Source organism: Hyperoodon ampullatus, assembly GCF_949752795.1.
Source record: "Hyperoodon ampullatus genome assembly, chromosome: 11".
Taxonomy (NCBI): Eukaryota; Metazoa; Chordata; class Mammalia; order Artiodactyla; family Ziphiidae; genus Hyperoodon; species Hyperoodon ampullatus.
Window position 1 is genome coordinate 64,864,694 of NC_136924.1, and position 72,089 is coordinate 64,936,782.

Below are 72,089 nucleotides of genomic sequence, written 5' to 3' on the forward strand. Positions count from 1 at the left end.
TCAGAATACTTAAGCCCTCTAATGACAAAAAGCTTAGCTACTTACTGTTTTTTCTTTCACTAGAATTCAGTAATTTGAACTTTGCTGATTACAACAATACTTTCACTACTTTTATTGATTTACATTAAAACCCACCAAATGCTACATTCATTCATTGGTTACTGTTAAAGATCATGTGTTTTACATTTAATATAGAACTTCCAGTAATTCCTGCTTAGCTTCATATTTTAACCCAAACTCCTGAAAAGTAATTTAAGTATCTGATTCACAGCTTAATTCAAAACATAACTCAAGTAGAGTAAGTTATCTCCCTGAAATAGTTCTTATTTTATACATATAAGGTTGATCTGGTTATCTTTTCTTTAAACAGTGTTCTATTTAGTCACTGAGGAGCTGAAAAGTAGATAATTAAATGCTTGTAATTCTGAAAAATGCAGTCATGAGTGGATGGAGACCTGAGTCTTAAGATTTTTCTTCTAGCTTATTTGGTTTTTAAATTTTTTTTAATCATTATATGTAGTCTATATTCAGATTTCTTTTCTTCAGATAACATCCTCATAAAAATTCTTCATTAGAAAATCTTATCATTCATTCCTTACTATATATTCCCAATACCATAATTTAGACTGTCATTTTAACCTAAATTTTTATAAAACTCCCCCTCACTGTCTTTTTTCTCCCTTCCATGAGCTGCTCAGTTATGCTAAAGCTGAGCTCTCAGAATGCTTTAACCTCTCAGAGATGCCCTGACACCTCAAATTTACCACATGCTAAATAACCCTCTTCCTCTACCATCCCCCTCCCCCCAATCTGCCACTTCTCCACTGAGTCTTAGCATTACCAAGTTAGCAACAATGAGTCATCTCTAATTACTCCCCCTTCCTCATCCCACACTCTTCTTCATTCACTCATACATACACTAAACAAATATTTGACTCCCTAATTATGTATCAGAACAACGCTAAGTACTACTCATTTTATTCTTTTTGCCAGCTTTTTCTTTCTCTACTCACTTCTCTTCTCCTAATGTCAAAATTCTATTCATCCTTCAGGACCCAAATGACATTTGCACTTTATATATGAAACCTTCTCTAATTTCTCCCCATCCTCCCCCATAAGAACGGTTTTCTTATGTGCCCAAAGAATTATTAATTTACACTACTCTCACAACACTCAGTGCAGTTTGATTTGAATTAGAAAGTTATCTGTACCCTCTCCGCTAGATTATAGTACCTCTAGAACAATGAAATGCTTTATATATATTTAGGTTCCCATCAAGAAGTTAGTACAGAGGTTCAAAGGTTAATTAACAATGTTAGCAGAGCACAGTAACAGAATATTTGAAGAAAAGTCATACTTAAGAATCCATACAAGCAAGTAATCACTCGGGAGAGGGTAACTGGCAAGAATGGTCCCTCTCCTAGGAGAAAAGTGATGTCCTAGGCTGGTAACCAGGCAAGGACTCAGTCAGGGAGCAAGGCAAAAGTTGATTTTAAACACTAGAGTCCAAGCAAGACTATATCAAACTAAAACTCTTCTGCGCAGCAAAGGAAACCATCAACAAAGTAAAAAGGCAATGTACAGAATAGGAGAAAATATTTGCAAACTGCATATCCAATAAGGGGTTAATATCCAAAATAAAGAAGAAATTCACACAACTCAATAGTAAAAAAATCAAATAATCTAACTTGAAAATGGACAAAGGACTTGAATAAACATTTTTCCAAAGACAACATGCAAATGGTCAACAGGTACATGAAAGGTGTTCAACATCACTAACCATCAAGGAAAGGCAAAGCAAAACCACGATGAGATATCACCTCATACCTATTAGAATGGCTATTATCCAAAAGAAAGAAAGAACAAATGCATGTGAGGATGTAGAGAAAAGAAAACATTTGTACACTGTTGGTGGGAATGTATATTGGTGCAGCCAGTATGGTAAAAAGTATGGGAGAAATACTTTTAATTGAGAAATTAAAACTCAATTAGAAATTAGAACTACCATATGAGAGAGTTACCCCACTTCCACATATATATCCAAAAGAATTGAAATCAAGATCTGAGTGAGATATCAGTATTTCATGTTCATAGCAGCATTATCCACAACAGCCAATGTATGAAAACAACTTAAGTGTCCACTAATGAATCAATAGATAAAGAAAGTGTGGCATATAAACATACAGTGGAATATTATTCAGCCTTCAAAAAGAAAGAATGCTGTCATTTGGTACAAAATGGATAAACCCAGAAGACATTATGCTAAGTGAATTAAGTCAGACAGAGAGAGAGAGAACTACTACCTGGTATCACTTACATGTGCACAAACTTTCAGTTAGAAGATGAATAAGGCCTGAGGATCCACCATATAACATGGTGACTGCAGTTGATAACACTGTATTGTACAAATGAAATTTGTTAAAAGAATGGAACTGAAATGTTCTCACCAAAAAAAAAAAAAAAAAGGTAAATAGAGGGAATCCTTTCACAATGTATATCAAACCATCACATTGTACACTTTAAACATCTTACCATTTTATTTGTCATTTATGCCTCAATAAAACTGGGGGGAAAAAGTGAACACTGGAGTCCAGGAGGAGACTGAATCTCAGCAGCAACAAGTAAGAAGTCCAATTACCAGGGATTGACTAGTTCTAAGAGTACTTGTACACCATCATGGAATTACTTATTACTCCTTAGCCAGTCATAAATGGCACTGTGAAGTGGGGACGAGACTGAGGTCACAAGCAGATCAGTAGTCCCCAAGTCTGGGAAGCTAAGAATTACATGGAATTGTGCAACACCTAAAACACCTAATCAGGGATACATTCAGTTGTATTCAGTCAACGTCAGCCTTTGGGTTAAAGGCTAAATTCTGTAATATGACTTAGAAATTTCTGAAAAATATGGACCCTGCCTCCCTCTCCAGTCTCATCTGATATGACTGTCTACCTAGCACATCCTCTGAGGTTCAGCCATCCTAGTATCTAGTTTCTCTACGTGCCTCTCCCAGAGCCTTCTACCATTTTTCCTTCTCTTCTCTATATCTAGCTAGCTCCTTATCCTTTAGTTTTCCACTCAAGTAAGTATAACCTCATTCACTTCATCACCACTAAGAGATTGTAAAGCATTCAAAGGCAGGAACTCTGTCTTAACTGGTGCGTGTGTGTGTGTGTAGGGGAGGTTGTAAAATATACAAAACGATTTTTACCTTCATCATTTTAAAGTGTACAGTAGTGTTAAGTACATTCACATTGTTGTACAACAAATCTCCAGAACCCATTTTATTTTGCAAAACTGAAACTCTATACCAATTAAACAATAACTTCCCATTCCCTTCTGCCCCAACCACTGGAAACTATCTTTCTACTTTCTGTCTCCATAAATTTGACAATTCTAGGTACCTCATTTAAGTGGAATCACAGTATATGTCTTCTTCTTGTGACTGGCTTATTTCACTTAGTATAAGGTCCTCCAGGTTCATCCATGTTGTAGCATATGTCAGAACTTCCTTCCTTTATAAGGTTGAATCATATTCCATTATATGTATATGCCACATTTTATCTATTCATCCATGGGGGGACACTTGGGTTGTTTCCACCTTTTGCTTATTACGAATAATGTTGCTATGAATATGGATGTACAAAATTTCAAGACCCTGCTTTCGATTCTTCTGGATATATGCCAAGAAGTGTAATTGCTGGATCATATGGTAATTCTATTTTCAGCTTTTTGAGAAACCACCATACTGTTTTCCATAGCAGCTGTACCATTTTACACTCATACCAACAGTGCATAAGTGTTCCAATTTCTCCTCATCCTAGCCAACATTTTTTTGCCATTTTTTTAATCTAAGGGGTGTGAGTTAGTATTAATCATCTTTTAAATCATCCACATCATCAAGGTTATGCCTGAGAATATAATAAATGTTCAATAAATACTTATGGAATTAAATTGGCAAAGAGCTCAGCTCAGTAGCATCCAAGGAGAGCAGATGCACATTACATGGTATAATTCTGTCTTAAGGGAGCTTGGAGGAGAGCCCATTTTGCTCTCATTTGCAGCTATGCTAACACAACTTTTAACTTTCTACTTTCTCGTTTGTTTTAAACTATGTGGACACATTTACAACACTAAAGTGGGAGATTTCAAGAACAAATATGAAATTCTTTATGTTTTGCCAGTCAATAAAGCAGACACTTCTCTATATCTATCTTTTTCTATGTGTACATTCTATTGTGTTAAGTTTACAAATGAACAGTAGATGTATGGGAGAATAATACCCAAGTTGTCCTGGGTACAAAAATACATCTATTATTACAAACAAAATTTTAAGTTGCTCCAAATTAAATGTGAGACGTGCTGAGGGACTATATCACAGAGGGTCCTAATCATTTCTTGTGGGTCAGGCTTCAGTGAGGAGGTGTTATTTGAGTGTATCTTTCTCTATGTGTATATTCTATTGTGTTAAGTTTTCAGAACAGCATGTGTACTTTTCGGTAACTAGACAATAATTAATTCAATCAAGATACACTAGTTAATCTTCTGCTAAAAATAAAGACTGTGCTAGGCTCAATGGGGTTACAAAGAAGAACTCAAGGACTTAACTTGCTCCCAAGAAATAACATATTAACTGGGAATAACCATGCCCCATAGAAGTCCTATACCAGAGGAAGTTTAAAATTTTCAAATGCAGTAACTTAAATGTAAAGGATAAGTTACAGAGAATCTAATAGCCATCTATTATGTATTTAGTGAAATGATTTGATTCAAGAATCAAATCTAGGAGACTTCCCTGGTAGCGCAGTGCTTAAGAATCTGCCTGCCAATGCAGCGGACACAGGCTCGATCCCTGGTCCTGGAAGATCCCACATGCCAAGGAGCAACTAAGCCCGTGCGCCACAACTACTGATCCTGTGCTCTAGAGCCCGCGAGCCACAACTACTGAGCCTGCACATAACTACTGAAGCCTGCACGCCTACAGCCTGTGCTCCGCAACAAGAAGAGCCACTGGAATGAGAAGCCTGCGCACCGCAACAAAGAGTAGCCCCCGCCCACCAGAACTAGAGAAAGCCCGTGCGCAGCAGCAAAGACCCAACGCAGCTAAAAATAAATAAATAAATTTATTAAAAAAAAAAAAAAAGAGGGGCTTCCGTGGTGGTGCAGTCGTTGGGAGTCCGCCTGCCAATGCAGGGGATGCGGGTTCGGGCCCTGGTCCGGGAGGATCCCGCATGCTGCAGAGCAGCTGAGCCCGTGTGCCACAATTACTGAGCCCATATGCCGCAACGGCTGGGCACGTGCACCTGGAGGCCATGCTCCGCAACAAGAGAGGCCACAGCAATAGGCCCGCACACCACACCGCAACGAAGAGTGGCCCCTGCTCGCCGCAGCTGGAGAGGGCCTGCATGCAGTGACGAAGGCCCAGTGCAGCCAAGAATAAATAAAATTAAATAAACAAATTTTTTAAAATGAAGTTTATTTGCTCTCAAGTAAAGGACATTTGTTTAAAAAAAAGAATCAAATCTAAAGAATCAAAAATCAAATATTATGCCCCCATTGTTCTTTCTATCATTTTGAATGAAACACATCCAGCAGCCCACATACACAAGAAACACTGGCAGACGGTACTGTTTTTTCAATCTATAATAATATATATAATATATAATATAATTGAAATGAAACCTTAACAAACTCCTTGAACCATTCAAAATAGTGTTCATAGAAGTGTCCTCCTTTGGAATATCAAACATTCAGTTCAGAACTAGAAAAGTAATCACAATAGTAGCAGGAGGAGTGAAAAAATATCAGAAGAAAGAAAACTAACATGCACTTACAGTCAGGATTTATGGAGTATAGTATTATATGAATGAAGAGAAAACAATCTATTCACCAGTGTCACCCATTCTCCAATGAAGCAGATAATAGTCCCTATATGATTTCCACACAAGCAACAAACCCCATAAACAGGTCTGCAGGCCCATATTTCTGCAGTCTTGGTCCTGGCCCAGTAATGGTGGGCAACCACTGTTTACTAAGGTCTTCTCATTGGTCCGGTGGGTATTCATCACTTCAGACATATTATCAACTGAAACATGCTGAAAACATGTTCCCTATCTCTTTCCAACACTAGCTGCTCTTTGAGGTAGCTTTACAGATGGTTAGATATTTAGAAAATGAAATTTTTAAAAACCTTCATTTCTGCTGGGCAGTGTTAATTTTCTTCTTCCACATACAACTTCTTATTCTGATTTTTGGGCCTTTCCTCATGCTATTTTACCTACCCAGTTTATCTTCTATAACCCCTCTACCAGCACTTCTATGACAACCCTGTCAGTATTATTAACTTTCCCTAACTCACTCCATTCTCCAAGCCAAACATCACTTTCTTTGAGCTCCTAGAGTACTCTACACACATATTATAGTATAATAAGCTTGTGCTTCAGCCCCCTACATTTTACATGCCTCAACAATGCACGTTAAAGCTTCTTGTTCATTTTAAACCACTGTACAAAAATATGAGACACACAACATGGGCCTCAATCTCAGTGTCATTGCTTAAAATCCTACATTCAGCATTTTGAGCTTCTTGTGTTTGTTTGGAGATTATGTCTGCTTTGCTTGTTTATTTTTTTAGAGGTTGTATGATTTAATCATCATAATAACTTCCAGTTTCTGAGAGCTTACTCTGTTCCAGTCACTGTGCTAATCATTTCACATATATTTTCTTAGTTAATTGCTGAAACAATGATATTCAGTTGAGTTGGTATGAGGATAAGTATTTCAATTAACTATATTAGGAAACTGATAGAAAAAGAAGTTAAGGAATTTGCCCTAGAATTCATACCCCTATGAACTCCCACATCTACTAGAGATGATATCTAGGTTACCCTGGGTGAGTTCATGAACCACTTTGAGCCACATTTCTTCATCAATGAAATAATGTGATTTTAGGTACTAACAGGAATTATGTACATAAAATACACAAAAAAGTGATTACCATATAGGAAATATTTAGCTAGTCCTATTTCTTTTTCCCTTTTCTTTCTAAATAAATTAGAAACTCTTCAAGTCAAGAAACATCTTTATGATGTTGGTGTGCCCTAGTGTTTCTAGCATAACAATGTTACCATAAGTAATCCATAAATGCTTTATGACTGAACAATATACATTTATTGTTAAGGAAAAAGATATATTCATATACTAAGCAATTTTAAGGTTAAAAAAAGATCTCTTTCAAAAAATATACTTTAAACTTTTTTTATTCCTAACTTCAGAGTCTATTATCCATCAGTGAGACTATACAAAGGATATGAAAACCTACAATTTAACATAGACTGTCTGGAGACATTCAGTGACTAAACAGGAGAATCCTCACCTAGCTTGTGGCTATTAGACTACTTTAAAAATATAGGACCTGGTCTGCTTGCCCAAATCTTATTTTACACATTGTGTAAGACAGCAGTACGAAAGAGGCATGTATTCATAAGCATCTCAAGTGGATGATCTACTAGGTACTGAGTGAAAAATAAATGAAGACATATACCTGATCACCAATGAACTCACAGTCTAATAGAGAAAACATGACATAATGTGGTAAATACTTTTTAAAAGGTACAAAAATAATAATATAATGACACAAAGGAAGGAGATATTCACTAAGCTTGAAGGATCAGAGAACTCAATACACATTTGAACTTGGCCTTGTAAAAGAGTACAAGTTCACACGCAAAGAAGGAGACAAAGGAATATTCCGTACAGAGAAAATTGTGAGAACAAAGGCACAGATCCATGAAAAAATTACATGGCAACATGTTCAGAGGATGTCAAGAAATCCAATATGGCTAAAGCAAAGGGCAAATGAAGATGTATAATCAGAGATAGGATGGGAAAGGAAGATACAGTCAAACTGTTAAAGACTGCCAACTGAGGAATGTCACTCCCACCTGTTCCACAAGAATTAAGTCATTAGCCACTGCAGTCACCGACCTTCAACATACCCAGAAGGGAATTCAGGGAAGAGATTAGGAATGAGGTACTGTGTTCTGGGAAAACTGGCAAAACAGTCCTTCAGATAGTAGATATTTTCAGGAAAAAACTCTATGAACCCAAATTCTTGCGTCTTCCCATACTTAGAAAAGCATTAACTAAGATATTTGTTCCTTGTGACTAGCAGCAACATTCTACCAAGATGTGTGCTTGATCACTTGTACCCTCTGCCCAAATCACATACATATTGAACTCCCAGCCTCCCCCACCTCTATGGAACATTCTATCAGAGCTATCTAAGAGGCTGTCTCCTGGGCTATAGTCCCTCAGTAAGACACTGAAGAGATTCAACTCACAGCTCTTAAATTGTGCATTTTGTTTGTTTGTTTGTTTTCCAGTTGACAAGACCTTGACAGCCATGTTAAGAATCATGGACTCAAAGCAGAAGGTTGGGCTCTACCATTTCAACCCAGAGAAGAATATTTTTACTCTGCCATTTTAACACAGCTGTACACCAAATTCCTGTGTCTTTGTTCATATATATATATCTATCTATATATATATATATATATATATATATATATATATCTCCTCCTTTTTTCTTGGCACTAAGAATACAAAAGAATAAATAAAAAATAAATCAATTATCCATTTGATAATGGAGATTACTGGTAAATCTCATCAAATCAGAATAGAACTGATAATGGTTAAATTATTCATGATAAAACTTGTTAGCAACTAAAAATTGATGGAAGAATCAAATTTTCTTAATAAAATTTATATCTAAATTTTTTTTGTTTCCCAAATATTGGACTTTTTTAAAATAATGGCCATAAAAGAAAAAATATAATGTCAGAAGCTGTAATTTGTTAAATATGATAAGAACAAAGTTGGCTATAAAGGATGGGCAAGATTTAAATAAACAAAGGAGGGATGACACATATGGAATATAAGAAATAAACCAATTTAGCCAAATGAATTGTTTTTCTTCAGAAGTTATGGTGTTAAGAATTAAATGGCAGATCAAGCCCAGAGCCTGAAGGACCTTACAACAGTCAAAGGGGTATGGTGATAACAAAAACTAAGGTCTTTTGCAAGAAAATGACATAATGGAAGCACTTTTTTTTTAGATAATTAGTTAACAAACCTGCATGAAGTGCCTACTGGACCAAGAGAGAGGAGTTATTGAGAAGTGGTTACAGAAACAAGAGTCACCAATTAGCAAGTTCCTGCAAAAATCATCATGAACACCTAGACTAGAATGGCTACATTACAAACAGAGAAGAAAAATCCAAAAAGCATTTTAGGAGATGAAAAAAATGGTCCTCAGTGATTCACTCTACACAGGTAAAACAAACAAAAAGCTAGCAAGCTAAAGAATACATCTTCTGGCACATCTGCTTTTAACCCTAGGAATTTCAAAAAGGAGAGGGTAACCCACAACATCTAGTGACCCATTAGTTCTACATGAATCAAGATTGAAAAAAGTCACTGGATATAGCAAAACATGTCATTAGTGAACTTAAAAAAAGAAATGAAAAGAAAATGGGAGGATATAGAAAGCAGGGCAAATAAGGAGTGACAAAATTAGGAAAAAAGAAAAAAACAAGAAGTGGAAATCAAAGACAATGGATATAGAATATTCATTCAAAAATCATATGAGAAAAGGTGATGAGAGACTTCCTTAAAAAAAAAGTAACGGTTACCTGGGTCTTGAAAGATGGGTAGGAATCAGAAAATGGTAAATTATGTAATACTCTTGAATATACTCAGTCTTGTTATTAAGCTCATGAGAAGATAAATTAATAGAGGAATAGAAGTTATGTTCAATAATAAATCAAGCAGCTGGGCTAAGGCATCAGCATTGTTTATAGAAAAGGACAAGTTGAGAAGGGAGGACCCTAAATTGGCTTAGTTAGAAGATGCACCCACGTGGTAATAATTTTACTCTCCCGGTCCTCCCAAAGTTCTATGGATCCTAAGTCCCTGAATTAAAACCTTTGCAGTTAGAATTCACAGCTTGGATTCTGTTTTCTTGGCCAAACCGTGACTGATGGGCAAGGTATAAGGGCATCAGGTCTAGATAACTTAGGGAAGCTAGAAATGGGGGAAGAACTAAGCAGTAAAAAATAAGACAGAATGAAGAATCTGTAGTGGAAATAGAACAAGTAGAATGGCTTTTCTAACAGAGCAAATGACTTTTACCTAAGAACAAACTGGTACTTGGGAATAAATATTATTGGCAGCAGTAAATCATCTGGAGGAACAGCTGGGCATCAGGGGATGAGCTGCCAAAAGAAAGAAGCATACAAGAAATATCTGAGGGAAAGTCAGGGGGTAACCATTAAACCGGGATCAACTGGATTACAGATAGTTCAAATCCATGATAGGAAGTAGAGGATGTATCTTATACAAAAATCAAGTGACCCAAATGAAGTAACTCATGCTTTAGAAATGATTTTCCCACCTACCCCAATGCTCCATTCAAATACTAGTACCAGAAAGCAGAACACTTTCTCTATTACCATCCCAAGATAAAAATATTCATGTGAACTGTATAAGAGAGCAGTTTTTTTTCCCTTTCAAACATATAATACCCATTAAAATAAATGCATGTTTTTAATAAACTATCAAAGATAGATTATAGATACTGTTAGTAAAAGTCATTTGGGTTCATTTCTTCTACTTAGGAGCATACATAGGAATGCAAATTAAAAGTACACTACAAAAATGTTATGAGTTCCAAGTGCCTCTAACCTTCTCCCTTACATAACATTACGTTAACAATCAAGGGGAAAGAATATTTCATATCTCATTTTAATCAAGTATCCTCCAAGGATGAATACATGTTGCAAACATAGATAAGTTTGATTTCCTTAGAAAATATCATTTATATTATTATTTTTTAGTTACAGGTTAACACAGTGTTTCCTAAACTTGTGTTCCTTCTAGAATCACATGGGGATTTTTAAAAATTCCAAATCCAAGTCTACCATCTAGAGCAATTAAATCACAACCTCTGGGTTTGAGGCACAGGCATCATTATTTTTTGAAGTTCCCCAGGTGATTCCAATGTGCAGACAGGTTGGAAATCACTGCATTAATGCAGAACTCCTTAAAGGAAACCTGATTAGCCCTTGTGAGCAGCAGCTCTCAGACTTTGCTGCACACCAGGATCATCTGGGAAGTTCTAAAATCCCTAGACCCTAGCTGCACCCCAGACTAATTAAATTATAAACTTTGGGAGATGAGAGGCAGTCACCAGTTGTTTTTTAAAGCTCCAAATGTACAGCCAAGTTTAAGAATCAATGTGGCTTGTAATACACAATCATTAGATGACTGGAACAAGAACTTTATTTTTTAATTTAATAATTCTTATTAAAACTCTCCAAAAAAAAAAACAGGAGGAAAAGAACAAGAATGTGTATTATGTAAAAATAATGATGCTCTAGTAAGCAGAGCAGCTATTACGTTAACAATATTAAAAATTAAGACAGCATCTAAAAAAGACTAAGCAAGACAAAAGGAGAAAAAGAAATGTAACCACTGCATTTAAATAGGTCTGATTGAATCTCTCAGTCTCTACATAATTAAAATATGCCCCTGTCCTATTCACTACTCTTGCCAAATGTGTAAGTCTAAGAAAACTTAAAAAGAAAGAATTTTAGTTGTAGAAAAAGGTTTCCAAATACTCAGATATGTAAATTGAGTGACTGAATAACTTCAAAGCAAGTAAAGGTCATCTCTCATCTCTCACTCCCATTCTAATCAGTAGTTCCTGGCCACTCTTTGGTTTTGTTGAAAATTAGCTCAGTAAGAACAAAATGTATATTACATTTCAAATGCAACAGAAAGGGTGGTTGAATTAAGATGACTTGATGATATAACTTCTAAATGTTTATTTAATCTTCGCTTTTATGTAAATATCTTTCAATGGAAGGTTTAAGTATCATTTAAAACAGATTTTATAAAGTATAATTAGATGTGCTGTCAGATGGGAAGACAAATTAAAAGTGCAATTCATACTGTTACAGCAGCAGTGCCACCCGGAACAGCTGATCTTTTGCACAATGCTCACAGCAGAATGTAATCCAGTCTCCACAGCACACGTGAGTATAGACTTGCAAGGATACTAGCATTTAAATTATTAATCAATGCAGTTTCCTTTGGGGAAAAAAACCCGTGTGCTACATAAATGGGAGAAAGGTTTTTAACTTTTGCAAACTGACTGCCTGGTTAAAAAAAACAAAAAGAAACAAAGCCTCAGTTATCATTAGTTCATCTATGTAACAGCTAGGCATGCACCACAAATTAACAGTATATGCGTAAGACAAAGTTATGTGCAAACATCTATACAGCTGCTGGGGCCCAGGGCAGGCTGCCCCTTATGCCTCAATGACATATTCATTATTTTGAATTAAAGTTACTTGATAAACAGCCAGTAGGAAAAAGATTTATTTAAAAAAAAAAATTCTGACCCCCTGCTTTCCCCCTGAATGCAGGAATAAACTCATATGAAGGTATTCTTCTTATACCCAGAGGACAGAAAGCATCGTTATCACCAGAGTTAAACAATTCAAAGCTAAGAAAGCTGCATAAACAAACTGTTACTTCTTCATTAGTCTGCTAGTCCAAGTACCAGCCCCACTGTTTTGTTAAATCTCCACAAATAACTATTTCTTTGTCTAATAATGATATACAAACAGCCTGCTTTGGTCACTTTGGGGGTCTCATTTCTATGAGACTTCTGTGCATACCAATTAAATTTTTTTTTCACATGTGAATCTGTCTTGTGTCAATTTAATTATTAGACCAGCCAAAAGAACTCAAGAACAGAAAGGGGAGCAAATTTCCCCCTGCCCAACACAGCCAGCCATTTGGGGAGGATTTAGCAGTTGTTATAAATGCAAATCCCTGGGCTGAAGCCAGATGAACCAAGAGATTTCTAAATTATCTGCAGTTTCTAATGCAGAGGTAGGTGCAATTCTAGATATTGGTAGTCTTAAACCTTTAATAATCACTTTCCCTCTTCATCCGCTTGGAAGAATCTTTCACAGCTGAAAAAGTCAAAGATGATATGATCTGACCTTTCAACCTCTGCACTGAGCCACTACTGGACTAACTAGTTACCCAATCAAAAGGCAATGTTTTTCTCAACAACCTGAGATGTTATTGTTAATGAAACAAGGAGGCCTTAAAACCGAGGTGGCTCAAATGTCATGGGAGCCTATGTAACCAAACCAAAACCTAAGCCTGTAAATGCCTCAGGGCTGCAAAATCTAAGCTTAAGGACAACCAATCACAAAGAGCCAACTAGGCATTAAACCATAGCCAATCAAATATTTTCCTTTCTCTGTTTCCACACCTTTCCTCTGTAAGTCTTTCCCCGGGCTCCCGTAGGTAGAGTGTCCCTAACCACTTCCACTTTAGTGCTGCCAAACTGGAATCGATTTCTCTCAATTAGACTCTTAAAAATTTTAATATGCTTCAGTTTATCTTGCAACATACATAACTCTGAAAATAAAAATCATAAAAACAATTTTAAAATGGACACTCCTAGCCATTAAATAAACACACATGTATCATCTAAATCAGCTTTTACTTTGAGTCTGGTCAGCAACATTTATTATGATTCAAACATTATTTAAAAAAATAAGATAATTTAAAAACCATTCTTTCTAAGCACAAAACATTTTGCAACTTTTCATATGAATTTGCTTTATAAACTACATATACTTTAGTTCAAATGAAAGACTCAAACTTTTCTGCCCAAGCTTCATTAAATGGTTGATGTGATCGGCATTTAAATTCTCCTCTTAGCAAAATCAACAGACAAATATTTCATCTCCAAATTTTAAAATGGTTCTAAATTGCTAATATTAAAAAAGCATTTTTAATTTTAATTATCTCCTTCCCTAAAAGATGGTCTAGTCTTTTTGCACCCACACTAGAAATACTAGAAGTATTATAAAAGCTCTAGCAAATTATGAAACAAAAATGTCTTATTGTTTGATTTTGCTATTTGGCATTGTTCCCCAAGAATGCACTGAATGTCCTGTCTTCCATTGCTATGCCCAGACAATGTGCTGCTGTTAGCAAGCCATTTCTGACTGAAACCTCTTCTTTTGTGAAACTCATTCAGTAACCCTGTACCTGGCCTCTAGAAAGAAGAAAACTGTATTTTTACGTCTTATACTCGGTAGACCAAGGAAGTAAAACCGTCACTCTTTTTAAAAGCCTAGTTTTCTCTTGGTTGCCTTTGTTTAAGTCTACAGGTCTTTGTCATCTCCTAGAGCATGTGGCCACTCTTTCCTTTTGTCTCTCTCACCATAAGATAAATCAACGCAAAGCAGCCACTTTTGTGAACATCGGTCTTTCTTTCAGCCAGGCTCCTAGAATGCACATGTAGTGGTGTCCTCTTTCTTCTGATCAGTTCTCAGACATCCTTTGATTGTTTTGGGGGGAATGGGAAATATAAAGAGGAAAGGAAGGATCATAATGTAGGTTTCAGGAAATTAAGAATTTGCCTTCTTTTTGATTAAGAATTCATTTTATAAGAATCATAAAAACACCCTATGACATTGTCTGTGGTGAGGGTACTCAGAAGAAGTGAAGGGGAGCAGAATTTGTCCCCCAAATATGTCTCTTTGGCATAAGGATTATTTTAGGGTGATTATTTTTAGGAAACAGCACACATAGGAGAAGCTCTTGAAAACCAAGTAGAAGTTACCCTTTTGTAAGAGACATTTACAAGGGAAATCTCCATTTGTAACCAGGTCTCCCTCTCTGTACCTGGAAGAGGAGGATGTTTAAATCTCTAGAAAGTCTTATCAATGGAGAAGGCATGGATTTAAATCTGCATGACAACCATACCCTTGATTGCTGTGCTTTGCCTGGTGACCTCCCATAACTGACCTCCCATAACTGACCTCCCCCTCTCTCAACATCTTCTTTAGTCTTTCACTGAAGAAGGTTGTTTAAGGTGGTGGCTTGGGCCATTTGGGGGAGTTTCTTAGTTTTCCTGGATATCTCCCTTGTATATAAGAGGTAAACATGTCATCTTCTGTTTGTTTTTCTGTTAATCTGTTATTTATCACAGCGGGTGGGGGAAGTCTCAGCCAAGAACCTAGAAGGGTAGAGAAAAAAGTATTCTTCCTTCCCCACAGCAGCATTACCCAGATTTTGTTCAGCAATGAATTTTTATTTATTATTTTTATTTATTTATTTATTTTTAATTTTTTTTGGTGGTACGCGGGCTTCTCACTGCTGTGGCCTCTCCCGTTGCGGAGCACAGGCTCCGGATGCGCAGGCTCAGCGGCCATGGCTCACGGGCCCAGCCGCTCCACGGCATGTGGGATCTTCCCAGACCGGGGCACGAACCCGCGTCCCCTGCATCGGCAGGCAGACTCACAACCACTGCGCCACCAGGGAACCCCAGCAATGAATTTTTATTGATCTGTGTGACTTTGGGCAAGTTTCTTAGCTCCTCTGTACCACATTTTTCCATGTGAAAATAAATGTAATAATATTTCATCTCTCTAGAGGAGGTTATTAGATTAAAAGGGATAATGTACATAAAATACTCCACCCATCTGAGTAATTGCCAAATTAAATTAACCCTTACTTTGAAAGCAGAATTTAATGATGATCTCCAAAAGGCCTAGTACCCTCTATAAATGACTTCTAAAATAAATTTGTTGAACTCAGCATCCTTATCTGCATCTATCATACACATCATACCCCACATTCCAAGATATACACCTACTGATGTCACAATATTTTGTGACAAATACTCTAATTGAGGGACTTAGTAATTTCCAAAATGAAAATGTATTTTGAAATTAAAAAGAAAGGAAAAATATTCCTATATGAGAAAGAAAGAAGGATTGGCATACATCTCTGTCAGAGAGAAGTACTGGGAGGGAAAAAGAACAACCCACAGGTCATACACATCCCCACACACATTAGACGTGGGTGTCTTTGTGGTGCTTAGTGGTTGTCAAAGTTGAAGATGCCTTGGACTCATCTGGGGAGCATTAAGTTTGTGTGGATAAAATGCTGATTTGGGGGTCTCCACCTAAACTACTGAATTAGAACCTCGGTAGCTGGGGGGTGGGCAAGAGCTCCCTCCTAGGCTCAAAGTGAGGCAGGAGATAGATGGGTCCCGGGGCAAACAGTTGGATTTCATTCTCTGTGGACCGATACTCCAAGATGAAAATAGCAGGACAATCGAGAGAGAAGGCTGGGCCCTGCCCAGATAAGAGATGAAAGACCACATATTCCTCATTCTCAAAGTCAAGGAGACCTTCCCAACTACACATGCGCAGAAAGGCTCCTCAGGGGTCAAAAAGGGAAGGGGCACCACCCCACAGTAAGTGATGTCAACTACCCATAGGCCTCTTCGCTAGACTCCATCTTGGCTAAGAGATGCACAAGCACACAGGGGAGGACTCTGAGATAAACCAAATACGGACTCAGAGCCAGGCAAAGCAAGATGATTGGCCAGAGGAAGCCCGGAAGAAATGTCCCATAAAAGTGATTCAAACTATCACAAGGGCGCGACTCTCTCTCTGGTCCCGCCCACGTGTCTCTCCACATGTACTGTACTGTTTTTCCTCCTAATAAACACTTTACTTGCTTCACTACTTTCCATCTCTATGAGGAAATTCATTTCTACACAGCTGACGGGCCAGGGCCTTGTCACTGGCCACTGGTCCATGGTGGTCTGGTGGCTAGGATTCAGCGCTCTCACTGCGGCTGCCCGACCTCAATATTTGGCTGGGAACCGAAATCCTGCTTCAAGCCACTGTAGGCCAAGGCCACCTGAGGTTAAAAGTCTCGACCAGTGACTATGATGCAGTAGTCCATGAACCGTACTCTAAGAAACTGGTAGAACTGAAGTCTCATATGAGCAGTAACTATGCTTACTGACTATTGCCCACTCTTGCCTACATTTGCATTGTTTTTCAAACTAAGCACACATGGAGATGGTCAATATTTCCTAAATAAACCCTTGCAACTGCCTCCCAATCAGAAAAACCAAAAGCCTAGCTCTCCAGTAACCAAGAAAGTGTGTGAAAATCATTTCCATGGGAGAATATACTTCACTTGTTCAGTGCTAAACTGTAATAGGTTATAATGTGAAACTAAATGACATTTGCCATTTTCTTACAAATAACTTGATGTTATTCCCTTTTGGTATCAAATGAATTACCATCAAGATGAATTCTGGTCAAACTCCCCCAAACAGCACAGTTACTTTGTAATTGTGCAGCACGTTGTTTACTTACCCTGCCACTGCAGGGCACTTACCACATAATTAGATAAAGAGTGATTATCCTTTGAGGAACCAATAACTACGTGGAATTTGTGTATGGGAAAAGGAATCACTGCCTTACTGGATAAACAAAGGAAAGAGATCTTTAATGAAGGTCTAAAAATTAATCCACTAAAAATATCTCAAATGTCATGGGTTTTAGATTATATCACCTGGAATAAAAAAGGAACAGGGCTTCCCTGGTGGCGCAGTGGTTGAGAGTCCGCCTGCCGATGCAGGGGACACGGGTTCGTGCCCCGGTCTGGGAGGATCCCACATGCCGCGGAGCGGCTGGGCCCGTGAGCCATGGCCGCTGAGCCTGCGCATCGGAGCCTGTGCTCCACAACGGGAGAGGCCACAGCGGTGAGAGGCCCGCGTACAGCAAAAAAAAAAAAAAAAAAAAAAGGAACAAAATCAAACAGAGAAAATTTAGTGAAATGGTGATTCATTTTCTGTATTATCATTTCAGAACTTAAAGCTGGCTGCATAAGTTCACCCTTTCTACTTTAAAAATGCTGAAATCGGGGCTTCCCTGGTGGCACAGTGGTTGAGAGTCCGCCTGCCGATGCAGGGGACTCAGGTTCGTGCCCCGGTCCGGGAAGATCCCACGTGCTACGGAGCGGCTGGGCCCGTGAGCCATGGCCACTGAGCCTGCGCGTCCGGAGCCTGTGCTCCGCAACGGGAGAGGCCCCAACAGTGAGAGGCCCGCGTACCGCAAAAAAAAAAAAAAAAAAATGCTGAAATCCAAGTGGATCTATATAGCCAGGGCATACGCAGAGTGTGAAAGGAGGGAGGTAATGTATGTTCTAGCACTGAAGTACTGCCCATAAAATGTCCTGAACTGGATAAAATGTCATTCGAATTTGAAAAGGAAGGAGAGTTCATAAGGAGGAAGTTCAGAAAATAGCAGAGAAAATAAGAGGAAAGAGTGAAAAAAAAATTAATCTCAAAGAGAAAAGCACTACTGACACAATGTAAGTATACAGCATAGTCCCCACCCTGGGGAACTCATCACTACAGTAAAGGCACCCAGAAGGAAGCCAGTTAGTGAAAGATGTAGAAATGGGGAACCTGACTGGAAGAGAAGTCTCACAAAGGTATCATCATGGAGATAAATAAAAAGAAAAAATTAACAGTCAGCCCTCTATGTTCATTCCCCACCCCACATCCCATAGGCAAGCCTTACCAAGCCTGTGTTCTATGAAAGAATACTTTAAATGCCACACGGCCTAGAGGCATTACCATGAATGTTTGTTCAGAAAACAATTTATTTTCTTTTGCATAAGTTATCTTTGACGTGTATTTCATGCTCATGAATTGTTCAGAATTACTTCCAAATACTCTTTCTCCCATAGGAATATGTCCCTGGGATCACAATATAAGAGAATCAAAAAAGATTATTTGATTTTCAAATAACAGAGCATGACTTTCCTTTGTCTTTTGAACCTCAGGTGCAAGGAAATAGCACATTATCATCGTTGTAAAGCCTCTCTCTTTTGTTTAATTTCCAATGTATTCTTAATCCTCCCTTGCTCCATATCCCCCCTTTCCTAAACTGCTTGCTACATGTCCTGAAATATGTCCATATATTTATGAAAATAGCAGGTTCATGTGTTTCATTTACAAAAGTGAATAATAGGCTATGCATCTCAATTTTTTTAAGTTGTTTCTTTTTTTCTTAACTTGTACCATGTTCTTAGTATCTAAGTTTTAATATCTACCCATGTTGCTCTATCTATATCTAGTTTGCTGCTTTGAAGGCGCTTGTTCAGCATACTTATTCCACATTTCACTTTCTCAGTTCCCTAGTTATAGATCTCTTCAATGCCTCTGAAGAAGAGCAGAATATGCCACCCCAAAATACGCCACTCTGGCATACTTATGATTTTGAATTGAAGTTACTTAAGGAAAAACCAATAAAAAAAGGTACTCTGAACCTCCTTTGTCACCCTGAAAGCAGGAAACAAATCTCCCATGTGAAAAAGTACCCTCCCTGTACCAGAAGGGTAAAAGGCATCCTTATCACCAGAAACAGGGAATTTAGGGCCAAGAAGGCTGTATAAACAAACCTGTGACCTCTTCACTAATTTACTACCCCAAGCCCAAACCCCTTTGCCTTGTCCATTCTTCACAAATGTATTGTCTAAAACTGTCTAAAAGGTATAAAATGTTGCCTGCTTTGGTCACTTATTTGAGTCTTATACTTTTATGATGTCCTGTACATACAAAATTAAATTTGTTTTTTTCCTGTCAATATGTCTTATTTCAATTTAATTATTAGGCCAGCCAAAGAATCGAGAAGGGATGAAGGGGAAAATTTTCCACCCCTACACCTCTAACTCTTAAGTACCACTCCCAACACCATCAAAACAGATGAGAGAGAAAGATAATCCTCAGATATATTCCTTTACGTTTGTTAGAATTTACTATAGGGTATACCTAGGCCTGAGTGAGTAGCCACGGAGCACGTGCTAACTTAATTTCACTAACTGCTACCAGATGGCTTTCCAGAATGACTATCCAGGCACACCCTTGTTTTATTGTGTGCTGCTTCATTGCACTTTGCAGACATTGTGTTTTTTTTTTTTTTTTTTTACAAACTGAACGTTCGCGGCAACCCTGCACCAAGAAAGTCTATTGACGTCATTTTTCCAACAGCATTTTTTCACTTCACGTCTCTGTGTCACATTCTGGTAATTCTCACAATATTTTAAACGTTTTCATCACTATCACCCTTGTTCTGGTGATCTGTGATGTTGCTATTGTAAATGTTTTGGGGTGCCACAAACCACACCCATATAAAATAGCGAACTAAACCAATAAATGTTGGGTGGGTTCTGAATGCTCCACCAACTAGTCGTTCCTGTCTCTCTCCCTTTCTTCTGGCCTTCCTATTCCCTGAGACACAGTAATACTGAAATTGGGCCAGTTAGTAACCCTACAATAGCCTCTAAGCATTCAAGTGACAGAAAGAGTCAAGTGATGGGGCAAACATCATGGTTGTCTTATGTTAGGAAGTTGCCACGGCCATTCCACCCTTCAGCAGCCATCTCCCTGGTCAGTCAGCCGCCATCAGCACGGAGGCAAGACCTTCCACCAGCAAAAAGATTACGGCTTGCTGAAGGCTCAGATGATGGTTAGCATGTTTTAACAATAAAGTATTTTTTAATTAAGGTATGTACATTATTCTTTTAGACATAATGCTATTGCACACTTAATAGACTACAGTGTAGTATAAACATAACTCTTACATGCACTGGGAAAACAAAACTTCGTGTGACTTGCTTTATTGCTTTCACTTTATCATGGTGATCTGGAACCAAGCCCACAGTATCTCTGAACTATGCCTGTATTCCCACCAGCAACTGAGGGGAAAAAAAAAAAAGGGTCTTTTTAAAAAATTCTGTCCTAGGTACTTTTCATATGTTTAAAAGTTCTTTAATTCTCTTCCCCACTCTGTGGATCCACACTCCATTCAAGTTTAGTTTAAGAACAGGAAGAAGAAAGAAAGGCTTTTTCCCGAAAGCACAAGGCCAACAGCTGCCACGTAATCTGGGTCGAGTAGGAGATAAAATATATCATAGTTTTAAAAGGCTCAGCAATGTATTGAGACTAGAATTGGGAAGCTAAAAAGCTACACAATGCTGGAATATGGTATATATTTTCTATAGAACACCCTGTTTATTTTGTTCTTTACAATGTATCAATACTACATGTCCCATAAATCCACTCTCCCGTTTATACCCAGTGAGATCCAAAATGACACCCTTGGGGCAAAAAACAAGCAAAAGCTCCCATTCAGATTGCCACTGACTTTCATTCTGGATACTTTCTGCTATTATCACTAAGTAGTAAAAACTGGGGAGGGGTGGAATTCTAGGGCCTTAGGTCCCTGGGATTATTAATCAGCAGTCTAGAAATCAATCTGAAGCCCCTTCATTTTAAGAATCAGGGAAGTCAGTGCAGTATCCTGCTCAGAGACTGAATAACAAGCTTAACAGTCCCTATTAAACAGCTAAAGCTAATAGCTTCAAGTCCTAATACTAACACCTCTATGATCTCAGGCCTCCTCCTTTTTGTTCACATGTATTATTATTGCTATTCTGCAAACACATCAAGCATCCCAGGGTCTCCTGCTATTTACTCTGCCCTAAACTATCCCCATCTAGCCACATGGCTCATTCCTGGCTTTGCTCAAGTGTCTATTTAGCAAAGAGCCCTCCACAACCACCCTTCATGGCACAGTGCCTCACACTCTGCTATACTATGTTTCGATGCACTTATCACATATGTGTCCCCACTAAAGTGTAAACACCATGAAGGCAAGGATTTTGTCTGTTTCTTTCCCTGGGCTATCACCAGCATCTAGAACAGTGTCAGGCCCAAAGAAGGTACTTAAATATTTGTGGAACAAATCAATTTAGATTATGATAGACTGCTGAAGATCTCATTATGAAGGAGACAGCCCAGTCCCTGCCCTCATGGAGCTTACACTCTCATAAGGGAAGCAGACTTATAAGCTTTGCAGTAGAACTCAGGTCTTCTGACTCAGGCAGCCCTTCCCACTCCGCCATGCTGAACAAGGTACAAAAGGTGAGGTTGGATTATTACCAACAGCTAAGTGAAGACAGTATCAAATATGAGAAAAGAAGGCTGTGAAAGCCAAATTAGTTGCCTTTTTCCATCATGTACCTTTAAAGCTTTTATGGTTTTCCAGAGACCCATTCAGCTTAGAGGCAACAAAAGAAGAAGTATCTGTGAGGACTCTTCACAGACTGCTATTATTCTAAAGAGCATTTTCAGTTATATTTCTCATACATGGGATAGCATTTAAGCTGTAAATAAATTATCACAGTAGTAATTTAATCGATGTGCATACATTTACACATATACATAACCGCACGTATAGTTTAACAAGGGGTACAAGAACTGACAATTTGGAAGTGTTTCAGTGATTATATAACTTGTCCCCATTAAGTCATGATGCTTATTTTCATACAGAATGAAAGCAATATCTACCAAGTCTTATTAGAATTGTGATAGTTTTTCTGCCAGTAAGTGAGTTAGAACATAAAGCTCCTGTCCACATGCATTGGAGTAAGAATAAACATCCTATTTTATATTTTAAGCCAGACTCTCCTTGACTAAACTTGAGAAAAGTGAAAGGAACTGAAGTTTTAAACAAGGAACTGAAGTTTTAAACACTGTCTTAGAATCTAACTGAGAGACAGGGAGAAGGTGAAAGTTGCTATGAATGTGAAGTTGGGCTGATTATACCCTCTAGAAGCCACAGTTCATTCCTATTGACGGACAATGCTGTCTGACACCAGAGAAATCCAATCAAACAGACTAGCTCCTGCACTGAGAGCTTAGGGACTCACACATCAAAACTGGGGAGGAATACTGGGCTTATTTTGACTTGTATAATATGTCCTAAATATGGGTGAACAAAAGAACATAGAAATATTTTGCAAATAATTTTCACTAGAAGTTTATTTTGTCCTGTGTATACTTTAGCTTCCAGGAATCATCAGGGATGAAGTATTAAGCAGCAGTCTTCTGATCCTAAACTCTCCAAGGGAGGAAAACAAATTGCTTTATCTTGCACTATCATCATGAAATACATTGAATTGTTATGAAACTTCTGTATGGTTTTTATGGGCTACTTTTATTTACTTTTTAAATTGTAGTTAATATTTTAATCTAATATAACCAAAATATCATTTCAACATGTAATCAATATGAAAATTATTAATAAGATATTTTATATCTTTTAATTGCATCAAATAAAAAAGGTGTTATTATATAGTATGAAACAAAAGTGTGTGTGCCTGTGTAGTTGTTCAATAGCAATGAAATCACAAATCTAATTCAATCTTCAGTATGTGGTATTCATTCAAGCAGAAATACAATGCAGTCCTTACAAAAATAAGGCACTTTGGTGAAACAACACACGTGTATTGGTAATTTTCAACTTCTTCCTCTTCATGGCTGTGTCTCTCAGACGTCTAGGATCAAGGTATATACAAGAAAGATTTAAAAAAATATTTTTAATTCCAAGAAATATATTTATAAATGTATAAGAGTCAAAAGCATACCAATCTCTTATGTTTGAAAACAAAAATCATTCAAATTTTGAAGAATTACATAAAAATATGACATTATATAAACAGGCCTTGACAGACGCCAAACCAAGGAGAAGACAAGCAAATCTTCTAGATCAGAGGCTCACATTCTCCAGCACTAAAGCCACCACCTGCTACAAAGTAATTTTCTTGGTCAAGAAAATGAACTCCAGTAGATCCACATCTTGGGGAATTATTTAAAACAGAACATACAAATTATTTCCTTTGAGAATCTCATCTTAGATAGCTGAGTTCCCTCCTCCAAATATAAACAAAGTCATTAAAATCATAATTTTGCTATTGTTTTTAAGCATCCAGTTTTATAAGTGAAGAGGATAAAAATACCTTTTTGCTCTTTTTAAAATTCAAAGAACAGGCTTGCAGTACGGTTTTAAGAATCTTAGTGCAGCAGGCTCTACAACTCATAAATCATAACGTGCTTCCTTGAAGCATCCTCTTTACATGTGGTTGAATTAAAAAACCAATAAGGGTTGGTGAGCAATAGTACTACTGGTTTCTGTTAGAATGAGAGCTGTATCTATAGATCTCTGCCTGCTTTTCAAGCCAGTAATCCATCAAGGTCCAGGACAAAGGAATACATGGTCCTGGTCAACTCATCACTGAGCAAATGTACACATGTACTTCTCTCTGGATCTGGGGGCCATTACTGCACAGCCTGAGTATCATGGCTAATTTGTGTTCTGCCTTGTTCAAAATACAGATTGCCTTTGTTAGAAACTGACAGGAAATAGTATCCCCCTGCAAGCTGCCAAACTAAAGAGAGTCCAAGAAAGTCTACACCCTTCCCAAATGACAGTTGACCTGTTGAAAGCTGTACTTCTGAGAATAAAAAATAATTTCTAAACCCAAAATAGGCTAATCTAAAAGCATTCAAATTATTCAGGCTGCTTCTCCTCCTAAAGTACATTATCAAAATCTGTAAATAAAACAATACTGTAACATCTCACGAAAGCTCTCCTTGGTAGAAAGAAGCAAATAGACACAGAAACATTGCCCCAAAACAGAGTGTGCTCGGAAAGCTCAGGGGGGAAATCTAATTGTTTAACTTAAATCAAGGCCTCAACAAATGTTTGCTGAAGGAAATTAAAATCAATAAATTTCCCTAAGGCTTAAATCATATAAAATAAGTAAAAAATTATAAATCATCACCCCAGTGAAATCCTTCTTTCAGTTAGTATTCTTCCATAGTCGATGAACTGGTGTTTTGATGGATACAGTGGGGTATGACCAGGTTGGAGGGTTGCCCTGGTAGTGCCCAAGCTTTGGGGGATTGTTTCTGGGGTGCCACCATAGTCCAAGCGTGAATTCGAGACTGAACTAAGCTCCCTGCTTTACAAGTCTCAATGGAAGTATCCCTTTCTCCTGAGGAAGCTCTTTGGGGGAAACTATTCTGTCGTTGGTTTCTTTTTCATATGTCTTATATGGCCACCTCATTCCCCAGTAGGACTTGAAGCATTTCAAGCAGCAGAGAGTGAAATAAACTAAATGTATTCTAAAATGCTCCCAGATTTAGAGTCTAGAGAATTTTTTATAATATTAAAATACATAAAACAGCTGAGTTAAAAATGAAAATGGATCAGAAGTCATTTGGGAAGTAATGAAATCAAAAGAAGTATGTGAATCCATATGGAAAGACAAACTCTGCTGGTAATAAACTCATGGAGGAGTTTTCCACATGATACCTCCTGTGGGAGACCTTAAGAAGCAGAGTACAAATGTCTCCAATTCATTCATTAATTCAACTGTGTTCATGGGCAAAAATTACTGTGTGCACTGCAATTTTGCTTAGGAAATATTCTTCAAATAGCTGTTTCTGAACTTGCCCTTTGATCAAAGCCAAGGATGTAAAGTTTAATTACACTCAATAAGTCAAATAAACTCAAATCAAAAATTCAAACAAAAAGATTACTCAACCAATACATTCTGTTAGAAAACTAAGGTTTTAGCTAAGACCTGTTGGTATTCCGGAGATGTAATTTGGTCCCAGCAACAGAGTTCAGAGACTATTTGGTTCTCATTGGATAATGTGTCTCTTGAACTGTTTCTCAAAATGCAGTTTCAAACATGTTTCACAGAAGGCTGTATATTGCAAGCTTGGGCTCTCTGCTAAGTGATGCAGGATGTGGGAGTCTACATTTTTAATTGATGCCCGAGAAGCAGAGTAGACATACTATTTTGACACTTAGGAATACAACTTTTATCCTTGTTTCAGGAAACAGCCCCATCACAATATAAAGACAGATACAGGGGTGTCTGTGAATAGGAACAAATTTTTTCTTAAAAATAAAGATTTTTTTTTAGTTCCTCAAATGCTTCTTACATGATAGAAATGCCTCTGACAAGGAAAAAAATTTTAAGGCAGATATTTGTTGATAGCATGCTGTATTGATTAGACCTCTTTAAGATGACATTTAAAGTAGCACTGCCACATGATGCTCCCCACCAAGAAGAGTTAGCTGGAAGAGGGTCCTGTGCTCACTACTTTTGGGTAGCAGCATGGAGCTCTAAAATGGAGTTGCCTCTATCCTCTCCTCAAGATGTGGAAGAACGCCTGGCAATCCATAGAGGACAAGGATAATAATAACATCTACCTCATACCAAAAAACCCCCAAAAAACTCAAAAAACAAAAAAACTGTTATCCCTCCTTCCCGCAAAAAGGCTCATGCCGAAGACATACTGAAAAGCTGTGTTGTCCCATTAATGTTCCTTTACAGAGAGAACGTTGACAATTGTACATGACTTGGACAAATGCCCATCACATGCCAATAGTTTCTTGGCTATGTGAAATCACTCCTGGCTAACCAAGAGTATTAAAAAATAATGTGCTCCCCACTCTCTAACTGCTTACCAAACCCCTCAGCACTACCACTGCAACTGCCTGCCTCCTCCAGAAAAAGTGTCACTGCCCACCTTCTCAGAGGGGAGAAGCTAGAGCCGACTCATAGCTTGTGTTAGAAGATGGGTGTGAGAACCTGCACTTCTTTACCCACCCCCAGAATAGACATATTTCAAGAGTGGCATCTGGCAGATCTCATCATCTGAAGCAAATATATAGAAGTGCTCCAAAATAGGAGGCCAAAAAGCCTACTGCCCTCACAGCCTGTTAAAATAAATGGAGAGGGGAATATGCAGAGGACATTGATTATCCGGGCTGGTGTGCGCCCAAGTCAGAACAACTAATGTACCCTAAATGTGTAAACAATCACCCTCAATATTTTAGTGATTTCAGTAATTGAGAATCATCTTTTCCTCATCCGTTTCACCTCCAAAACAGCCCTCCCTACAATTCAGTCTCTATTAGCAATCTGCTGAGACATTAATTGAATATTGACCCAAAGAAATGTCTGCTACCTGTGGCATCACTGCAATTCTCCAATCGGAAACCAGCTCTAAATTTTACAGCATGTAAAGAATTCCATCTCACTGTTTTGATTATATTTTAACTGCTAGTACTTGGAAGCCAAAGAATTTTATTTAAAAATAAGGGTTAAAAAAATTTAAGACAACTTCAGTATAATGGGAAAAGCCCTGGATTAGCAGTCAGGAGTCTCAGCTTTCTATTACTGTGCTGTTCTTCCAAACTCTATGACTATGTACCATTTTTTCATTTATTCTTTTATTCAACTATTTACTAGTTCATTTATTCTTTTATTCAACTATTTACTAAGTGTCTACTCTGAGCTAAGCACTGTGTCAGTTTCTCTGATTCTTCATTTGTTTAAAGGGCAATATTTATATCTATTCTGACAAACACACCGGGTTGCTATGAGTATTAAAACTGTTTATGTGGTAGCTCCTAGTAAACAATAAAGCACTGTGCAATTATGAAGTGGCTATTATTAAAAACATTCTAATCTGTTTGACTCTGCATATGACCACCACATCAAGGAGTGTATATGTATATAAATACAATTTGTGTGTACATGATATGTGAATTGTGCACAATGATGTGTGTGGTACAATATATGTGAGCTATACCAAACAAAATGTAATTTGTGGAATTAATAGAAATGGCAAGGCAGGATATCTAAGTGAAGAAAACAGTGAATGCTCTTAGATACCCATGAAATAACTACAAAGGGGCCAAATGAAATTTACAGTTTATAAGACAATACATGGAGAGAAGCAATAGAACATGCTGCTTTATGTTGTATTCTAGAACCAGGAAGTCTAGGTGCAATTATTGGCTTTACCACTTCCAGCTATTGCCTAAGAAAAGTTGCTTAATTTCTGGGCCTCAGTTTCCTCTTCTATGAAATGTGATCAATTATAGTATCCACCTATGGATTTGTTGGGCAGACTCAATGGACTAGCATATTAGAGTTCATGTTATACAGCACATTTTAAGTTTGCCTAACGATGAGCTGTTTCTAATGCAGAGACTTTTCCATCTTTTATATTTAAGGGGGGGTATCAGAGATAATGATGCTTATAAATCACTTTGGTGAATTTTACTACAGGCACATATAGGTTTTTATGTTACTTCTCTATTCAAGTATCTATAAAGGCTTCATGTAGCCTACCAGGTACAGTCTCAAGTTTTTCAATGGTTTTTAAAGCCTTATGTCATCAGCCACTATCCAAACATTTCTCACATTTTCTAACATGAATTCTATAGTTCAATTATATCAATGGCCCCCACTATTGGCTCTTTTCCATTAGCATAAATTAATGATATATCTCCCCTCTTGAAAGAAAATTCTGTTGATCTTCCTTATTTCATTTCTTTGCTTCCTTTTATAGCAAAGCTTCCTAAAAGAATTATCTATACTTGCTCTCTGAATTTCCTGGTGCATTCTCTCTTGAACCTATTCTAAGTCGGTTTTATTCCCTACTAGTTTCCCCAAAACAGCTCTTGTCAAGGCCAGTAATCTGAACATTGTCAAACCCAAATGCCAATGCTCAGGGATCCTCTTACTCATCTATTAAGTAAAAATTGGCTTTACTGATCACTTCCTGCCTTTTGAAACACTTCCTTCATTTTGGCTTCTAAAACACTACTCTTTCAATTCTTCTCTTACATTATTTCTCAGTCTTCTTTGCTGGTGGTTCCTTCTCATCTTCCTGTCCTCTAAGCATTGATCTAACTCAAGACTCAATCCTCAGACCTCTTGTCTTCTTACACTAACTCCCTAGCTCAACTTATCCCGTCATATGGCTTTAAAAACTATCTAAGTGCAAATTTCTCTCAAATTTATATTTTAGGTTCTTCCTCTCTCCTGAAATCCAGACAAACTTCCAAATTCTATTAGTTGGTTCCATCCGGAAAGCTAAAAAAATCTTAAAGTTTGTATGTCCTACAGAACTCTTGATCATTCCACCCATGGCTGCTACTACTCCATCTCCCTAAATTCAGTAAATGGAGACTCCATTCAGATGAAGTCTTTCTTGATCAGCCTCTTTCTCTCACACTCTACATTCAATACATCGGCAAATCCTGCCAACTCCTTGTTGAAAATATATCCAACATCTAATCAGATCTTATAGTTTCCACCACTATCCAAAGGCCCCTTTGCCTTTCAGATGGACTTTTTCCAAGAGCCTCTCTCTGTGCTTTTGCCCTAGTCTCCCTACAGCCTGTTCCTGCACAGCAGCCAGAGTAAGCCTTTAACATAAGTGTATCACCACTCCCCTCAAATATCTAAATGGTTTCCCATTTCAATCAGTTGAACCCAGTATCTCCACCACAGCCCTCTCTGGTGCCTTCACTAAGGCCCTATATGATCTGGCCACTGTTTCCTCTCTGACCTCATCCATCACTCCTCACCAGCTCCACCATCCACCTTTTTCTGCTTCACCTACACTGCTCTTCCTTTTCTTCCAACACACATTCCTCCACAAGATTATAAGCTCCATGTGAGTGGAAACGTGGGCATTTTATAAACTGCTGCATCCCCTGAACCAAGAACAGTGCCTAGCACATTCATATTCCCACCGAAAGAACAGACTGAATGAATGATGACGCTTTCTCTCTATTGTTCCATAAATAATAGCTCCTACACACTGAGTGTCAACTCCGATGCCTACACTATGTCAAACCTTCATGAAAACTCTGAAGGCAACCGTTACTATCCCTAGGATGCAGATGAGGAAGCTGAATCCCTGGAAGGTTATATTTCATGTCCCAGATCACACAGCTGGAAAGTGGCAGCACTGAGATTTTAACTAAAGTCTCTGATCTTTTCGCTAGGTCTCTCTGCTCATTAAATATTCCACAATCACTTATATCCCTTCAACTGGTGTTCTTACCATATCCGGGATGTCCTCTTCCAACCCTAAATCTCAGATTGCTACTACAGATCAACACTTCTCTTAGTAATTTCCTTTTTCAACATCCCACTCATCCATATGAATCATTCTAATTCATGTCAGTGTCTCCATTCTCAGGATTAAAGCAGTTAAAGTTTGTGAAGTACCATAGTCCTCTCGAGTATACATGTTTTCCATAGTTTTCTAATCTGTATGTGTGTCAATCTTATCTGCCAAACAAATACAATTCAGGGCCTTATTTTGGAAATTATTTTATTAAAATGTCTTTCTGCCTCATATCTTGGTCATCATGTTCCTAATAGGTGTTAAACGATGGGTTGACCAGAAGATACACAAATATATATAAAAATACAACATACCTGGATGTCAGAAGATACACACCTCACTGTTGCCATTCAAATATTCTTATCATTGGGCATAAAAGCTCAGAGAGCAGAGGTCCATTTGCTTAGATTAATCAAAGTCTCATACATCATGATTTTCCTTTCTAATCCTGCTAACCCTCAGTTATCACATTTGTAAATTCAGGACACTCCACAAATGGTCACTGTTAGGTATAGATACTGAAATAGATGCTTAATCATTTTCTAACACTGAGACTAAAGTGTGTGTTAAGGAGATGTTTATTTGCCTCAAGTGCTTGCATTTCATTCCCCTCCAATTTAGACTGAAAGCAGATGAAAGATTCATGTTTCTTAAATACCATGTCGCTAACACTGCTTGCTGTCTTATGAAACTCTGCCCAGCTCTTTACTACTATAGAATGAATTCTAGACTGCTCTGACTCCCACCAAAAACTCCTCACCTCTAGAGCCCACTCTCTACAAACTGGCCCATGACTTTGTAACTAACAGTCCAGGCCAATAAGCTTGCACATTTTAAGTAATTCAATGAGATATCATATGCACATAATACATTTACTCTATCCTTTGTCCCTTGCCCAGGTAAGTTCACCTGCACAGTGCACCTTTTCCACCCTCACTTTAGGATCGACATTCCCCCCTTCTTCAGAGTCCAGACATCTCCACTGAGAAAAAGGAAGCCACCAAAGCGGAACTCTGTCATCGTCACAACCTCAAACAAACAAACCTGTTTGTGCCTGTTTGGTCTTCTTCCCTCAGATTACAATGGGGAAAATGTCACTATTCTTATGAAAGACAAATGCGTCCAGCCATAGTCAGAATCCCCTACCTTACTGTCTTCTCAAGACCTCTCCCCTGAAACTTGTCTCTCCATCTCTTACCGTCTCCTGAGTAATTCTCACCAGCATTCAAATATGTTTCAACACATCCCAGCTGGAGGGAGGAGAAAACACCTCACCCAGCTCACTTAACACCCAGGTGCTTTTCTACTCTCCCTAATAGTCTACACATGCATTCCCATTTTGGTCCATTCTAACCACATTTCTACCCATCTTTCTACCAATACCATCCTGGTCAAAGTTGCCAGTGACCTCTATTTTGCCAAATGTAATGGACTCTTCTTTGTCCTTATCTTTTTTGACATAGCCTTTGGCATAGTTGCCCACTCCATCATCCTCTGTTTCTACTTCTTTAAACTCCCAGCTTTCTTCCTACTTGCCTGGAGACTTTTCTCAGTCTCTCTTTCTCCTTTTCCCTTAACTCAACTCTAAATGTTTGTTCTAAACTTGGGCCTGGGGTGTCTTCTTTTTTATGCTGTACAATATATCTTGAACATATGCACTTCTCTGCATCTCCATTGAAATCGTCCCTTCCCAGGCCATCATCCTTGCTAGCCTAGTCCACTGAAACTGCCTCCTCACTGGTTCCCCTGTCTTGTATCTCTTCCATTTGCCATTCAACAAGAATGATCCTATTAAACACAAATCAGTTCACTTCACTCTCCTGCATAATACCCTCAGTGGCTTCTTATACACAGAGGATAAAATTCAGCCTCTTATATTGATCTCCAAGGCCTTGCATCATCTGCTCCCCCCACTCTTCTACCCTGCCTCAACAGGACTTGAGTAGTCAATCCTGTACCCCTGTCACCTTTAGCTCACTGTGCTTCAGCCACAATGGTCTACTTTCAGTTTCTCAAATAAGCTAAGCTCTTTCCCATGTCACAGCCTTTACACATGCTGTTCCCTCTTCTCAGAACACCCTTCTTCCATCTTCATATGATCACTTCCTTCAAGTTTAGCATAAATGTCACTTGCTTAGAAAGGGTTTTCGCATGACCTCAAAATTCAATCACAATGTCTTTCCCACCCTCAGTTTTCTCTATTTGGGTACTATGTCTTCATCATAGCACGTATCTAACTGTTTTATGTATTTGTTTGGATTTTTGTTGTTGTTTATTTGTTTCTGCCTCCTCTATTAGAATATAGCCTGGGACCAGGTCTGCTTTTTTCAACGTTGTGTTCCCCCATGCCTAGCATAGTTCCTAGCTCATAGTGGGTACTCAGGAAATACAGATTGAATGAATCAGTGAATATGTGCAAGATTTAAGAGTATACCTGCTAATATTTCATGATTCCATTTATATAAAATGTCCAGAATAGGCACATCAATAGAAACAGAAAGATGAGTCAGTGCCTAGGGCTTGGGGTAGCTGAAAAGAAAGGCTGCTAAAGAGTACGGGGTTTCTTTCTGGAGCAATAAATATGTTTTAAAATGGACTGTGGTAATGGTTGCACAACTCTTCAAATACACAGAAATCACTAAATTGTACACTTTAAATGGGTGAACTGTATAGTATGTAAATCATGTCACAATAATGCTGTTCCCTCTCCCACCAAAGACAACATTTAATTAATTTGTGGGTTGGTTGGGCTGTTTGTTTACATTTCATTGACAAAAGATGTACACTAACCTACATTTTATTTGTTTTATAGTACTTAAGGGTACTATCAAAAGTAAATGAATATGGGATAATGCTAACAAGGCAGTCAAATAGTAAAGAAGTATTTATCCAACTCCTACTACATACCATGTGAGATATTGAAGCAAACCAAAAAGAAAAATGCCTCAAACCTGCCCTTAAAAGAATATGAAGAATCAATTTAATCCAGGTTAAGATAAGAGGGAAACAATGAAGATCACTATATCAGAAACCTCTTATTACCCATCTCCCATCCTCCTCCATCCCTTTTTACTCCAACTGGTATTTCAGCAACCAGCTGTGTGCAAGTGTAACCTAACAACCCCTCACCTCAGCTTTCTACCAGGGGCCTCCACTGCAGCCACAGTGACATTGCAAAAATGCTCAGCAATTCCAACATATGTGCAAACCTAGAGTAGGTGGGAGTTAACCACTGGTACAACCCTGGGAGCTTATACATAAATACTCCACTCTTCTGTGTCTCAGATGCACAATTCTCAGGTGTAACGTCCACTATTTCTCAAAAGTTTGCCCAGTGGGATTGAGTCAGAGTTGGGGGCTGATTTTGCTGCTGTGGGCTGATTGCTGCTGTGGGCTGATTGAGTCAGCCCACAGCAGCAAACAGCTCAAAACTTCACCTTGGATAGGTTATTATTGCTTCCCTCTTCCTCTTTTGCAAGTGTTCCACTTCTGCATCCTTGGATCACTTCCCAAAATCAACTACTTGTGTGAAAGCCCTTGTTGAGTTCTGCTTTGGGAAGGAGGAGTCTCAGTTTCAAGCAACCTTCAAAGTCTATTTCTCTGCTCTCATCACCTTAGCAAGAGGAACCAAATAATCTGAATCCAAATCACGGCACCACATCAATCAGATAAGATAGCGAAAAATTCTGCTTAGGTCTACACACTTACCAAGCTACTTTGCTCAACAATTAATTTCATTTCAATTCATGCATTCCTTCATCAAATATTCATTGCCCACTATAAACCAGGCTCTCTTTCAAGTCCTGGAAACACAGCAATGGACACAACAAAATCTACAGTCTCAGGAGGAGAGGATTAAGAGGTACAAACTACTAGATACAAAATATATAGGCTCTACTCAATGCTCTGTGGTGAACTAAATGGGAAGGAAATCCAAAAAAGAGGGGATATATGTATATGTATAGCTGATTCATATTTGCTGTACAGTAGAAACTAACATTGTAAAGCAACTATACTTCAATAAAAATTAATTTTAAAAATGTAATAATAAAAAAATAAACAGGAGGATCTCAAAATAATAAAATAAAATAAAATAGCTATACATATATAGTACAACACAGGGAATATAGCCAATATTTTATAATAACTATAAATGGAATACAAACTAAAAATTGTGAATCACTGTGCTATACACCTAAAGCTTATATAATATTGCACATCAACTATACCTCAATAAAAAAATATCTACACTCTCTGGAGGTTATATTCTAGTGGAAAGAAACAAACAATAAATAAGTAAATATATAATATGCCAGCTAGTCATAAGTGGTGTAATTTAAAAAAAAAATAGTAAAGTGATAACAAGTGTTGGGGAGAGGTAGTGACAGGAGAAGGAATCTCTGAAAGAGTGGTATTTGAGCAGAGATCTGAATGAAGCGAGAAGTGAACCTGAAACTATCTGGAGGAAATCGTTCCAGGCAAATAGCATAGCAAGGGCAAAGGCCTGCAGTTAGGAATGAACTTGGTCTGTTCAAGAAAGAGCAAGAAGGCAGTAAGTCCCCTACGTAGGAACCTTCAAGTTGCAAACTTTCAAAGAACTGAAGAGATTCACGAAGCAGGAAACGGCAAGGGGATTTTCTTTATTTGAGGAGGCACTGCTAGTTTTTGAGGCACAGGACCCGAACGTAGAACAGTACACGAAGGTTACAGCAGCGTTTCAGTATACAATCCAGTGCTACCATGTCATCTATGATAGGAAAAGAGCTACTACCCAGACATCACCAGATCATTTTTTCAAGAGGGTAGATAGAATTGAATCCAGCAAGGAACCAGAACCTGTGCCATCAGCGACAGGCGTGAATGAAATTGCATCCTGCCCTCCATCTCCTATTACTGATGATCCTTCAGCTCTGCTATCTCCCACCTCCTCTCCCTCCTCCAGTCAGTAACTCTTCTTGCCTGTTCACTCGATGCCAGCCCCTGTATGCCAGCTGTTGTACTGCACTACTGTACTTTTCGAGGTACTGCACTGTATGATTAAAAACGTTTTATTTTTTGTGTTTGTTTGTTTTTAATGTAATATTTGTGTGAAAAGTATTATAAACTCATTACAGTACCACACTATATAGCCAATTGTGTTAGTTGGGTACCTAGGCTAAATTTGTTGGACTGACGAACAAATTGGACTTACGAATTTGCTCTCAGAACAGAACTCGTTCGTATGTACAGGACTTACTGGAGAGTTGGAGTTGAAGGAGTTCAGAGGAGAACAGCAGGAAAGAGGCAGCATAGCTCTTGAAGGCCAAGAGACAGAAGTTAGAGGAAATAAGAGGAAGCCATGGGGGGGGGGGGTTTGAAATGTAACTGAATTTACAATTCTATAGGATCCTTCTGGCTGTTGTGTGGTGAAGTCGCTTTAGGAGGGCAAAGGTGGAAGCCCAGAGACCGGTGAAAAAGCTTTGACAGTGGTCCAGGAGGGAGAGAACAGTAGATAAAGATGCAAGGAGGGAGAAAGCATTCAAATGACTTAAGCATCTAAAAGAAAAGTGAACATGTTAATCCTGCTCAAGTATTGTTTTTCTTGCAAATGAACGTTTTGACCAAAAGCTAAATTCACATTAAACAAAGAAAATTTTAAATGAATTTTTAAATAAGAAAGTATAAACAACAGTTCATACTGTTGACAAAGAAGAGCAAAGTCTTATTTTTAAGCGCTTACGTTAAGGAGAGAACTTAGATCAGCTTCCTCAGCCACAATCTACAGGAAATCAAAAGTCAGATGTAAATTACACAAGCCAGGGGGGAAAAGAAAATCCTAGGCTCACTAGTCGAAAGATTAGAAAATTAAAAGGAATTTAATGAATACATTTAATGGAGAAATTTAGGGAATAAACCAGCACAGGTAAAGAAGAGTGGAAATTTTCCTTAAAAGTACGATTGCCAATTCCTGTCATTCAGAACATCGGTATAAGGGGAAATCTGAGGTTTTACTGAAATGATAAGCTTTCAGATCTACAGATTTTTTTTTACATAAATGTAATATAGCATAATTTTTAAAATATTTCCAGAAAACTATTTTAAAAATACCATTTGCTTCTTCATTTATTGCATCTCCTCCCCTCACACCTTTTTTAAAAATGATACTGGCATGAAGATTGAACCTAGATGTAAAGATGCAAATAATACTTTTTTATGACACAGGTAGGTATCTTTTTCACTCTTTAACAAACACTTTATATATTAATGGCCAACACTTACTTAGTAGTTACTATATGCTAAACACTGTCCTATGTACGTTGCATATATAAAAGCATTTAATCCTCACAACTGTATTAGGCATGTGTTATAATTTGTCCTATTTTACAGATGAGGAAACTGAGACCCTAAAAAGTTAAATATCTTAACTAAAGTTTCACAACTGGAAGCCAGAATTCAAACCCAGGCAGTCTGGCTCTGTGTTCTTGACCACTACACATACCATCTCCTATTGTGCTGTGTAGCTGGTAGCTTGGTTTAGGAGGAAAAATCTAGCAGCAGCATCTGGAGGATGTAATTGAAGGAGAACAATGGAGGGGCTGGGAATACTCATCTCTCCTCAATAGCTAATTCCACCAACACCAGGGAAGATGCAAGTGACATTTTCTAATCCTGCCAAACATCTCACCTAGAAGTGTGAGAGATTCACCTTCCACATTGTAGGCAGCTTCTCATATCCTAAAGATTTTCTTCCAGCCGTAGCAGTCAAGTGCTAACCTCTTCTGTAATAATACCAGGGCATGATGCCAGAAAAGCTGGGTTTTTACTCAGCGGGGTGAACAAGACCTAGTTTCAAATACTAGGCTTCCTTATTTCTTATCTAGAGATTTCATTTAAAATTTCATTTAAAAATACCCTTGCCATTAAGAGGATCTTAATATGAGAGGAAACAATTCTATTTAATTCTAGGGGTTTTTGTCTTCCAACTTAACTGAATGACAAATTTCAAAATACCATTCTACCAAAGCATGCCTCCTTCTTCAAAAATGGTCTTAAGACACTATCTCAGGAAATCTTCCCAGACGTTCCCAAACAATTCATGCAATAGCCTCAACACATAAATACAATTAGGCTTTCATTTTATAGTACTTAAATTTAGACTCATAAAAATCCAACCTAGAAGATCCTTAGATATTAGTATCTGCATTTGCTGAGTATAGAAGTTAAAGGACAGAGAGCTTAAATGTCTTCCATAGGATCATATAACTTGATAAAATATGGAGAAGATATGTGGATACAGCTTCATAAAAGTAAAGACCAGACCACTCAATCATCCAATGATGGTGGGTCAGTCATTTAGCTGGCTGACTGATTAGCCTGTGCCCAGTTTCATGCTAATCAACAGAATTTCATAGAGAATCATTCGAAACTCCCAAGCAAATTCTTTAACCACCCGGACCTGCTTCCTTATCTATATAATGAGGCTAATACTAGTACCTATATTCCAGAATTATTTTGAAGATTAAATGAGGTAATGTATGTCAGCATTTAGCACAGTGCCTGGCACAAAGGTTTTTAATAAACTTAAAGAAAAAACTTTGTAATTAAAGCTAATAATAACTGAGCTCCTCTCATCAGAAGGGTAGAAAGGTGGCCTGGATGACATATGTCAGAAATGATGGACAAAGTCTTTCCCAAACCTGTGAGACTATGGAAAGAGGTAATATAAGTTGGCTAATATAAGTTCTTGGCTAATATAAGTTCTTTTTACCCCATTTGCTGACATCGGAGCACTTTCTCAGAAATAGTCATATATTTACAGAGAAAAATCTTACAAACAAACAAAAAATTAAAGGAGTTTCAAAGACACACCAAAATAAATTGATCAAATGTTTGGATTAACCAACTCATTTATTTTTCCATTAAGATTACTGCCATTTCCTATTGCCTACACATTTAAAAACAAAAAAACAAATATAGCAACCAAAATTAAATCATAAAAAATAATAAATGTGGCTTTTAGCCTAGTCCTATGATTTAGCATTTTATTATGTACTCCCTGTGTCATTCTTTAGTTTCTTCATATGTCTTAGCTATTCAAAGTACATTAGGAGAAGCTCAAGACAACCATATCATATACTTTCTTTTTATTCCCTGCAACACTTATTTTAACTTCCAGTACATAATAGATAGTCAGTACCTTGATATCATGGTAGTTGTGAACTAGATTCCATATTAGCTGGTGGCCAGGACATGGTGCACATGGAACTCTCACACATTACAAGAGGGAGGTCAGAATTGGTACAAACACTTTGGAAAAATATTTGACAGTATTTAAGAAAACTGAACAGATACATACCCTATGACCCAGCAATTTCACTACTGGTATATATTGAGCAGATACACATAAATATGTGCACCCCCAAAATTGTCAAAGATGATCAAAGCAGTATTACATGGAATATCCCCATACTGAAACAATCTAAATGTTCTTCCAAGATAGAAAAAATAAGTGACTTATGACATACTCATAGAATACTGGGTAGCAAAGAAAACAAACCATTCCCTCTCATATCAATAATGGTGACTCTCACAAACATAATGTTAAGCAAAAGAAACCAGACCCAGAGAGGTTCATACTCTATGATTCAATTTACATAGTTTTTACAAAAACAGGTAGAATGAACCTATAAAGACAGAAATCTGAACAGTGATTGCCTTTGGGAGAGGGACATAAGAGGGACTCATGTAGTACGAGGAATAAAACATACTGCTGTAAATAAAAAGCTTCAGGATCAACATTATACTCCACTGCTACCTTCCCCCTGCCTAATGGTAACACTGTAATTTATGAATATTTTATAGGAATTCTAAAAGGCAGGGGAAAGAACATCAGAGCAAGAACATTGGTCCATAAGACCGTCTTTGAGGTTCTATTGCTTCCTTGAAATATCAGCTCTGCAAGTCAGTTAAGTTACTAAACTTCTCTCTGTGCTCCCTCATCTGGAAAATAAATGTATTGAACTGACATCTTTTATCCTCTAGGTGACATAATATATAGTGATTCACTTGTACATAAAAAGTAAAACAAAAATACGCTATGATTACAACTATTTAAGAACTATTTAAACATCAGAAGAAACTATGAGAAGCTACAATTAACTGCTCTTAAGTGATGATGTTGTCAAACGGTTTTAATACAAATAAAACTTGGAAACAAGAGATCCCATAGTAGTATGAGCAGAAGAGCATTACCAGAAAAATAAGAGCCAGATGGTTTTAACACCAGCCCAGAGGACCCTGAATCCTCCAACCTCTCTCGGTTGTGTGAACCATATCATGTGTCCCTTTGTCCAGCCAATGGAAAACATCTTCAGGGACGGGCAATGACATAAGAGGGCAGGTCACAGCAATTAAGTCTTGCAATGGCTTCTGCTTCATTGTGTGTGCATAGACCATAGGCTATAATACTCTATATATTACAGGTATTCAGTAAATATCGGTAGATTTGATTCCTTGGGATAAAAAAGAAGTGTTCTGTGAGGCATACACTTCAGTCATAAAAGACATTTCTTGGTTTCTCCTGTTAGTGGGAATGTAGCGATCTTGTCATCTTCACCCTCCTTAAAGGAACTAAGAGAAACCCTGGCTCCTCCCTGAGCAGCCTGCTCCCCTTGCGTCTCAAGAGTTGGCTTTCTCTCCTACAATCGGGCCTGGAAGTGAAGTAGGTGTCCTCCTTGCTTCTCACTGCAGCGTCCCTCTCCAGTTACATTCTCATATTGCAATACATTCTTCTCATTACAGTCTCCTTCTCTCCTCCATAAAATTCCCTAGCTTGGAATCTCATCAGATATAATCACCCCAAGCCCACAATCTTGATATCATCTACTAATACCTAGTCATTTCTCTTATCGTTTGACTATTTTAGCACCTAGTTTACTATGACTCTCTAAAATCCTATCTTAATTTTTGGCTATTTCAATTCATACATAAATAGGCCTTCCAACACCCTGGCCTCTCCCCAAATTTCTTTCCTCCAATAATCACGCCCTACACCCTATCCTAAGCACTGAATCTCAAGTCACACTCCTCACCTTATTACCTACAAATCCTCCAAAATCTAAGTTTCATGCATCCCGTTTCCTGATCATTTCCTGTCTTTAAGTACACTCCTCCTAGTTCAGATCACTCTGACAATGCTTAAACCTCTTAGGAACGTGCAGAGCATTAATCCTACTCCTTTTCACTGTCCTTCACCCTTCTGATCTCTCTCCACCCTCCTAAATAGATTAAAATTCTATGGAAAATTATTATAATCACTTCCTTACATATATTCTTGAATCCTTTCCTCTCACCATCATCATCTCGCATTAGTCTTCTAACAGGTCCTCCGGCTTCTATTTTTATCTACCAATAACCTATTTGCAACACAGCAGCCAGAAGGATCCTTTAAAAACTTAAGCCAGATCATGTAATTTTTCTATTCAATACCCTCAGTTGGCTACCATCTCAGAGTAAAATCCAAAGTCCAAGCACTAGCTTATGAGCCCAGCCATGACCAGTGCCCCTTTTCTCTGACTTCCTCTCCTCCTCCTACCCCTCTGTTCACTCACTGTAGGCCAGTAACTGATCCCTTCAATGAGCCTCAAACCCACCAGACATGCCACACGTCAAGGACTTTGCACTGACTGTCTCCTCTGCCTGGAATGCTCTTGTCTTAGGTATGTCTCCGTGATTTTCTCCTTTGTCTTCAAGTTTTGCCAAATCTCAGCTGCTAAATGAGGGTTACCTTGAAATCCTATTTAAGATTGTAACCCACTCACCCCAGACTAGCACTCCCGACCCTCCACACCTGCTTTAGTTTTCTTTTTACTACTGCACACTTAAGGAACTACTATACTATAAAATTTGTTTATTTATTATTTTAACTGCTTTCCCCTTACTCCTCCACTGTTAGAATTTAGACTCCATGAGTGACAAAGGTTTCGATCTGTCTTGTTCACTCATACATCCCAAGTACCTAAAGCAATGCCTAGTATATAGTAGATGCACAATAAATATGCTTAAAGAAATTAAACATAAATATGTTTCTATGTGTGACTTGCTGGATTTCAAAAGAACAAAAAGCAGATTGCAGTAAAACCTTTCAGATTCCTCATGTGCAATCTTTCGGTAAGAAGTGGGCTCAGAAAGATTAGAAAGTTCCTAATGACCCATAAAAGTCTAAAAGTTGATTTCTGTATTTTCTGCCATAAGTAACAAATCTCCTAATTATAGATCCACAGATAAGTGTATAAAAACATATTTAATTTACATTTATCTAAAATGCCATATATTATAAATGGATAACAGTGAGTTAAACCTTCTCAATGTCAATTAACTAATGAAAAACACAAGGAAACTTTTGGAGGTGATGGATATGTCTGTTACCTTGATTGTGGTGATGGTATCACAGGTATATGCATATGTCCAAACTCACCAAATTGTATACATTAAACATGTGCAGTGTTTTCCATATCAATTTTTCCTCAATAAAGCTTTTTATTAAAAAACAAAACGAATAACTAATAAAAAAGTATCATTTTATCATGAATACCAACACTTAAGAGCAGCTATGTTTAATTAAAGAAAGTGAGAAAAAAGATGGAAACTTTTTTGTCAATTCTGAAGGGTACTTCAAGGCCCTTTTAAGGTTACTAGAAATGGAGCCTTTGTTACATCTATTTTTCACTTCAAAGCCTGGTTTCCCTTATCCCTGTAAGAAGTAGATGACCAGCACTGCTCTTAAACTTCTAGTCCGCATACAGGTTCTTTTCAGCTCATCTAAATGAAATAAAAAGAGAGCTGGAAAGGGTGAAGGAGAACAGGTGTCTCTGAGATTACTAAGCAACAGCTAGAAGGTGGGGGGGAGGGCAAAAAGGTGTTAAAAAGAAGAAAAATTACTTGAGCTAAAAATAGCTGTATTGTAAAAGAGAAGGAAGCAGCTTGTCTCTCCTCAGACATGAGTAGAGAGGAAGAAAAAACAGCATCTCCAAGTCCGGTGGGAAATGTGACAGCGTGTAATGCCTTTAAGACAAGGAAAATGAGCAAGATAACTGCTCAATTAGTGAATCAATGAATAAGTGAATGAATTCATAAGTTGTGTGTTTATAACTTGAGGGTTGCTTTCACTGTGGGAAAGAAGCAGCCTGGGAAGAAGTGTCACATCCTGATGACCAGTCATTCTGGCTACCTTTTAAGGGTTCTACTTCTACTCATATTGCCTTCGCTTTAGCCTTGCTTCTTTCTCTCTTTCCTATCAGATGTTAAAGACAGATCCATTGTGGCTTCAGAATACAGATATGCTCCTGCAAATTCACATACAACATAATTTAATTTAAAATATGGGCGAAATACATGCTTAATTATTCAGTTATATTTATATAGCACTTTCCATTTTACTAGCCATTTTAAGGCAAGATTTTAGCACAGAAGTGCATTCAGGGACCACATACCACCTACATCACAGTTAATCTAGTCCAAATTGTTCATTCTGAAAGCAGGAAAATGAAATCCAGTGATGCTCAATGACTTGTCTAGGGTCACAGAGCTGGACTAGAATGGAGGTTCTCTCTATGTACCTCCTGCTTTCTTTCCAGTTACCCACACAAATAAATCAGGCAGGGCTTACTACATGCATTTTACAAATAAGGAAAGTGAGGTGGAGACAGGCCAGATGCCCTAAGCTGCACAAACGGTAAGCACCCGACTCAAATTTGATGCTCTTTCTGATATGTGTACCTGCCAATGGAAAGTCACATCTGGAGAAGAAACAACTGCAAAGCAAGTAAACCTTGGATAATCTACCCCAAAATCATCTATTTATTAAAATTTGCTTTTCATTATCAAGCTCTGTTCAACAAAATAAGCCTGTTTTCCCTTTTTTAATACCATTAAGGCTCATAGCAAGGATTTATTATTGTATTTTTTTCTTCTCTCAATTTATAAAAACAAATTTTCATCTCCTTGGATGACTTGGAACAGTAAAAAATCTGTCCTGATAATAAGAGTATTGACTAGATCCTAAATTCCCTTCCATTGGATAGTTTTTGTTTTGGAAACTACATACAGATAATTTGAAAGTTCATTGCTTTAGACATTTTTTTTTTTTAACTTTCCTTTCTAACTCATCTGTGCTTTTTACCGACAAAAGGAAACAGGGTTGTGAAGTGGGCCCTCTGCTGGCAAAAGGAAGAAAATTGTCCTACTCTTTTTTTTTTTTTAACATCTTTATTGGAATATAATTGCTTTACAGTGTTGAGTTATTTTCTGCTGTATAACAAAGTGAATCAGATATATGTATACATATATCCCCATATCCCCTCCCTCTTGCACCTCCCTCCTACCCTCCCTATCCCACCCCTCTAGGTGGTCACAAAGCACCCAGCTGATCTCCCCTGTGCTATGCAGCTGCTTCCCACTACCTATCTATTTTACATTTGGTAGTATATATATGTCCACGCCGCTCTCTCACTTCATCCCAGCTTACCTTTCCCCTTACCCATGTCCTCAAGTCCATTCTCTACATCTGCGTCTTTATTCCTATCCTGCCCCTAGGTACTTCAGAATTTTTTTTTTTTTTTTAGATTCCATATATATTTGTTAGCATACTGTATTTGTTTTTCTCTTTCTTACTTCACTCTGTATGACAGACTCTAGGTCCATCCACCTCACTACAAATAACTCAATTTTGTTCCTTTTATGGCTGAATAATATTCCACTATATATATGTGCCACATCTTCTTTATCCATTCATCTGTCAATGGACACTTAGGTTGCTTCCATGTCCTGGCTATTGTAAATAGTGCTGCAATGAACACTGTGGTACATGACTCTTTTTGAATTATAGTTTTCTCAGGGCATATGCCCAGTAGTGGGATTGCTGGGTGGCATGGTAGTTCTATTTTTAGTTTTTTAAGGAACCTCCATACTGTTCTCCATAGTGGCTGTATCAATTGACATTCCCACCAACAGTGCAAGAGGGATCCCTTTTCTCCACACTCTCTCCAGCATTTATTGTTTGTAGATATTTTGATGATGGCCATTCTGACTGGTGTGAGGTGATACCTCACTGTAGTTCTGATTTGCATTTCTCTAATGATGAGTGATGTTGAGCATCCTTTCATGTGTTTGTTAGCAATCTGTATATCTTCTTTGGAGAAAAGTCTATTTAGGTCTTCTGCCCATTTTGGGATTGGGTTGTTTAAAAACCCAAATTTGAGTTTAAAAACTCAAATTTGATGCTCTTTCTGATATGTGTACCTGCCAATGGAAAGTCACATCTGGAGAAGAAGCAACTGCAAAGCAAGTAAACCTTGGATAATCTACCCCAAAATCATCTATTTATTAAAATTTGCTTTTCATTATCAAGCTCTGTTCAACAAAATAAGCCTGTTTTCTCTTTTTTAATACCATTAAGGCTCATAGCAAGGAGCTGCTATTGCTATTGAGCTGCATGAGCTGCTTGTAAATTTTGGAGATGAATCCTTTGTCAGTTGCTTCATTTGTAAATATTTTCTCCCATTCTGAGGGTTGTCTTTTCATCTTCTTTATGGTTTCCTTGGCTGTGCAAAAGTTTTTAAGTTTCATAGGTCCCATGTGTTTATTTCTGTTTTTATTTCCATTTCTCTAGGAGGTGGGTCAAAAAGGATCTTGCTGTCATTTACGTCATAGAGTTTTCTGCCTATGTTTTCCTCTAAGAGTTTGATAGTGTCTGGCCTTACATTTAGGTCTTGAATCCATTTTGAGTTTATTTTTGTGTATGGTGTTAGGGAGTGCTCTAATTTCATTCTTTTACATGTAGCTGTCCAGTTTTCCCAGCACCACTTATTGAAGAGGCTGTCTTTTCTCCATTGTATATTCTTGCCTCCTTTCTCAAAGATAAGGTGACTATATATGCATGGGTTTATCTCTGGGCTTTCTATCCTGTTCCATTGATCTATATTTCTGTTTTTCTGCCAGTATCATACTGTCTTAATTACTGTAGCTTTGTAGTATAGTCTAAAGTCAGGGAGCCTGATTCCTCCAGCTCCATTTTTCTTTCTCAAGATTGCTTTGGCTATTCAGGGTCTTTTGTGTTTCCATAGAAATTGTGAAATTTTTTGTTCTAGTTCTAGAAAATTGTCATACTTTAAACCAAAGAGATCTATGAGTTATGTTAATATCTGGTATCATCTAAAGATCTGAAATATATGAGGCCACAAATGATTGATTTTTAAGATAACCATATTATAGTATAGGCACTTAAAGCTGGAAAGATTTACAAGGCATAGAGACTGAAACTGAATATAGAGTTTATATTTATTTCAGCATTTTATATTTGTTTTACTACTAGCTGAAGTCTAACAGAGGCTACAGCTAGGAAAGGAAAGTGAAATCCTCCTCAGGTTGACGGAGCCACTGCAATTTTTCACCATATTTTGCCAAGTGAATTGTCAATTGCTTATCAATTCTAAATAGCAATTGCAAGCACTGACACTGTCACTTAAATGGAAGTCACCAAATTCTGTGACTAACATATCTTCTCCCCACCCATTTCTATCACTGCTGTTCAGTAATTCCCATCAACATTTTAAATATCTGCTTGCAAGACAAAAAAGAGAGAGAGATCCCTAGCTCACCACAAATGTTCATTACAAGTGTGTGCTTTGGACACGAGGAAGTTACTTAAACTGTCAACTATAAACTTAGGGTAATATTTCTTATCTCATAAGGTTGTTTGTGGACTAAAGGGACAAAATATGTTGAGTTTTGAGAAACAGATCTTGCCCATGAAGCATGACAGACATGCTATGATGTTGATCTGTGCTATGTGATCTGTCCCCTGGACAGCTCTTCTACCATTTTCCCTCTACTCCAGCCATACTGAGTCCTTGCTAAGCACACCATGCACCTGGGCCTTTGCATGTGCTGACCCTTATGATTCTAATGTTCTTTACACACAGAGCCTCACAGCCTGTTCCCAGTTCATTTAGGGCTCTGCACCATATCAAAAGGATCTTCACTGATCTTCCTACATAAAATCATATCCCTTCACCCTGACTTTTTTCCTAGCATTTATCACTTCCTGTTATTACAGTGATTTTGTTTTCTAGTCCATATCTTCCCACTAGGAGGCAAACTCTGTGAGGCAGGGAGTTTACTTATTTGGTTCACTGCTTTTTCACAATGAGTGGAAGAGTACCTGGTTCATAGTAGGTAATCAATTAATATTTGTTGAATTAATGAATAAATGGACTTATCAGGCATACTACAGAGATAATTTCTGCTTTAAATGGGGGAGTAAACTAATGACTTCTAGAGCCCCATTCTATGATTTTATAAAGAAAGATCATCTTGAATAAAGACACCCCTATCCTCTTCACACTGATTACTAAAAGTACTTTCAGAAGTCCTCATAAACAGGACTTACTTATAATAAGTTCTTTCTTATTCCTTTTTTGCAAAGGAATAAATTATAAACAAGTTAATGAAATGAATTTTGACAGCACCATAAAAAAGATTGATCAGATGTTTAAATAATTGAGTGCACTACCACATAAAATATTTTTTCTTCTGGATTACAGTAGTCTCCCGTTATCCTCAGTTTCACTTTCCAGTTTCAGTTACTTGCAGTCAAGTGAGGCTTGAAAATATTAAATGGAAAATTCCCAAAATAAACAATTCATAAGTTTTAAATTGCATGCCATTCTGAGTAGCATGATGCACTCTGGCGCCATCCCACTCAATTCCAGGATCCCCAACACTTCGCGTCGTCTGCCCCTGACATCCAACCATCGATATCATCACAGTTCAATGATCCAGGATCACCTGAAGCAGATGATGCTCCTAACGTATTATCAGAAGGTCAATAATAGCCTAACGCTACGTCAAAATGCCTACATCATTCACCTCACTTCATCTCATCACGCAGGCATTATATTATATCATCACAGGAAGAAAGCTGAGTACAGTACAGTAAGATATTTTGAGAGAGAGATACCACATTCACATAACTTTTATTAAATTATCTTGTTTTAATTTTATTATTAGTTATTGTTGTTAATCTCTTACTGGGCCTAATTTATAAATTAAACTTTATTATAAGTATGTATGTATTAGAAAAAACATAGTACATATAGGGTTCAGTACTGTCTGAGGTTTCAGGTATCCACTGGGAGGTTTTGGAATGTATTCCTCAAGGATGAGGGGGGACGACTGTACTGTCTTTTTTTTTTTTTTTTTTTTTTTGCGGTACAGGGGCCTCTCACTGTTGTGGCCTCTCCCGTTGCAGAGCACAGGCTCCGGACGCGCAGGCTCAGCGGCCACGGCTCACGGGCCCAGCCGCTCCGCGGCATGTGGGATCTTCCCGGACCGGGGCACGAAGCCATGTCCCCTGCATCGGCAGGCGGACTCTCAACCACTGCACCACCAGGGAAGCCCTGTACTGTCTTCTTTTGATCAAGCATTTTAAGACAAATAAAATACAGCTACCAAAAATAGCTATAAAAATATCATACTCCTGGAAATGGTTAAGCGGTTAAATGTTAAATATTTCACATAGTTATTATTCTTTTTAAAATTAAGTTTATAAGATAATAATGCTTCTCAAGAATGAAAAAGGAAAAGTGGTAACAGAAAAAAATATATAAATTTTAAATGTGTGAACATATGCTAGTACCTACTGTTTTGTTTTTTTTCATTATGACACTGCCAAAACTTGTTAAAATAGAAGTATGTTAACACACCATCACACTCTACAACATCTTTTGGGTCTGATCCAAAGATGATATGCCTAGAATTCATCTTAAAGAAATATTATACTGTACTAAAAATACTGCTACTATAAAAGCCCAACTTTATAATGGACACATTTTAAGTATTATCTGTTAATCACTAAGGAATAAACAAAATGATGGAATTGTTAACATGTCCAAATATTCCTATCTGGCTTTCTGGTATTTCCATCTATTTAGATGCACCAGGATTGCACAGAAGAAAAATGATTGCAGTCATTTGGTGTTTAGAAAAAAACCTGACACCATCCATTTATTGCCAACATTTTAGGCCCCATATTGTACATGATGAGAGAAATGACCTTTGAGAGAAAATTGTGGGGTCAAATAGAGAAAAATCAAATGACTGAAATTGACAGAAAAGACAGTTGTTGCAATCATACTTGGATCTTCTTCTCAAATGACCAACTTTTCTCAACCAGTAAATTTTGTTATTTAATTATGCTTCTCAGTGAAAACCTCCAACCAAGTATATATTACAAGAAGGGAAATCCTGTAGCATATACAAGCAGCTTTTTGAAAAAGAAAGGCAAAGCCATGAGAACTTCGGTATCTAGTCATTTTAGAATCATCATATTGAATGCATAATTTCAGATCTTCATAACATTTTACAAAGTAATAAATTATTTAAAATTGGTAAATGAATTTTGGGAATATCTTAAGACCAAAAGGTGATACAATATGAAATCATCATGTTCCCTAGTACCCATCTTTCTTACAGAGATTATCAAAAAGCAAGTGAGAAGCCTCAAGTTCCTGAGACTATTCATTCATTTAATAAGCACTTCTTGTGTGCCTAGTATGTGTCAGGAATTAACAGCTGCTGAGAATATGAAGATTATATATAGTTTCAACCCCCTTAGTCCTGACATAGCAGACAGGACTTCTGATTTGGCAGATAACATTACCACCATGAAAAGCTCTCAAAGAAAAGTCAAAAAGAAACTAAGCATTAGATATGGAGCAATTTATACACATTCATTTGTCCATTCCAGATATAAAAAAATTCATGTAAAAGTCTGATATTATAATCTTTCAAATGACTAAGCCATCACAAGCAATACATTTTGTCATTCCATCCATTTATCACCCCTAGAAAGTAATAAGAGAATTACATTCCTTGTTTTGCATATGAGGAAACCAATATTCTGAAAACTTTATGACATGTACAAGGTAAAAAAAATGAGATCTTAAATCTGAACTCTGTTCTGCTAGCATCTAGTCTATGGTTTTTCCTTTTACAGCAATTTATCTTACCATATAAAATAAACTCTTCCTTCTGTTTCCCTCTTCAAACGCTGATGGGAATGCCTTAGTGCAAAGCACTGTATGTTAAAATAATTCAATGTACTTTGAAAAGTGCCCCCAAACAGCTTTTCCAATTACCATAAAAGCATAAAGGAAGGCAGCCCATTGAGGTAGCCTCATTAACATACTTAGATGTGGTTAAGAAATATACTGTTCTCCACTAATTTTTATATCTTCGTACTATATTTTTCCAGCATTCAAAACATCCATATAAAAACGTTAATTTGGAACTGTAGTATAAGATAGCCAATGAGCTCCAGGGTTTGCATTAAGTAGACCAGAGTTAGCATCTCAGCAACTCCACTAGGCTCTTCTAGAAACCTCAGTTTGCTTCAACTGTAAAACAGTTACAGTTACGTCATAAAACAGTTACGACCACCACATTTGTAAAATGCTTGGTTGAGCTATCAGCACATGAATGCTAAATAAATCATACATTTGTATATAATTTTCAAGTGTTCTTGAGTCATTTTATAATGAATGCACAACATTACAGATAGAATCTGTAGAAATCTAGAATTTCTAAGGGCTAATTTTTTAGTCATATCCAGTAGACATTGAATAAAAGTGATTTAGCAGTGACAATAAGAACTAGACCACCTGATATACACCTAGTGCCTGGAGAATTATCAATAACTATTAATTATCTGATTGTCACATTATTAAAAGTTGATGTCTGTACTTCTCCTAAGGTAAATATAAAAAAACAAAATATTTCATCTGTAATAAAACTCTTATTTTTATTACTTTTATTTTCCTGTAGGTTAATGTATCACATTGAAACTAATGAAAGGCACACATACCATCTTCCTCATATCTCAGCATTTCCAATTAAACAAACTGCTGGTTTATAATACTGTTGTTATTTTAACTTGTGTAGATGTTTTGTGAAGGCACAAAGGTGCCTGTAGTCAGAAAGAAAATATCTCCCATTTTTCTTAGTACCTTCAAACTTCCATTGCTTACACTCTTATTAAATTTTGTCTAAACATGAAAGTAGAAAAATCTCTACAAGAGTGAAATTGTATCCAAATTATTTCATCTCAGACTTTGTCTTATTCCTAAAATTACACTACAGAAACAAATATTTGGAAATTTAGTGGGAACTAATCCAATCTAAAACATAGCATTTGAAATTTAATCTCACCAATAACAATAGAGACTCAGTATTTTTTTGATATTATAATACTGTTAAATACTCCACAATAAAATGCACTCATAGAAGAGGAAAAATAAAATCCTCTTTTCCCAATTATTGCAATGTTAGAAAAAAAATTACTTAAATCTAAATACTGGAGGAAAATGTAGTTTGCAGAAAATAATGTAAGTGCACTCATGCTGCAGACAAACATTGCTCTGAAATTCACCCAGTTAACAAAAAGAGTTCAGGGCCTCAACACACCCTTACACACCCTTCTTACTAAAATGCTGGAAATTAATTCCTTGCCCAAGAGGCATTCATGGTCCCATAGTTAAAATCATACAGGTTCACAAGGGGAACATTTAGATTATCTGCAGATACTGTCATGTGAATTTAGCCTATTATTGAGCATTTGCAGTTTATGGACAAAGGATCAGTAAATTCAGTGGGATAGGCTATGTAAGAAGGATTAGGTTATCAGACTATAAATGAGGTAGAATTTTACTACATGGAAATCAGTGAGATAAATTCAAGTTTTGCAGCTTATAAATTTGTGGTATTTATGGTAAGGGCAGCACAATAGAAATCAATGCCTGCCACTACCCACCTACAAATCTCTAATCATAACATTTTAACAGGCTTGAACTAAAATAGAATTAAGTAGAACACGATTTTCCTGGTTAACGTATTTTAAAAGTGTTAAAAGCATTTATTAATACATATAACAAGAAAAAGGAAAGAAGACTTCCTGTTGCTACTGGGTACCATTTGAGACTTAAATTCATAGTAAGTCTAAAATTCCAATATCCAATTTTTCAGGCAAACAATACACCCATATATTTACCATCACACAGCATGGTAGCTCTGCTGGACTTGATTATAAAAAAGCACCCTTATTACTAGCCCAATACCACAGTGTGAGTAATAAACTGCATTGTAAGATGTATAGGATTACTTAATGAATTGAAATAATATGAAATTGCTTTTCAGTAGAATGTGTTGAAGCCAGGTCATTCCACTGAATAACCTATCTTATTCACTCAACTACTTAACGTCTTTAAATCTTGACCATTTATGGTTAGGCAATACAGGAGATTCAGTATGTACATATGATAAATTAGGTGTAAGTTAAGCCATAATGTAAGGTTACTTCAAACATAATCAAGCATAATCAAGAGCCAAAACACCATTATACTTTTACAATAATTGATATAACAGCAACAAGTTCTACCTCACAAAGCCTACCCAACTGGTCTCATCAATACAGGCAAAGTGAAAATTATCAACCTTAGATCCACTTTTCATGAATAGTGCCTAGGACACAGAAGATGCTCCTGAAATACTTGATAGCTGATAATTGACTGATATCTTTGTGAGCAACTGTGAAACAAATTAACCAAATTTTTTAAATACACGTTATTCCACTGGGTTCTATAACAGAAAGACCCAACTGGCATCACAAATCTTGATTCTATTTTAGGCACCAAAAGGCAAATAATTAGAAAGCTACATCCTCAAGGTTTCTGTGTACATTTAGAATATTAGTGAGTCAAGTTTGGCACAAGATACCAATATGCAGACATAATCAGACAGTATATTAACAAATGCTGCTGAGTAATTAATTTTGTGTTTGTGAGTTGGAAATAATTTAAAGCTATTTTCAGTTTTCAGATACTTCTCATCTTGGCTGCCATCACTATATATACCAAAAAGCAACTCAAAGTCAGATTCAAGTAGCACTTATTAAGCAGAACTATTAAATACCAAGCAATGGGCTGGACTTTTCCACATAAATTGATGATTCTGACATCTAACCAGGTTTGGAAAACAACCTGCCAGTGTTTGAATACAATATCTCCATAAAGCCATGCTTAACTAGCTCCAGTAATAGGAAAAACAACCTGGTAAAGGCCATGCATTTTATCTTTGAAGAGCTCTATTAGCCAAAATCTGTGTTCTGAGAATGTTTATCCTACGACCTCATTGAGTCTTTCAAACAAGCCCTCTTGCTGTATTACATGAGAACACAGCTCGTCACAAACGTGAAAACAGTTATCATTTCTCCACTTCCTTCTTTTAAAGTTGTCTGCCCATCATAGATCTTTTTACAGCCTGTGCTTTCCACTAGGACTCTCTCCATGAGTTCAGAGATCAAGGCCATCTTGTGCACCACTGCACAGGCAACACCTAAAAGAGATCAGTACTCAGAAACTATTTGATGGATGAATAAATCAAAGAATAAATAAATGATTTGGGGGGCATATGCCCAAATTAAATTTTTTTAATTTTTAAAAATTTGGAGAAATAGTCACAGAAAGAGTAAGAGTGCCTGATTTAGCTGGTCTCCTACATAGTACAAAATTCCAGTAAAAGATTTTTAAATTATTTCTTAAGTAAGTAAACTTTTCCAATGATGAAGATCAGCAGCATCTGTTTATTCTATATATATTTACTGTTTTTCCACAATGTACAACAATGTATCAGACACTGGTAATATAGTGGTGAACAGAATAGATACAGGTCTTGCCCTCAGGATGTGATAACAAAATTTAAGAGGTTACTACATAAAGAAGCAAAGTAGAATATTTACTGCCTTAATTTCACATCCTTGCATAGATCTAGCAGTGGAACATCAATCCCAATAATTGGATAATAACCATAATAAAGAAAAACAAAGAATGTAGGCCTCAGTTTAAACCAATAAATCATGGAGTTATAAAACTAAAACAAGCAGTCAAATTCAGAGACAGAAAGCAGAATGGCGGTCACCAAGGGCTGAGGAGAGAGGAGAATGGGGAGTTAGTGCTTCATGGGCACAGAATTTTAGTTTGGGAGGATGAAAAAGGCTGTAGAGATGTATGGTGTTGATGGTTGCATGAAAATTTGAATGTACTTAGTGCCACTGAACTGTATACTTAAAAAATAGTGAAAATGATAAATTTTGTTATATATATTCTACCACAATAAAAAAAAAAAAAAAACTACAGGGGAGACCTTCCAGATGGTGGAGGAGTGAGACGTGGAGATCACCTTCCTCCCCACAGATACATCAGAAATACGCCTACATGTGGAACAACTCCTACAGAACACCTACTGAACGCTGGCAGAAGACCTCAGACCTCCCAAAAGGCAAGAAACTCCCCACGTACCTGGGTAGGGCAAAAGAAAAAAGAAAACAGAGACAAAAGAATAGGGACGGGACCTGCACCAGTGGGAGGGAGCCGTGAAGGAGGAAAGGTTTCCACACACTAGAAGCCCCTTTGTGGGCGGAGACTGCGGGTAGCGGAGGGGGAAGCTTCGGAGCCACGGAGGAGAGCTCAGCAACAGGGGTGCGGAGGGCAAAGTGGAGAGATTCCCGCACAGAGGATAGGTGCCGACCGGCACTCACCAGCCCAAGAGGCTTGTCTGCTCACCCGCCGGGGCAGGCGGGGACTGAGAGCTGAGGCTCGGGCTTCGGTCGGATCGCAGGGAGAGGACTGGGATTGGCTGCGTGAACACAGCCTGAAGGGGGCTAGTGCGTCACGGCTGGCCGGGCGGGAGTCCGGGAGCTGCTGAAGAGGCAAGAGACCATTGTTTCAGGTTGCGCGAGGAGAGGGGATTCAGAGCACCGCCTAAACGAGCTCCAGAGATGGGCGTGAGCCGCGGCTATCAGCACGGACCACAGAGATGGGCATGAGACACTAAGGCTGCTGCCGCCGCCACCAAGGAGCCTGTGTGTGAGCACAGGTCACTGTCCACACCTCCCCTCCCGGGAGCCTGTGCAGCTCGCCACTGCCAGGGTCCCGGGATCCAGGGACAACTTCCCCGGGAGAACGCATGGCGCGCCTCGGATTGGTGCAATGTCACATCGGTCTCTGCAGCCGCAGGCTTGCCCCGCATCCGTACCCCTCCCTCCCCCTGGCCTGAGTGAGCCAGAGCCCCCAAAGCACCTGCTCCTTTAACCCCATCCTGTCTGAGCGAAGAACAGAGGCCCTCAGGCAACCTACTCGCAGAGGCGGGACCAAATCCAAAGCTGAACCCCAGGAGCTGTGCGAACAAACAAGAGAAAGGGAAATCTCTCCCAGCAGCCTCAGGAGCAGTGGATTAAATCTCCACAGTCAACTTGATGTACCCTGCATCTGTGGAATACCTGAATAGACAACAAATAACCCCAAAATTGGGGCAGTAGCCTTTGTGTGATTTTGTCTGTATAGCTTTGCTTTTACCATTTGTCCTAGGGGTCTGTCCGTTTTTTTGTTTTTTGGGGTTTTTTTTAGTATAGTTTTTTAGTGCTTCTTATCATTGGTGAATTTATTTTTTGGTTTCGTTGCTTTCTTCTTTCTTTCTTTTCTTATTACTTTAAAAAATTTTTTATTTTTAATAATTTTTTTATTTTGTATTTTAATAAGTTTATATTTTATTTATTTTTTTTTTCCTCCCTTTTCTTCTGAGCCATGTGGCTGACAGGGTCTTGGTGCTCCGGCCGGGTGTCAGGCCTGTGCTTCTTAGGTGGGAGAGACAAGTTAAGGATATTGGTCCACCAGAGACCTCTGGCTCCATAAAATATCAAACAGTGAAAGCTCTCCCAGAGATCTCCATCTCAACACTAAGACCCAGCTCCACTCAACAACCAGTAAACTACAGTGCTGGACAATCTATGCAAAACAACTAGCAAGACAGGAACACAACCCCACCCATTAGCAGAGATGCTGCCTACAATCATAATAAGGCCACAGACACCCCAAAAACAACACCGGATATGGTCCTGCCCACCAGAATGACAAAATCAAGCCTCATCCACCAGAATACAGGCACCAGTCCCCTCCATCAGGAGGAACACACAACCCACTGACCCAACCTTACCCACTGGGGGCAGAAACCAAAAACAACAGAAGCTACAAACCTGCAGCCTCCAAAAAGGAGACCCCAAACACAGTAGGTTACACAAAATGAGAAGACAGAAAATCACACAGCAGATGAAGGAGCAAGGTAAAAACCAATCAGACCAAACAAATGAAGAGGAAATAGGCACTCTACCTGAAAAAGAATTCAGAGTACTGATAGTAAAGATGATACAAAATCTAGGAAATAGAATAGAGAAAATACAAGAAAAGTTTAACAAGGACCTAGAAGAAATAAAGAACAAACAAACAATGATGAAGAACACAATAAATGAAATTAAAAGTTCTCTAGAAGGAATCAATAGCAGAATAACTGAGGCAGAAGAACGGATATGTGACCTGGAAGATAAAATACTGGAAATAACTACCACAGAGCAGAATAAAGAAAAAAGAATGAAAAGAATTGAGGACAGTCTCAGAGACCTCTGGGACAGCATTAAATGCACCAACATTCAAATTATAGGGGTCCAAGAAGAAGAAGAGAAAAAGAAAGGGACTGAGAAAATATTTGAAGAGATTATAGTTGAAAACTTCCCTAATATGGGAAAGGAAACAGTCAATCAAGTCCAGGAAGCACAGAGATTCCCATACAGGATAAATCCAAGTAGAAACACACCAATACATATTAATCAAACTATCAAAAGTTAAATACAAAGAAAAAATATTAAAAGCAGCAAGGGAAAAACAACAAATAGCATACAAGAGAATCTGCATAAGGTTAACAGCTGATCTTTCAGCAGAAACTCTGCAAGCCAGAAGGGAGTGGCAGGACATATTTAAAGTGATGAAAGGGAAAAACCTACAACCAAGACTACTCTACCCAGCAAGGATCTCATTCAGATTCAACAGAGAAATCAAAACCTTTGCAGACAAGCAAAAGCTAACAGAATTCAGCACCACCAAACCAGCTTTACAACAAATAAAGGAACTTCTCTAGGCAGGAAACACAAGAGAAGGAAAAGACCTACAATAACAAACCAAAAACAATTAAGAAAATGGTAATAGGAACCATACATATCGATAACTACCTTAACTGTAAATGGAGGAAATGCTCCAACCAAAAGACACAGACTGGCTGAATGGATACAAAAACAAGACCCATATATATGCTGTCTACAAGAGACCCACTTCAGACCTAGGGACACATAAAGACTGAAAGTGAAGGAATGGAAAAAGATATTCCATGCAAATGGGAATCAAAAGAAAGTTGAAGTAGCAATTCTCATATCAGACAAAATAGACTTTAAAATAAAGAGTATTACAAGAGAGAAAGAAGGATACTACATAATGATCAGGCGATCCACCCAAGAAGAAGATACAACAATTGTAAATATTTATGCACCCAACATAGGAGCACCTCAATACTTAAGGCAACTGCTAACAGGCGTAACAGGGGAAATCAACAGTAAAACAACCATAGTAGGGGAGTTTAACACCCCACTTTCACCAATGGACAGATCATCCAAAATGAAAATAAATAAGGAAACACAAGCTTTAAATGATACATTAAACAAGATGGACTTAATTGATATTTATAGGACATTCCATCCAAAAACAACAGAATACACTTTCTTCTCAAGTGCTCATGGAACATTCTCCAGGATAGACAATATCTTGGGTCACAAATTAAGCCTTGGTAAATTTTTAAAAATTGAAATCATATCAAGTATCTTTTCCAACCACAATGTCTTGAAACTAGATACCATTTACAAGAAAAAATCTGTAAAAAATACAAACACATGGAGGCTAAACAATACACTACTAAATAACCAAGAGATCACTGAAGAAATCAAAGAGAAAATCAAAAAGTACCTAGAAACAAATGACAATGAAAACATGATGACCTAAAGTCTATGGGATGCAGCAAAAGCAGTTTTAAGAAGGGAGTTCATAACAATACAATATGTCAAGAAACAAGAAACAACTCAAATAAACAATCTAACCTTACTCCTACAGCAATTAGAGAAAGAAGAACAAAACAACCCCAAAGTTAGCAAAAGGAAAGAAATCATAAAGATCAGATCAGAAATAAATGAAAAAGAAATGAAGGAAACAATAGCAAAGATGAATAAAACTAAAAGCTGTTCCTTGACAGCTCTTTGATAAACCACTATCCAGACTCAACAAGCAAAAAAGGGAGAAGACTCAAATCAATAGAATTAGAAATGAAAAAGGAGAAGTAACAACTGACACTGCAGAAATACAAAGGATCATGAGAGATCACTACAAGCAACTACGTGCCAATAAAATGGACAACCTGGAAGAAATGGACAAATTCTTAGAAAAGCACAGCCTTCCAAGCCTGAACCAGGAAAAAACAGAAAATATAAACAGACCAATCACAAGCACTGAAATAGAAACTGTGATTAAAAATCTTCCAACAAACAAAAGCCCAGGACCAGATGGCTTCACAGGTGAATTCTACCAAACATTTAGAGAAGAACTAACACCTATCCTTCTCAAACTCTTCCAAAGTATAGCAGAGGGAGGAACACTTCCAAACTAATTCTACAAGCCCACCATCACCCTGATACCAAAGCCAGACACAGATGTCACAAAGAAAGAAAACTATAGGCCAATATTGCTGATGAACATAGATGCAAAAATCCTCAACAAAATACTAGCAAACAGAATCCAACAGCACATTAAAAGGATCATACATCATGATCAAGTGGGGTTTCTCCCAGGAATGCAAGGATTCTTCAGTATTTGCAAATCAATATAATATACCATAATAACAAATTGAAGGAGAAAAACCATATGATCATCTCAGTAGATGCAGAAAAAGCTTTCAACAAAATTCAACACCCAGGTAGGATAAAAACCCTCCAGAAAGTGGGCACAGAGGGAAGTTACCTCAACATAATAAAGGCCATATATGACAAACCCACAGCCAACATTGTTCTCAATGATGAAAAACTGAAACCATTTCCTCTAAGATCAGGAACAAGAAAAGGCTGGTCACTCTCACCACTATTATTCAACATAGTTTTGGAAGTTTTAGCCACAGCAATCAGAGAAGAAAAAGAAATAAAAGGAATCCAAAACAGAAAAGAAGAAGTACAACTGTCACTGTTTGCAGATGACATGTTACTATACATAGAGAAACCAGAAAATTACTAGAGCTAATCACTGAATTTGGTAAAGTAGCAGGATACAAAACTAATGCACAGAAATCTCTTGCATTCCTATACACTAATGATGAAAAATCTGAAGGAGAAATTAAGGAAACTCTCCCATTTACCATTGCAACAAAAAGAATAAAATACCTAGGAATAAACCTACCTAAGGAGACAAAAGACCTGTATGCAGAAAACTATAAGACACTGATGAAAGAAATTAAAGATGATACAAACAGATGGAGAGACATACCATGTTCTTGGATTGGAAGGATCAACATTGTGAAAATGACTATACTACCCAATGAATGTACAGATTCAATGCAATCCCTATCAAACTACCAAGGGCATTTTTCACAGAACTAGAACAAAAAATTTCACAATTTGTATGGAAACACAAAAGACCCTGAATAGCCAAAGCAATCTTGAGAAAGAAAAACAGAGCTGGAGGAATCAGGCTCCCTGACTTCAGACTATACTACAAAGCTACAGTCATCAAGACAGTATGGTACTAGCACAAAAACAGAAATATAGATCAATGGAACAGGATTGAAAGCCCAGAGATAAACTCACACACATATGGTCCCCTTATTTTTGGTAAAGGAGGCAAGAATATACAATGGAGAAAAGACAACCTCTTCAACAAGTGGTGCTAGGAAAACTGGACAGCTACATATAAAAGAATGAAATTAGAACACTCCTTAACACTATACACAAAAATAAAGTCCAAATGGATTAAAGACCTAAATGTAAGGCCAGACACTATCAAACTCTTAGAGGAAAACATTGGCAGAACACTCTTTGACATAAATCACAGCAAGATCCTTTTTGATGCACATCCTAGAGAAATGGAAATAAAAACAAAAATAAACAAATGGGACCTAATGAAACTTAAAATCTTTTGCACAGCATAGGAAAACTTAAATAAGACGAAAAGACAACCCTCAGAATGGGAGAAAATATTTGCAAATGAAGTAACTGACAAAGGATTAATCTCCAAAATTTACAAGCAGCTCATGCAGCTCAATACCAAAAAAACAGACAACACAATCCAAAATTGGGCAGAAGACCTAAATAGACATTTCTCCAAACAAGATATACAGATTGCCAACAAACACATGAAAGGATGCTCAACATCACTAATCATTAGAGAAATGCAAATCAAAACTACAATGAGGTATCACCTTACACCAGTCAGAATGGCCATAATAAAAAAATCCACAAACAATAAATGCTGGAGAGGGTGTGGAGAAAAGGGAACCCTCTTGCACTGTTGGTGGGAATGTAAACTGATACAGTTACTATGGAGAACAGTATGGAGTTTCCTTAAAAAACTTAAAAAAGAACTATCATACGACCCAGCAATCCCCCTACTGGGCATATACCCTGAGAAAACCATAATTCAAAAAGAGTCATGTACCACAATGTTCATTGCCACTCTATTTACAATAGCCAGGACATGGAAGCAACCTAAGTGTCCATCAACAGGTGAAGGGATAAAGAAGATGTGGCACATACATACAATGGAATATTACTCAGCCATAAAAAGAAACGGAATTGAGTTATCTGTAGTGATGTGGATGGACCTAGAGTCTGTCATACAGAGTGAAGTAAGTCAGAAAGAGAAAAACAAATACTGTATGCTAACACATATATATGGAATCTAAAAAAAAATAGAAAATGGTTCTGAAGAACCTAGGGGTAGGACAGGAATAAATACACAGACGTAGAGAATGGACTTGAGGACACAGGGAGGGAGAGGGAAGGGTAAGCTGGGATGAAATGAGAAAGTGGCATGGACATATATACACTACCAAATATAAAATAGATAGCTAGTGGGAAGCAGCCACATAGCACAGGGAGATCAGCTCAGTGCTTTGTGACCACCTAGAGGGGTGGGATAAGGAGGGTGGGAGGGAGATGCAAGAGGGAGGAGATACAGGGATATATGTATATGTATAGCTGATTCACTTTGTTATAAAGCAGAAACTAACACACCATTGTAAAGCAATTATACCCCTATAAAAATGTTAAAAAAAAAAAAAAAAAAAAAACAACGACAGAAAAAAACCTGAGTCACACAAATTGGTTATACCTCCTGACAGTACAATAGTCATTCAGCACCTCCATGCACAGAAGGGCAGGTCCTCAGTTTGTTTTTGAGTTCCACATGCACAAGGATGGAGAAACACCACCAGCAGCAGGATCCTCAAATAAAGAAAGACAACTACATTTGACAAATGATGCATCATTATGTGACTAGCAAGGAACCTCAAGGACACTTGACAGCTCATTTTTACTCAAATTCCCTTTGAGGAAAACTCTCCAGGGCTATGAGACTCAGTGTTTTGCTTTGTTTTCTTGTTTTAATTCTCTCTCCTCCAAAACACAAAGAAATTTTTTACCTCTCAAGTGAAAAAGCCTAACTCTGAAAACTCCCAGGACACGACCACCAGAAATGACTTCAGGATGAAACTGAGATGTACTGACAAAGCTCACTGGAAAATGTTATCAACGCCTGAATACTATGACCGTTCTCAGTCCCTTCTTTACACACTCAATAAGGGAAACAACATTTAGAATCAAGATGCAGGTGGCATATTAATTAAAACCTTTTTTAAATATAACACGTAACGCCTACTGTAACAACATTCCTCTGAGTCCTTCCCAGAACCAAGCATCCTACCAATCATACATATGGAAAACAAAACCAGAAACACTATCACTGCCAAGCCAGTCAAGCTGTCAACAATATTTATTATCAAGTATACAGGGTACTAGTAGATAATACAAAAGAAACTCTCATCCTTTACCTTTTAGGAGCTCATAACAGGAAGGATGATGATTTGTACTCTATATTTGAGGCAGGGAATTGGAATGCAATGATGAAACGAACATGGGCTCTGGAGTGAGACTGACAGTGATGTAATCCCAACTCAACAACTTTTTAGCTGCATGTCCTTATAATAATAGCTAAATTACTGAAGGCTTAGCATGCACCAGGAAGTTTGGTCTATAATCCACCTCAGATAATCCTCACAAACCCTATAAAGTAAATTCTACTATTATTTTACACATAAACTCATGTTATTTAATTGCTGAGCCTCAGTTTCTTTTGAGGGGGGAGGGATTAACACCAACCTCATACCATTGTTTTGCAAGTTAAATGAGTTAATGTGTAAAAAAATAACTAAGATACTATAGGCGCTCAATGAATGAATGCTGATACCATGATTTAATTTTTATATATTTATAGAAATAGCACATATTTGGAAAGGTTATTCTAGGGGAGCGTTTTAGAGAGCACTACTTTTTATACATGCTGAACTGTTTATAAATACAATTTAATTCAGGAAGTGTATGTGTTCTTGTTATACAGAAGACACTGTACCAGACACTGCAATGTACACAAAGATATATGACACAATTTCTATCATTAAGGTGTTTAATCCAGTGAATTTAAAAGAAAATATATTCTATCTTAAAATTAAGGCAACTGACCGATGGACCAAGGGTTGGGGCTTGGTGTGAAATGTCCCTGTTCTGTATATTCTGTTACACTTGCCATCACCCTTTTGTCCCATAAAGGCAATTTGACTTTTTTTTTCCTCTACAAAATATGACTTTCTACAAGTTAAATACCAGGTAAGTTCACCCAAGCATGGTTGCTCTTTTTTTTCATATTAATGTGGCATATATTTTATAAACATCTGTACCAATTGAACACATGCTGATTTCCAATCACTGGTATGCAATTCTCTCAAGAAAAGATAAGCAGCCTGCATTCAGACATTCTGTTTATAATGACAACCTAAACTATCACGCTCACTACTATCTTCTATAATTAGAATGAGTGAAAATAAATGATCAATAATGGAAAAGCTTCTTATTCACCTCACATGGCAATATGCTTCTGATTTCTAGTGAGATTTCCTAAGACATTTATGGTGAAATCTACCCAGAACACTGATCTCAATTGGAAATCTTATAGTTTGGGAGAATGCAGGAAATTTCCTCAGGGAAACAGGGAGATATATGATACAAGGCACTGGATATTTCCATGGTAAATAAATATTGAGCATGTATAAAGTATCTGAGAGAATTTATAATAACAGAATATCTGACACAATAACTAATATATGTTATAAAATACCTCCTATCTCTTCTAGGCAAACCCCATCAAAGTAAAGTTTTGAAAGCAGTTGACTTGCTGAAGTAACATAATCATTAGTCAAAATCCTTTACATTTCACCATGAAATCTCTAGTACTACAAGTGTCCTTCATCTTTCCAGGAAAGAATAGCAATACATGCCTATGGTTAAATAGTATTGCCATGTATCCACACAAAACCAAGCAAAGGCTTAAAGACAGTATTTTTAAAATACATCTACAGATTTCAATTCAACTAAGTCTGAAATTAAATTAGAAAACTGATATTTTATACCACAAAAAATGCTGTTACTTCCTGAATTTCTGATTTAATTATTTTCAATTTTTAATAATATTTAACATTTTTATTCAATTTTAGTTGTATTTATTTCATTGTTAGACACTGAGGTTACCTCACTATCAACAGTGAAAGATAGTGTCATCATTGTAAATTAAACTGATGCCAAACAGTCTCAATAGAATATTGGGAATTTATATAAAAATATTTCACTGTTACTAAATGACTACCAATGCCAAGTTCTATATTGTCATTGTGTAGTATAACTTCAGAACAAGACGGAAAAGAGCAACATACACAAAGATAATTAAAATACTGTATAAAAAGTGCTGCACTAATGATATATACAAAGCTCCATAGAAACACAGAGGGATGTGCCCTCACCAAAGTCCCCATCTCTTCTTTTCTACCTGGAGAAGAGCTGATCTTCTACCTTGAAGAACAAATAATAGCTCACTAAGCAGAAAATTAAAGCAAACAAAAACTGGAGAGGACATTTTCAGTAAAGAAAGATGCAAGACACATGGTCTATAGGTAGAAATAGGCATGGTGTTTTCAGAGGATGTCAACTCCTTGTGTCAGTGAGTTGTAGCATACACTCAAGTGTACTGGCTGAGCACCATTTCCATGCCAGGCATTTAGCTAGACTGGGGAGCAACAAATATCACACAGGCCAAATTTTTCCTGCTGCCTGATTTTGTATGGCCTGCAAACTAAGAAAAATTCTTACATTTTTAAGTGGATGAAAAAAATCAAAAGAATAACATTTCATGATACATGAAAATTATATGAAATTCCAATTTTAGTGTCCATAAATAAAGTTTTATTGGAACACAGTCACATTCATTCCTTTGCATATGGTCCATGGCTGCTTTTGTGCTATGCTAGCAGAACTGAATAGTCGCGACAGTGACAGTATAGCCCACAAAGCCTAAAGCATTTACAAAACTAGAAAAAGTTGCTGATCCACGTGCTAGACAATGGCAAAAGAAAACAATGTCTAATTGTGGAGATGAACAAGGAAGCAGACCTAATCTCGGAATGTTACAGGAGCACACGGTTGGGACACATAGCCCAAATTGTGGCAAGGGACTGTGAATAAGGAAAGGTTTATGAAACCAGATTAGGCTAAACTAAGAGATCAAATCATGGTCTTTACCTGTCACGCTAAAGACTTCAAATTTCATTTTGAAAGCAATGGCGTGCCTTTGCAGGGTGTTAAGAAGGCCTATGATATGATCTGTCTTGTATTTCAAAACAACGATCCTGATCACAATGTACCTAAGTGTACTTACTACCTTTTTCTGGCAAAGCAAAAAAAACACTGTGGGGCTTCCCTGGTAGTGCAGTGGTTGAAAGTCCGCCTGCCGATGCAGGGGACACGGGTTCGTGCCCTGGTCCGGGAAGATCCCACATGCCGTGGAGCGGCTGGGCCCGTGAGCCATGGCCACTGAGCCTGCGCGTCTGGAGCCTGTGCTCCGCAACAGGAGAGGCCACAATGGTGAGAGGCCCGCATACCGCAAAAAAAACCAAACAAAAAAACAAAATAACCCACTGGGACATAAGGACTAGGGAGAGCCAAGAGCATTCTTATCAGGCAACCATCTTTCTTATTCACTTTCTCTCTTTTAATAAAATAATGACAACAACAATGATAGCTAGTACTTATTGAGCATTACTGTGTACCAGGCACTTGCTAAGTGTTTTAGATGTATTAACTCATTCAATCCTCACACATATGACCTGTGCAAGTAATTCTTATTGAGCTGGAGACATAAGATAGCATGAGACTTAACACTTTTCTGGATGAAAATATTTCTAGTGTTCAAACCACATATTTTTTTCTACTCCTAGCTGAATATGTTAAACACTTGTAGCATAACTTTAACTCCCTGTGTCAAGCAAGACAGGTCGCTGAGTCGTCACTCATCCACTACAATCAGGTACTAAGTGTCGATCATGTATGAGAAACCAAACTGGGGAGGCAGGGGTATTCAACTGCAAGCAGTTTCCATTCCCAGGGGTTCCAACAGCTGAATGAGAAAAGTAAACACACCGCCAATCTCAGACCTGAAACCCAGTCACTATTCATTCCATCAACCCAGGATTACACTGTTGGATACACCTAATCCTTGAAATCCTTCTTCTTAAAGAATCCACCTTCTAAGTGGTTTTGTGGATACATGTTCCGGCATGTTCCGGAAGAGAGAGAGGGAGACAGAAAGAAAGAGAGTTAACAAGTGTCAGTGATGAGAATGAAGACAAGACAGAAATCAATGCTTCACACATGGTATTTCTGGCCTGCTTCCCGAAAACAAAACTAATGAAATATAACAAGGGATTGTTACTTGGTATGACTAGCTTAGAAACAGAGGGAAAAGGGCATAGGGGAGGGGAGGGGGACCCACTATGAACAAGAGGTGGACCTTCCTCAGTGATACTTCACATTCGCTTTCATTTATACTATAAAAGGTGCAGAAAATGTTTCATACCTCTAAGTATTTTGCTTATATTAAATCAATTTGCTTTTGAGTTCAGATCCAAATTTAGTAATTATGTGCACATCTAGGATACCTGTATCCTATGGTGTATTTCACAGGTTTACAGGCTTAATCACTTTATTGGAAAATTAGGTAAAATCAGATGACAAACAAAAAAGTTACCATTTTATTGGAACACTGCCCACACAGTACAAGATTTACAAACCAAGACTAGACCATGAGTAAACCATGACTTTGTAATTAGAAACATACTAAAGTGTGTCTGGAATTCCCTCCAGACTTCTTACAGTAGCAGCATACCTTTGAGACTCACTAGAAAACAATGCCAAGAGGGAATGACAGCATTTCGTACTTTTTCAATTCACCTGAGATGGATAGATTTACCACTACACCCATGCTTTATATTCTAAACTTGACCTGCTGACAAATGGGATTTAAAAAGGCAAAGAGAAAAAAATCAGGTAGAGAAAACCACAGGTCTTTTCCCAAAACTTCCCACTAACATTTACCTCTCACTAATTTTTTTTCTTTACTGCAAATTATCATCTTTATTATCAGAGGGTAACTAACCTCAGTTATCTTATTAGAAGGTTTACGGAAGAGTTAAACAAACATTTGTTAAGACTGTCAAGTCAGAAATGTGGATTCGTTCTAAAGCGCCTTTTTGTGTCTGACTTAATTAAAAGTTTTCCAATATCAGGCTCAACCTCTTTACTGCCTGAAGAGACTCTGTTCCCACTCCTCTTACCTGACTCAGATGTAGAGACATTGTCTGCATCATGTGGAGCCCTCTTTCCCCATCTCACCACACCATAATTTGGTACAATCATCCTTGACTACACTAGGAAAGTCAATGAACAGCTCCATGATCTCAGTATTCATTCTCCTTAGCTCTCTGTACAGACTTGGTCTATACTACTGAAAATACAACTTTCTAAAACCCACAGCCTAAGTAACCTGACTGTATTATGTTGATTGAATAGTCATGGAGAGTTTGATAAATAGTTGTCTAGAAACAGATATGACTCTCACCATGCTTAGCTTCTTCCAAAATGATTCTGTGATAGTGTTCAAGGTGCCTACTGCCTGAATAGAACACAACCTCTTCAGGCTGTTTCTACTTGGCAGCTAGATGAAATTCATATCCCACCTGAGAAATCATTCTGATTTCTACATAATGACTATCTATTATTTGACAGCTTTCTCTCAGTAAGACATAGATCCAAAAAATATTATTGTGGACTGTTTTTACTTATAGGAAAGAGTTCCTACCTAAAACTGATCTATATTCAACAGAGCAGGTAAAAATTAGTGAGACCATTTTATTGCTGTTGTTTTGTTAATGTCAGTGTAAAAAAAAATCTGCTTTAACTTGCTTTGTATTACACCTAGTAAAGCATAATAAGCATTGTATTTTACAGGCATTTAATACAGGCATGACTCAGAGATATTGCAGGTTCAGTTCCAGACCACTGCAATATAGCAAATATCATGAGTCCCATGAATTTTTTGGTTTCCCAGTGCATATAAAAGTTATGTTTATACTACCTTGTAGTCCATTAAGTGTGCAATAGCATTATGTCTAAAAAAAAACAATGTACATACCTTTATTAAAAAAATACTTTATTGCTAAAACATGCCAACCATCATCTGAGCTTTCAGCTAGTCATAAGTTTTTTGCTGCTGGAAGGGTCTTGCCTTGATGTTGATGGCTGCTGACCGATCAGGGTGGTGGTTGCCGAAGGTTAGGCTGGCTGTGGCAATTAAAAAAAAAAAAAAGGACAACAATGAAGTTTGCTGCATTGATTGAGTCTTCCTTTCACCAAAAATTTCTTTGTGGCATGCAGTGCTGGTTGATAGCATTTTACCCACTGCAGAACTTCTTTCAAGATTGGAGTCAGTCCTCTCAAACCCTGATGCTGCTTTATCAACTAAATTAACGTAATATTCTAAATCCTTTGTTGTCATTTCAACAATCTTCACAGCATCTTCACCAGGAGTAGATTCCATCTCAAGAAACCACTTTCTTTGCTCATCTGTAACAAGCAACTCCTCATCCACTCAAGTTTTATCATGAGATTGCAGCAATTCAGACACATCTTCAGGCTCCTCTTCTAATTCTAGTTCTCTTGCTGTTTCCACCACATCTGCAGTTACTTCCTCCACTGAAGTCTTCAATCTCTCAAAGTCATCCATGAGAATTGGAATCAGCTTCTTCCAAACTCCTATTAATGTTGATATTTTGACTTCTTCCCGTGAATCACAAATGTTCTTAATGGCATCTAGAATGGTGAAGCTAGATGGTGAATCCTTTCCAGAAGGATTTTCAATTTTCAAAGGATTTTCAATACTTTTCAATTTTCAGTTGACCCTTGAGCAATGAGGGGTTTCAAGATGTCACCCCTCCACACAGTTCAAAACTGCATGTAACTTATAGTTGGCCTTCAGCATCTACAGATTCAACCAACCACGAATCATGTAGTACTGTAGTATTTACTAATGAAAATAATCCGCATATAAGAGGACTCACAAAGTTCAAATTGTATTATTCCAGGGTCAACTTTAATTTGCCTAGATCCAACAGAGGAATCACTGTCTCTATCAGCTATAACCTCTTGAAATGTACTTCTTAAATCATAAGACTTGAAAGTTGAAACTATCCCTTGATCCATGGACTGAAAAATGGATGTTGTGTTAGTAGTCGTGAAAACAATATTAATCTCATTGTACATCTCCATCGGAGCTCTTGGGTGACCAAGTGCATTATCAATGAGCAGTGTTATTTTGAAAGGAATCTTTTTTTCTGAGCAGTAAGTTTCAACAGTGTGCTTAAAATATTCAGTAAACCATGTTGTAAACAGATGTGCTGCCGTCCAGGCTTTGTTTTTCCATTTACAGAGCACAGGCAGAGATTTAGCATAATTCTTAAGGGCCCTAGGATTTTCAGAATGGTAAATGAGCACTGGTTTCAAATTCAAGTCACAAGCTGCATTAACCCATAACAAGAAATTCAGCCTGTTATTTGGAGCTTTGAAGCCTTGAAGCCAGGCCTTGAGTTCTCCTCTCTAGCTCTGAAAGTCCTACATGGCACCTTCTTCCAATAGAAGGCTGTTTCGTCTACATTGAAAATCTGTTGTTTAGTGTAGCCACCTTCATTAATGATCTTAGCTAGATCTTCTGGATAACTTGCTGCAGCTTCTACAACAGCACTTCCTGCTTCACATTGCCGTTTTATGTTATGGAGATGTCTTCTTTCCTTCAACCTCATGAACCAACCTCTGTTAGCTTCAAACTTTTCTTCTGCAGCTTCTTCACCTCTCTCAGCTTCATATAATTAAAGAGAGTTAGGGCCTTGCTCTGGATTAGGTTTTGGCTTAAGGGAATTCTGTGGTTGGCTGGATATTCTATCCAGACCACTCAGACTTTCTCCATATCAGCAATAAGGCTGTTTCACTTTCTTTCTCATTCGTGTGTTCATTGGGGTAGCAGTTTTAATTTTCTTCAAGAATTCTTCCTTTGCATTCACAACTTGGCTAAATGGCACAAAAGGCCTAGCTTTCAGCCTATCTCGACTTCCAACACACCTTCCTCATTAATCTTAATCATGTCTAGCTTTTGATTTAAAGTGAAAGACCTAAGATTCTTCCTTTCATTTAAAGGCCATTGAAGAGTTATTAATTGGCCTGATTTCAATACTGTTGTGTCTCAGGGAATAAGGAGGACCAAGGAGAGAGAGAGAGAGATGGGGGAACAGCTGGTCAGGACACACACATTTATCAATTAAGTTTGCTGTCTTATATGGGTGAGATTTGTGGCAGCCCAAAACTAGTAACATTAGGGACTTCCCTGGTGGTCCAGCGGTTAAGACTCCATGATTCCACTGCAGGGGGAGCGGAGCATGGATTCGATCCTTGGTCAGGGAACAAAGATCCCGCATGCCACTCAATGCGGCCAACAACAACAACAAAAAAAAACCTAACATTAAAGATCACTAATCACACACAGATCACCATAACAAATATAATGATAATGCAAAAGCTTGAAATATTGTGAGAATTATCAAGATGTAACACAGAGTGAGCAAATGCTTTTAGAAAAATGGCACCAATAGACTTGCTCAATGAAGGATTGCCACAAAACTTAAATTTGTAAAAGACACAATATCTGTGAAGCACAATAAAGAAATACACAATAAAATGAGGTATGCCTGTAATGAAAAACATGTTTTATGAGAAAAAGTGTAACCTAATTCAAATTTTATTTTCTAGCTCTGATTTTTAAAAATTGGTTGTTCCATCTTTTTTTTTTTCTTTCTTTCTTTTCTTTTTTTACCCATGTTGCATGGCTTGCAGGATCTCAGTTCCCCCACCAGGGATTGAACCTGGCCCACAGCAGTGAAAGCCCAGAATCCTAACCACTACCAGGGAACTCTCTGTTCCATCTTAATCACAATGCAAAGTAGAGTTTTTAACCTAAAGAAAAAGTCTAATAAAAAAGTACTGAGCGGATGAACCTGTTTGCAAGGCAGAAATAGAGACACAGAGGTAGAGAACAAACATGGACACCAAGGGGAAGAAGGGGGGGTGGGATAAATTGGGAGATTAGGATTGACATATATACACTAATATGTATAAAATAGATAACTAATGAGAACCTGCTGTATAGCACAGGAATTCTACTTAATACTCTGTGGTGACCTAAACGGGAAGGAAATCCAAAAAAGAGGGGATATATGTATACATATAGCTAATTCACTTTGCTGTACAGTAGAAACTAACACAGTATTGTAAAGCAACTATACACCAATAAAAATAAATAAATAAATAAAGTGCTATGGAAACAAACCAAAAAAAAAAAAAAAGTATTCAGCACCTATTACATGTACTGTAGAGAAAGGCAAGATAAGTAAGTAGTCAAGACTCTCAATTAACCTAGTAATACATATTAATATGACAAACAATCAACCCTGCTTCATTTTTTTATACCATGTATATTTCAGCACATGCAGGAACCCAATCAATAAGGACCACTAATAACTTATATTTCAAGGGATTAAAAAAAACCTTACTAATAATATAATAATTAGAAGGGATATGTACATCATTCTTTCTAAATAAAAAAAAAACTAACTGGGGTTTCCCTGGTGGGGCAGTGGTTAAGAATCGGCCTGCCAACGCAGGGGACACGGGTTCGAGCCCTGGTCCCAGAAGATCCCACATGCCACGGAGCAACTAAGCCCATGTGCCACAACTACTGAGCCTGCACTCTAGAGCCCGTGAGCCACAACTACTGAAGCCCGAGTGCCTAGAGCCTGTGCTCCACAACAAGAGAAGCCACCGCACTGCAGCTAAGAGTAGCCTCCACTCGCCGCAACTAGAGAAAACCCGCACACAGCAACAAAGACCCGCGCACAGCAACGAAGACCCAACGCAGCCAAAGAAAAAAAAAAGAAGACTAACCAAGAAAAAGATGAATTAAAATTAGTCAATTGCCATTCTGTAACCCTCTGACAAAACACTGATAAAATGGGAAGGTTGCTTAGGTGTTCCATATGTGTGATTTCCATTGCTCACTTGTGTCAAGGTTTCCTTGCGTAGATGGATTTAGCCAGTGCACTAAGTCACACAAGAAGAGAGAGAGAGGAATATGTAAGCACCCCCCCGCTGCCAGCCCTCCCCACAATTTTCACCGCGGTGAACCCATGATAGATTTGCTTCCTTCTTGCTAATGTGAATTTCCAGTCTCTTGGCAAAGCCTGGAAACATCTCTTGTCACTAGAACAGGTTGATCTGCTTATTGATCTGCTTTTCTCTTTCCAGCTCTAGCTCAACTTGACCTTTTGCGCTGCAAACTCCATCGTTTGTCTCACAAACAGCTCTGATTCCTCCATCAGCTGGCAAACAGGGGTCATTTTGTCCAACTTTGTTTTCATCTACAGAGTCTGGGAGATGGTCTGTTTTGAATTTGCTGAATAATGCTCTTCTCTGCATCTTCAATTTTTATCAAAGTTTTCTATTTCAGAAAGAAATCAAAATCACGATAAATCTTTTGGGGATTTCAAGCTTAAACAAAATGCCTTCAACAAAGAAGAGCACTTAGAATTATAAATTTGCATTTAAATGCTTGACCGTGCTGGCATCACTTATGTGGCAATATCAGACAGCTTGAGATAAATCAGAACACAGCTTGAAATTATAGTCCTAACTTATCCGATTTCATAATAATTTTAGGGTCTTTCCTTTAAAAACCAATAGCTCAAAGACTTACATTTTTTCCACGGAGTTTTCTTCTCTTTGTGAATAATAGCTCTCCCATGGTTCACAGAATGACATATATAAAAGCACTATTTCTACAATAATTATTCCTAGTTTTTAAATTTAGCTAAACAACATCTGCCACATATTTATAAGTATGAAATTAGACAAAATCACTGAACTAAAAGCAGACTAATTTAAAATATGTAAATTAAAATTTTCTAGGCTGGACCAAGAAAGTTACTTGTAAGTTATTATTTTGAATTGCATTTTATGTGATCGCAAAACAAAGAAGTAACATGCCACATGCAGCCTTTCGGTACGGCCCTAGACACAGGGTAGGGACTAAGAGGATAATGTATACACTCAAACAAATTAATGAACTAGAATGTTGTTCATGGGGCAATAGAGTAGGAATTTTTAAAAAAGCTACTAGAGAAAATTAAATTATCCTTAAGAGAAGTAATCTAACTTTTAAATTTCTAAGAAAGTGAAATTCATTGCAATAAGCAAAGCAAGAAAAGATTCAGTTTCTTTTTGCTAGTGTTGATGATTGATAATATTTATATTTGTGTATCACTTTTCATTTAAGAATCCCAAAACAGTCTAATGATTTTTTTTCTTGCATAGTACAACATTATCCTACTTATAGAAAGTAAATTTTACCCCATATTCCTGCCTCAGGAAAAAAAAAAAAAAAAAAGACCTTCATATGTGGCACTTTGCCATATGCCAGCTCTGGTCTGAAGGCTGTTTTTGTATTCTAAATCCTCTCTACAGTTACTCCCATTTTAGAGATGAAGAAATTGAAAAACATAAGGGTTAATTAATTTAATTTGCCCATTTGTCAAAGGTAGAAAATGGTAAAACAGAGATTCTAATCCA